Raw genomic sequence first — 72,089 nt, 5'->3', positions numbered from 1 at the left:
ACGAATAGTGATCGTCACCATTTCATATGAACAATAATGATTTATTGTGATGGATCTTCAATGGTCGTCACTATTGGTGCATATATATGGTGACGTTCATTGACCATCACCAAAATCTGCATTGCTAGAAGTATAGGTGTTGTGGTGACATTCAATTTCCATCATGAATAATGACTATAATGACGGACAACGACCGTCACCATTTCATATCAACAACAACGATTTATGGTTATGGACCTTTGAGGGTCGTCACTATTGATGCATATATATGATGGCGTTCGTTGACTGTCACCATTTCATATTTTTGGTGAGGGTCGAAAAATGTCACCAAAGCTCATTGGTGATGGTCAAACGAGCCTCTGTCACCAAAAATTAATCGTCACCATTCCATATGGATGTCAGGGCACGATGGAATCGAACCACCAACCTCTTTCTTGTAAAGCAGGTGCTCTTCCATTGAGCTAGCACCCTTTAAAGAATTATATTTTTTAAAATTAGACCTTGAAACTTCATAAATTGTAAATTCTACAACTTTCAATAAATTAAAGTGTCAGCAATATTTCACTAAACAAGCAAAGCAACATCGAGGATGTAGGTCCCTACCTAATGGTTATTGAAGTTATGAAAATTGGGTGGAGGGAAAAATAGTTATGTATAAGAGAATCAATATGTTTAGTTGAATACTCAATTAGAAGTGAAACTCTAAAGACATTTATAACCTATAAATGACCTATAACTATCAAATGAACCAAATATTGCAAAGGAAATGTCATAAGTGGATATCATATGGAATAAGAGGAGGCAGGGACTTGGAACCCTTGTACATCTTGGCATGCCTTAGCACTTGGCACATCTTAGCTTGTTTGACATGTCTTCGTACTATCTGGCACATCTTAGCATGCCCTAGAATTCCCTAACACACCTTGGTAGTCATGACCTCACAACTAGCATTGCATTTTTCCATGACTTGGGAACCTTGCATTCACTAGAACACCTTGGCACTCCCTAGTTGTCATGCCCTCTGTTATCCTCCATACTGTCCATACTGATGAAGAGATCGATGGAGGTAACCACAGACCAATCTTTTAGTTTGGTAGCTAGCCCTACGAAACTAGAGAGGGCTCTCTCTATGAAATCACAACCAAGAGATGACTGGAATGTAAAGTATTTTAGGCTAGATAGCTAGGGTCAGGTGGGTTTTTGGAAAATGACTTGGAACTCTATCCACCGATGTCTTGCCTGGTAGGGACTTTGTCAAGGAGGCAAGGACATGGCACTCTGTCTAGGATAAAGCACCTAACATGCATGACAGAAGCTCCCTAGAATAGAGTACCTCCTACCTAGAAGAGTATCCCCTACTCAAAATATAGAACCCTTCTCTATTGTGCACTTTTCTTAAAGATAACTCTGTGCATAAAATATTACTAAGAAAAACACCTAAATTAAGAAAATTGAGCATCTAAGTCAAACTATAGAAGTACAATAAATATGGCTTTGTATAAGTTTGGGAAACAATAGACAAGCATGCTTTCATACAAAAACAATAAGATGCCTAAAATTGATGTGATTCTTTCATCATTTCTATATCCTCACAGCAAAATTGGAATCTATAGCATTTACCCCAAGGCTGTATGCATTTGTTGAAGGTGTAGATTGAAAGGATCTGCTGAGATGAAGTACTATTGAAGGAGAAACACCTTAAAAACAATAGATAAAGTCTATTTTTAATTCAACCCATTTTCACATAGACCAAGGCTGCTACTGGGTACACTTCTCCGTTGAATGGAAAATACAATGTATTGTAGTTTTGTTGAAGGAAAAACACCTTTAGTTCAACACAGATAAAACTCTAACAGTTATTGTCACTGTGGCCTCGGTTGTTGATGATCTCATCAATATAGTTAACAACTTCGATAATTGAAAAACCAAAAGGTGAGATTCATAGATCATTTGAAATGACAGGTTTGGGCATACTTTATTATTGTTTAGGAGTGTTAGTATAGAAAATTCAAGGTAACTTGTTGCGTCTTTATGTCACAGGCCAAGGATGCAAAGAAATACATAAAATATTAAAGCAAGGTATAAGTCGCTTGCAGGTTATTTTGAAACGGGAATGGAATTCTCCTTGTGTGGGTTCTAATCTAGTGGGTATAACTTTAAATAAGAAACTAATAGTTATGGGGTTGAAATTGTCTCACAATTCATGAAAGGTCCCAAATTTGTTCACTAGAAAGAAGTAGAGTGATTCGTCAGGTTTATGGAAGGTAACACCCTATTCGCGAAAAGAAAACTTGAAATTATTCAGGCATATTATTGCTCGTCTTCGTGTACATGTGTTCTTTGAAAAGATAACCACATTCAAAGACTCAATAACAACTCTAGTAAAGTTTCTAGATGTGAAGCACTTCTGAGAAAACCCATCGCTTAATGACAATTGAGCGAGGAATATGTCGAAGGATTCAATCTTGCACTTAGTCATAAAAAGGAAGTTGGGGTACCTAGCATCTTGCCAACAAACTGACTCCAACCATAATGTGAAAGGCAGGTTAACTGCGAAACCTCTTTCCCACTTTGCAGTATTGTTCCCTCTTGAATTCCAACAGGTATCTAGCTACTTACATCCACAAAAATCATGCTAGGTAAACTCTGCATGATACAATTGTGACATGCAAGCTTGACACACACTCTAGTTTCCCTCTAAAAGAGGGTAAGTCAAAATATTATGACAATCTTAACTATAATTTGATCATACAATATTGAGGTATTGCATGGAATAAACAATATACTATCAATTCACTAATGAAGAACTCAAAATAAACAAATTTCTTATTTCTACAATAGCGCCTCTTGGGATTCTTGGATAAAGCACCTAACATGCATCTGCTAAAGGTGCAGACCGAAAGTATCTACTAAGATGAAGTATTGTTGAAGGAGAAACACCTTCCAAACAACAGATAGAGTCTAATGTGCATTCAACCCATCTGCACATAGGCCAAGGTTGCTACTGGGTACACTTCTCCCCTAAATGGAAACTATAGTGTATTTCTATTGTACTGAAGGAGAAACACCTTCAGAGAAACACGGATAAAACTATAAAATATATTGTCACTGTGGTATCGGTTGTAGATGTTCTCATCAATATAGGTAATAACTTCGATAATTGAAAAACCAAAAGGTGAGCTACATAGATCATTTAAAATGATAGATTTGGGCATACTTTATTATTTTTTAGGAGTGTTAGTATAGAAAATGCATGGTAGTCTGTTGATCTTTATGTCACAGACCAAAGATGCGAATAAATACAGAAAATATTAAATAACATGGTACAAGTTGATTGCAGGTTCTTTCAAAACAAGAATGGAGTTCTCCTTATGAATATTCTAATCTATTGGGTATAGATTTAAATAAGAAATTTATAGTTATGGGGTTGGAAGTGTCTCACAATTCATGGCAAGTCCCAAATTTGTTCACTAGAAAGAAGTAGAGCGAGTCGTCAGATTTATGAATGGTAAAACCCTATTCACAGGTAGATAGCTTCAAATTAGTCCTGCATATTATTTCTCCTCTTCTTGTACGTGTGTGCTTTGAAAAGCTAACCACCTCCGAAGACTCAAGAACAACTCTAGTAAATTTTATAGGTGTGCAACACTTTTGAGAAAACCCATCACTTAATGACAATTGAGCGAGGAATATGTCAAAGGATTCAATCTTGCACTCAGTCATAAAAAGGAAGTTGGGGTATCCAGCATCTTGCCAACAAACCGACTCCAACCATAATGTTAAATCCAGGTTAACTGTGAAACCTCTTTCCCACTTTGTAGTATTGTTGCCTCTTGAATTCTAGCAGGTATCTTGCTACTTAGATCCACAGAACTTGTCCTAGGTAAACTTTGCATGATACAATTGTGATGTGCAAGCTTGACACGCACTCTAGTTTCCCCCTAAAAGAGGGTAAGTCAAAAAATTATGATAGGCTTAACTGTAATTTGATCATACACTATTGAGGTATTATATGGAATAAACAATATACTATCAATGGACTAATGTTGAACCCAAATAAACTAATTTCTTGTTGCTACATGATGAGCCCCAAAAATGGATAATTATATGGGCTCATTCAACCTCCTAATTTGACTTAATCCACCATTCTCATTAGTTTATTGCATGTTTTTCATTATATTTATGCTATTAGAGTGAATTGGGTTAGTCATTATGCCAACAAGTCTAATGGGTGCTTTGTGAATATCTTTAGTCAATTTTGAGATAAAATCAAAAGTTTTAATGAGCACTTGGCAACCAAATTCGTGGGAGAACAAGGGAGAGGATTTGTAGGAAGGTGTCCCCTTCATTTATGGGACTTTACCTCGAATTCTCCACCATCAGCTAAGAGTTCAAGGGCCACCAAATCGATCATCACAAGGGCAGCCGAGCAAGTGCTAATAAAAGTGCTGCTAACTACAAGTTTTCGCAGCCGAGTTCCTAAGATTTAGGAGGGTTGTTGGGGTCCTCAATTTGTATAAATAAGAGGGCTTAGGGCCTCATTTCAGTTAGTCACTTTGTAGGCAGAAGTTAGCTAGTTTGTAGTTCGATTTTAGTCATTTTTTAGGCAGTAGGTTAGCTCTGCATTTCAGCACATTTTCAAGTTTTCCTTGTGGACAGTTTTTGGAATGTAACATTTCTTTTGATCAATAAAGATGAATCCAGCTTTGCACCAGCTCTAAATCTATCTTAGGAGGCTGTATATCTTGGGGTTGGGCCCATCTCAAGTGCCCAATACCTCCTTTGTTTACTTTCATGTGTCTTTGCTGCATTCTCAAAATAAAATCTGCTAGTTAGATTTAAATCGTGTTTTGTTGTTTAGGTTAATTTTGATGATTAAAAAGGATTTTTATGTTCATATTGAGTTGATAGGTTATTAATAGGGAAGAGCTTCAGAAAAAGGCCATCAAGCACCTCTAATTTCACCTCTCCCTCAGTGGGATCAGGAGCTGGGATCAAGGTGACGTTGCTGCCAACAAAAACACAGTCTTTGCTTCGCCATGCAATCATTAGTGTTCAATTTTTATTTGCAGAAGTTGGTTACATGTTCAGAGTCTTGATTGCTTAGTTTGCATAGCATTTCATATTATTTCGTTGCAAATAAACTGCTGTTCATTTTCCTTGCTGTTATTTAGGTCAAATTAGGTCAAGATAGTTAGATCTTGGGTTTGCATAGTCTTTGTTTGGTCAGTTTTAGAAAATTGTGTGCAGATCACCTGTATTACCTCTCTATCTACCTTTCCTCCATCAGATAATCTGCTCCAACCCTTAATCCATGATTCCTACCTTTCATTTCCCATACTTTTCTCACCTTGCCCTAATTTCTACATTCTTGTGCATCATCGCTTCCTCCATCCTTGAACCAAATCCAATCGCTCCTTAGCCTCATGCGCCAGGTCCTAAACCCCTTAACATCATTATCCAACCTCCATTTCCACTTTCCCACCATTTTTCCTCCATCAACCCTCCAAAATCCACTTTTCGGAACATCCTGTAGAAAATTAGAGAACATCCTGTAGAAATTCCAGAACATCTTGTAGAACCCCTGCAGACTTCCTGTAGAAGCTCATGAATGAGGTTTCTTGATAGCCAAAATCTATGAAACTCTCTGGAAGGGTGTTAGGGACCCCTTAGGCCCTCTCTGAACCTTCCCAACCTCCTCCAAGCATTTCCTCTCGCCAATCCACCTCTGCACAGTCAAAAACAGTTAAATCGCATGCATGATAATTCTAACAACTTATTCAAAAATACAAAAAGATGTTTTTTTCAGATTTTACCATAGAAGTAGCTTAGAAACATGCATTTTACCTTCTTAGAAGACAATGGCATCTCTCCCAGTAGCTTGCATCCTCTTTCTTGCATCAGTAGGGCTAGCTGGTAAAATTAGGGTTTGCTAGGGTTTGCATTTTCTTTCAGCTTTTCAGTTTCTTTCCGCAAGCAGATTAGCTTCCTTCGAGTTAGCTTCCATCCATCGGTTAAAAATCTTCTTCTCAGAGCTCATAGAAGTTGGCTTGAGCCCCTAGCGGACTTGTGCCAGCTGACCAAGTGACAGCTGCGGCAAGAGCTAGTACTTATGCATACAGCACCGTCGCTTCCAAGTTTGTTACGAATTACCAGGTTGATAAAATTAAAGAAGGGAGTTCCAGGAGTTGCAGCATTATTGCTGCAATACTGGGGCTCACCACTACAATAGCACCACTCTTGGGATTCTCCAAGGAGCCACTAATTTATACATATTTGGAATCTTTACTTGGTTTGCAGAAAGATTAAGCAATGGTAGTGATCACTCTTTTCCCTCCCATGGAAGGTCTATACAGAGTCAGCAATAAATTGATTTAAAAGTGAGGTATATTCCTGAAAAATAGGAGTCCGACTCTTCAACTCTAATTTAGTGGCAAGGAAATATTCAACTGTAAATTCTTAATCTTCTACAGTGTAAATTTCTAGATAAATGGTTAGCGTAAATCTATCCATTGTCTACATATCCCAAAAAACCATGTATGTCTGGATTGTGGTTGTGTGTAAGAGAGGGGAGATCACATAAATAATCCATTATCAAAAGAAAAAGTTAAAGCACAACATTCTATGGAGATTTTTTTTTTTAAATTTTATTACATACCTTAGAAAGTTTGAAAGGACATAACTGAAGCTTCCCTCTCCTTCCACACTTCATTAAATATGCCCCTTTTCTAATGCAGATGTGGCCTACAAAATCACAATCAACAAATAGAATATGAAAAGTAAGTTTAATGAATTAAAGTAGCTTTGTTATACCTCAAGCAAATTGAATATGAGAAATTGGATTCAATCTCTTCAAAAGATGATATAGCAAGATCTAATTACATTTTTAACTGAAACAAAGGTAAATTTGATTCATTCTCTGCAATAGATGATATAATGAGATCTAATGACATTTTCAACTCAAAAAAAGGTAAGTTGAGTAAGCTCAAGCTCCAAAATGATGGCATCCAACTTCTGAGTGGCAATTACGGTATATATCTAGCTAGAGGCTATAACATAAAGATATTTGTTATATGTGAAGATAAAAAAGTGAAAGGAATATGAAATTTTGACCATCAACTATAAGTTCCTTTCAAGGACTAGATCAAACCATAACATTGTTATCAAGATACTCAACTCACCCATTCTAGTACACTTCTAGTAGTTTCATGATAAAAATTAAACTCAATAAACTTCAAACAACATAAATTAACCAACAATATGTCTGAGGTTGGTTACCTAAGGATTATATCATACTAAATTACCTTTTGCATCTAACATTGAAAATGACTATGAAAGAAATGAAGAAAAATCAGTGATTATGATGGATGCATGTGATGAAATAAAATAAAAAAAGACCTTTCTTCTTTCTACTGATGAGCTTTCTAGGGGATTCTTGGATGACATTGATCCTGATCTGCTTTCTGAAATTAAAGAGACACTTTCTAGCTACTCTGATTTGACGGACAACAACCCTAATGCTTATGAGATTGAATATGGAAAGCAATAAGCAGCGATGAACCTAGTCTTGAAGAAGGTGTCTCAAAGTCTAATATGGATAGTATTTTAAATTTCTACAGCTAGTAGAGGGTTTTCCCAGTTGGGTTCCCTAGAAAATTTTGTTTTTTTTTTGCTATAGTGTGATTGTCTTTTATTTCTGTTGTATTCCACTACAAATTGGTAGAGATATTTTTTGTCTTCATTCAACAATTAGTTTCAGATTTATTCATTCAAGAAGTAGCAGAATTTCAAGGAAATTCTACACAAGGGACAATTAATCTATATTTTCACTTATATGTTTTGCAAGTAAAATTCACAACTAAAATTTCATCCAAAGTGTTTAGGTTACTAGCAAGTGGTATCACAACATATCTCAACATTGCAAGGCATAAGGTTGGGACTTGAGATACAAAAATCTTCCCAAGTTATGCAAGCAAGAAAACTACTGATTTTGAGTTCTAAATCTATCCAACCAGAACAAAATTATTCCATTTTCAACACCCTCTAGTTAAAGTTATTCCTGGCCTCATTCAACTCAATTAAGAATATGTCAATATCATTGAGATTTCTTCCTCATTTCATGCTTCTTAGTTATATATTTATGCAACCTAATACATCATTTACGTTAAGTGATTATTCATTAAAAATTATTTAGTCCGTCCAGTGCATCTACCTAATTTTCTGATCAGTTTCTGAGAAGACTCTATCAGACATTTGTAATAGAAAATAGAAGAATGTTTTAGTACCTAGTGTTATAAAACTCTAATCTAGAAAAAGTATTTTGGGTTGTTTCCCTAAAAATATTTACAAATTTTTCAATTCCAAATCCATTTCAGGGAGAATTTTAGTTAGGGAGAAATTTATTATTATTTTTGGAAAATTTGAATGCAACTAAAAGAAATTCTTCCCGTTTGCTCAAAATATTCCAACAACAAATATGAGTGAATTCACAAAACTTAAGATTTGGAAATAAATAAATTTCACTTCACTTTTCCAGGACCATATATGAGTGAATTCATAAAACCTGAGATTTGGATTCTGGTAAGACTTAAATTTCACCTCATTTATTAAGATTGGAAGTTCCCTAGGATACAAACATGTAGCATTAAGGATCTACTTTGCTTGTTTAAGGACAATGTTCAGTTTATAAATAGTGATACAAGAATCCTTGTATACATGCCTGACACAGTTCTTTGGTCACAACTAATGAAACTGAACTCCATCAGTACATAACAGACAAGGTAGAATGTAAGAGAGCATCTACTTTTCAACATATACTTCGAAAAAAATAAACATCTATACAGTCATATAAAGTTGTCACCACACCAAAGAAGGAATAAAAAACCAAAATAAAAATAGGAACAGGCTTGGATTGTTATGGTTACTCTAACAAAATGTTAAATAGGATCAATATGTTAATATCAAAAATAGTGTAGTTGATTATGATTTATTGAGCCCAAGGGATTAGCCCAACCAAATTTCATTAATGTTAGGGTATTTGGCTAGTTCTATGCTTGCAAGTGCCTACTTGAAATCCCTTGGGTGAGGTGCACTTGTCATTTCCAATGGGTTTACCAGAGATGCCATCCATGAATGTGGGGAAGCATCCATTGGGATTCCCTAGAGAGTTTTTCTTGGAAAGAACAAAAATAGGATTTCCTAACGAGAAATTTTGAGATGCATACAGTGTACACCCAGTAAAATCAGCTCTATAGAGACAAACCATAAAAGAAGGAAAAATACATATGCTTTTACCTATGTTCCCTTGTTTTCACTCCCACCCTATGAAAAGTAAAAATATGTTACTCTTAAACTTAGAAGAAAGGATGAAAAAAATAATGAATTTTGAACAAGTCCTCCTTATGTGGAAGAAGACTAAATGTGGGGTGGAAATGCAGCGAGGTTAGAAATGAAACATACATGGGCACCATTAATGGGTTGAAGAGGTAAAACCTTAACTTACAACTCTCTTCAATCTCGTTTTCCCTCCTGCCCTATGAAAAGTGAAAATATGCTACTCGTAAACTTAAAAGCAAGGATGAAACAAAAAGTGAATTTTGAACCAGAGATCTGAGGTGTGTGTACTCCCCCCTATGCGGAAGAAGACTGAAACTCGGGTGTAAATGCAACGAGGTTAGAAATGAAACATAACAGAGCACCATTAATGGATTCAAGATCCAATGGTGGGGGATATGAGGTGTGTGTACTCCTCCTTGTGTGGAAGAGGACTAAAAGTGGGGTGGAAATGTAGCGAGGTTAGAAACGAAACGTACCTGAGGGCCATTAATGGATTGAAGATCCAATGGTGGGGTTCCATATCAGTCTGCTACTGGTAAAACCTTAATTCACAACACTCTTCAATCTCGTTTTCCCTCCCACCCTGTGAAAAGTGAAAATATGCTACTCCTAAACTTAAAAGAAAGGATGAAAAAATTAGTGAATTTTGAACCAGTTCTCCTTGTGTGGAAGAAGACTAAAATTAGGGTGAAACATACCTGGGCGACATTAATGGATTGAAGATCCAATGGTGGGTTTCGATATTAGTCTGTTACTCGTAAAACCTTAATTCACAACTCTCTTCAATCTAGTTTTCCCTCCCACCTTGTGAAAAGTGAAAATATGCTACTCATAAACTTAAAAGCAAGGATGAAAAAAATACTGAATTTTGAACCAGAGATCTGAGGTGTGTGTACTCCTCCCTTTGTGGAAGAAGACTAAAAGTGGGGTATAAGTTCAGCCAGGTTAGAAATGGAACATACCTGGAAGAAGACTAAAAGTGCGATGTAAATGCAGTCAAGTTAGAAATGGAACATACCTGGAAGAAGACTAAAAGTGTGGTGTAAATGCAGTCAGGTTAGAAATGGAACATACCTAGGCGCCATTAATGGATTGAAGATCTAATGGTGGGGTTCGATATCAATCTGCTGGTAAAACCTTAATTCACAACTCTCTTCAATCTCGTTTTCCCTCCCTTCCGGTGAAAAGTGAAAATTTAATTCATAACTCTCTTCAATATCATTTTCCCTCCCGCCCTCTGAAAAGTGAAGATATCTACTAGTTTTCCCTCCGCCCTATGAAAAGTGAAAATATACTACTTGTTTTAGAAAATAAATGAAGATTGGAATTAGGAGGGCTTTGTTACATGAAAATTAAGGCTGAATTTTTTCAAAAATGTTAAAATTTCGCTCCCTAAAAAACAATAAATACAATATTTATAGAGTATAGAGTAGGTGAGTAGGTGTAATGTCAGTATGTAAACAATTCTAAATATGGGATTAGTTAAAGAATAATAGTAATAATAATAATTAAAGTCAAAAGTATGGGGATGAGTGCAAAAATCTAAATGTTGGCTCAATTGATAATAAAAATAATGAAATTCAATTTGTTATATTTTGATTTTGTTATTAACTTGTGAATAGGTTTTGTTACAATGCCATGAGCTAATACCATGGCTTATCAATACCTCAAGCCCAAAACCATAACTTATTTCACAACCAAAATACTTTATAACAATATGACAAGATTCTTAACCATGGATATTCAACCCCCACTTTACAATGGATATTGTTAACTTGTAAAAAATTAGTTTTGTTATAATACCATGGGCCAATACTATGGCTTATCAATACCACATGCTCTAAAAACATAATCTATTTCACAATCAAAATATTTTATAACAATATGAAAATATTTTTAACTATGGATATTCATTCTCACTTTACCATGGATATTATTAACTTGGAAATAGACTTTGTTACAATACCATGGGCCAATACCATGGATTATCAATATCACATGCCCAAAAAACATAACTTATTACAAGATCAAAATATTTTATAAGAATATGACAAGATTCTTAATCATGGATATTCACCCCTGATTTGTCATTGATATTATGAACTTGTGAATAGGCTTTGTTACAATAGCATGGGCTAATATCATGGCTTATCAATACCACATGCCAAAAAACCATATCTTATTTCACAATCTAAATATTTTATAACAATATGACAAGATTCTTAACCATCGATATTCATCCCCACTTTACCATGGATATTATTAACTTGTAAATAGGCTTTGTTACAATACCATGGGCCAATATCATGCCTTATCAATACCACATGCCCAAAAACCATAACTTATTTCACAATAAAAATATTTTAATTTAATTTAATTTTATAACATTTTTTATTTGAAGCTAATATGAAAAGGGTTGTAATTAGTTTTGAGATATATATAAACCCTCTATCCTCACGACTACTAAAATTATTCCCATATAAATTAAATTAAGGTTTTAATAAAATTAAAAATGAGAATACTTTTGTATTTAAAGATGTGAAATTTATATAATACAAATATTAGTAAGAACCAACATAGATCTATCTTAACTAAGGATCCAAGTGATGATAGCAAGCAAAGTGAAGGGAAGAGAGGGGGAGGGAGATAGTGACAAAGATGAAGGGTGGAGAGAGAAAGAGAGAGAGAGAGAGTGAGAGAGTGATGGGGGGAGATAGAGAGAAGGAGGTAGGAGAGAGAGAGGGGAGAGAGAGAAGAAGAGAGTGGGGGAGAGAGATATGGAGTTGGAGGGGAGAGAGAGGGAGGAAAGAACTAAGGCATAGGGAGATAGAGGTCGAGAGAGAGGTAGGAAAGAACTAATGCATAGGGAGATAGAAGAGGAGAGAGAGAGGGAGTGACAAGGGATAGAAGGATAGAGAGAGAGGGAGAGAAGAGAGGAGGGGAGAGAGAGAATAGGTGGGGATAAAGATATGGAGAGAAGGGAAAAAGAGACAGAGGGAGGCACAAAGATGGAGGGGGGAGAGAGAGAGAGTGATGGGATGGGACAGAGGGAGGTGAGAGAGAAAGGGAGAGAGAGGACTAAGAGAGAGGAGAGAGAGATGAAGTTAGAGGGGGGAGAGAAGGAAGGAAGAAGAAAGACATAGAGGGAGAAAGGTAGAGAGAGAGGGAGTGACAAGGGAGTGATGGACAAAGGAGAGATAGACGGAAGAGAGAGAGGTGGAGAGGAAGAGGGAGGGAGGGAGAGATAGATATGGAGAGAGAGTGTGTATGTTTGGGGGGTGAGATAGAGAGAGGGAATAAGAAAGAGACACATAGATACAAATAAAGATATTATATAGTATTATATAACCAGCCTAGATACATCTTAACCTGGATCTATCAAGCGCCAAAAAAGAGGCTTGCACATCGAGAGATTGGATCCCTCTCGGCGCTTGATAGATCCGGGTTAAGATGGATCTAGGCTGGCTTAATAAGTTTGTAGTTGTATTTGATAAACTAACACTTTTTTTATGATTGTGTTTGAAAACAATTTTTCCATATTTGGTGTATTTATCATAATAATAATAATCTAATTTTAAGCTTACCTTTTTTATGCAATGATTTTTTTGTTAGCTTATAGAGATAGACATGTTATAGTTTTGGAATTTGAAAAGGAAACACATGCTCTTAACTTCGTTGTATTGAAAACATTTAAGTGTAACAAAGAAACATGCCCTCTTAACTTGGTTGTATTAAAAACAAAAGTGTTCTTGTATACGAGGTGGGTGAAAACAAGAGAGAGTATATCGTAAGTGGATTAAATAGTCAAAAACAAATGTCAGTTAAGGAGAAAGCTACAAAAATCTAACAAATAGGCTAGGATTAGGATATTACTATTTTGGAACATCTAAAGTTGAAGGTATATTTTATGGAGGTGTAGTCTAAGCCCTTGGGTGTAGGGCACATATTATGGGTATCTTGGACTTCTGGTGTGTTTTAGAGGTGTCAACTAGTGGTGGAGTGTCCAACCAATGAGTAGGCAAAGTTTTTCATTTACAAGGTTGGAATCAATCAAGTATTCTCCCTCTCTACCCAACTCTAAGATGAGGAGTGTGCATAATGGACTTATTATTGTAACAAATTGCAAATATTTGATCATCTTTAAGTTCAAGGGCTTGAAGTGGCTACCTCAACCTACAAATCTTTAAAGGAACTATGTGTTTTTTAATTGAACCCTTGTGGTCAAAGAGCTGCAAAAGAGGAAGGACTTATGGCTATTTTTAAGGGGTTGTAATGACGTCGTCTTGTGGTAAATATGTAGATATGATGCTAAAGGTCCTGATCTTAGTGCATTCACGTATATAATGTAAATATTTTCCTATCACCTTGCATTGTGTAAATATGAAAAATATTTTGTGGTTACCCTGGTGTACATGTTGAAGTTCCACTTGCATGATTATGGGAAACACTTCTCAGTTATCCTTGTGTACATGGGGAAGATCATAATTACTCTATGCAATAAAAAAACCTAGCAATATTTTCACACTGAACACTATACAATAAAATTAACCCTAATATCTTAGTGAATAACAAGTAATTAGCTAGACTCTAGAAGGGTTTTTGGATTGAATGTTAGTGAAACTCATTGCAGTTAGGTGTGCCAATGTGTGGTGAGCGTTAGTGAGTGCTAGGAAAACACAAGGGAGCACTAGGTAAAAATGCATGGAAATGAATGAATAAGAGTGTGTGACAGGGAGTGTCAATGAGTTCCAGGTGTGGTAAGAGGGGAGTGACATGGTATGCTAAGCAGCGCTGAGTCATTCTAGCATTCCAGAGCGACATGCAGCCAATATGTGCTAGGTACCAAGGTGTGCCAAATAGTGCTAGGAAGTGTTAGGGAGCATTAGGGAAACACAAGGGAGCACTAGGCGAAAATAATGCATGAAAATGAACGATTAAGAGTTTGTGACAGGAAGTGTCAGTGATTTCAGGGTGTGCTAAGGAGGGAGTGACAAGGTATGCTAGGTAGTGCTAAGGCATTCTAGAGGCCATGGACACATGAAAATATGTGCTAGGTGCTAAGGTGTGCCAATGCATGCCCAGGAGAGTTATGGAGTGTCAGGGAAAAACAAGGGAGAACTAGTTTCAAATGCATGGAAATGAATGAATAAGAGTTCGTGACAGGGATTGTCAGTGAATTCTAGGTGTGCTAAGGAGGGAGTGACAAGATATCCTTGGTAGTTCCAAGGAATCCTAGAGTGCCAAGGCGACATGCCAAGATGTTCCAAGTCCTAGGGTGTGCTAATGTGTGTCAGGGAGGGCCATGAGAACACAAGGGAGAACTAGTTCAAATTGCATAGAAATGAATAGATAAGAGTGTGTGATAGGGAGTGTCATCAAGTTCCAATTTTGTTAAGGAGGGAGTGACAAGGGTATATGCTAGGCAGTGACAAAGGATTCTAGAGTGTCAGGGCATGCTAGGGAGTGGTAGGGTCTATTAGGGAGTGGAAAATCATGCCAAGGAATGTGGGGGATGATAATGTGTGCCATGTAGTACCAATGGATTGTTATATGTGCCAGATATTATGGCATGTGAAGATGTAAACTATGTTGCTTAGTTTTCTTATGGGCACTGTTGGATGTGAGCCTTGACTTTGTAACTTGTGAAGTGGGATGAGTTAATATTGGACATGAGAAGCCTAAGATGATTTATATTCCATTAGGGGAATAAGGCATAGTTTTAGTAAATGTAACTTGGTAAAGTTGTTATAGTCGAGGCAGGAGTTGGTTGGGTTCCTAAATCTAAAAGAAAAGAAGGGTAGTTATGAGGGAATGATAATTAAGGAGTTCCATGGCATGCCAAGGAATGAAAAGGCATGATGACATATGCCAGATAGCGTCAATGCATGTCAAGGAGTGTTTGGGAGTGTCAGTGAATCATAAGGTAGAACTAGGTCAAAGTGCATGGAAATGAATGAATAAGAGATTATGTCAGGGAGTGTCAGTGAATTCTAGGTGTCCCATGGATGAAGTACGTTAGGAGAATTTCATATTATGACTTGTAGGAGGAAAGCCTACGATTGTGATAAGAGGATGGAAAAAGCAGTTTGAGACAAAGGGAGACTTTGGTCTAGGCACAACACTATTTTTTCAATGACTTGGTTGCAGGGTTCCCAAGTGACAAAAAAAGTAAGGTTATCTATGAGAGCATGAAAGCTAGGGAGTGCGAAGGTGTGTAGGGAATTTCAAGAAGTACCAACACATGTTATAAAGTTCCAAGGAATGTTAGGCATGTCAAGACATGGCAAGTGCTAAGGCATGCCAATGTGTGCTAGGTTCTAGGATGTGGCTCCAACAAATGCTAGGGATTGCCAAGGAAACACAAGGGAGGACTCGTTTCAATTAGATGTAAATGAATGAATGTGTGTGTGTGATAGGGAGTGTTAACAAGTTATAGGTGTGCTAAGGAGGGAGTGACAATGTATGATAAGTAGTGCCAATAGATGTTAGAGTGCTAGGAAATCCTACTAAAATGTGACAAGTGCTAAGGTGTGCCAATGTGTGCCAAGGAGTGTTAGGGAAACACAAGGGAGCACTGGGTCATAATGCATGGAAATGAAGGAATAAGAGTGTGTGGCATGGAGTGTTAGTGAGTTCCAAGTGTGTTAAGGAGGAGTTACAAGGCATTCTTGGCAATGTTAAGGAATGTTAGAGTTCTATGGCGACATGTAGCCAAGATGTGCCAATGTGTGTAAGGAAGTGTTAGCTGGGAGTGCCAGGGGAACAAAAGGGAGAACTATGTCAAAATGAATGGAAATGAACAAATAAGAGTTTGTCACTAGAATTTTTAGTGAGTTCTAGGTGTGCTAAGGACAAATTGACAAGGTATGCTAGGCAGTGTTAAGGCATGCTAGAGGCTAGGGCGACATGCCAAGATGCCATAGGTGCTAAGGTGTAACAACACGTGTCAAGGAGTGATAAGGAGTGCTAGGGAAACACAAGGGAGAACTAGATAAAAATGCATGGAAATGAATGAATAAGAGTTTGTGACCAAGAGTGTCAACGATGTCTAGGTGTGCTAAGGAGAGAGTGACAAGGTATACTATGTAGTGCCAAGGAACGCTAGAATGTTAAGGCAGTAGGCCAAGATGCGTCAAGTGCTAGGGTGAGCTAGGGAGTTTTAGGGGGTGTCAATGAAACATAAGGAAGCACTAGTTCAAAATGCATGGAAATTAATGAATAAGAGTGTCTGAGAGGGAGTTTCAATGAGTTCTAGGTGTGTTAATGAGGGAGTGACAAGGTTATATGCTAGGCAATGCCAAGGTATGCTAAACTACCAAGGCATGTCAGGAAGTTCCATGGTGTGCTAGGGAGTGTCAAAGCATTCCAAGGAATGTAGGAGATGTTAATGCATGCCACATAGTGCCAAGGCATTCTAAGACATGTCAGGTGTTATGGCATGTCAAGATGTAAATTGTGTTTCTTAATTGTTTTAGACCAAGGTTGTATGTGATGAGCCTTGTCTTGGTAACTTGTTAAGTGGGATGACTGAGATTGTACATGAGTACCCTAAGATGAGTTACAAGTAGTTCTTAGGTGAACAAGGCATATGTTGAATTTCCATGACACATGAGAATCCAGGTTTGGCCTTAGAATTTTTTATGCAAACACACTCAAGTGCCACAACACATCTACTATGTAGAACAAAATATGCGATGAAAGAAAAAGTAATGGATTGAATGCACATAGTTTAGGGTCTACACATCTTCATATGTTAATGCTTATTATTTGGATATACAATAGCCATTTATATGTCTGGTGTAAGACTGCTCTGGAGATTTCTATCCAACAACAACATCTCTATGGTAAAAAGTGTACTGCCAGCGGTTGCTCCATCAAATATAGCAAACAAAAGGGACCTTACTATGCACATAGATGAATAATTAAGAATATTGTTATCTATGAGTGCTGATGTGGAGGTATGGGACAAAATTACACAGGCAACGAACCTTTTTATTCAACCAATCAAGATCTAAAAAGGAAAATGTGTGATTATATATACATGTGTGATAATATTTGGAGAAATGCAAACCTAAACCACAAATTTGTTGACATTTTGCTGGAGTTGACCTATAATTGTTCTTAAATTTAATAAACATGTAAAATAGGACTAACTTTTCAATACAAAATATAAATTGATAGGAACATGGCCAAATTGTGAAAGTGTAAAAATTGGTATGGTTTAACCGATACCTTTTAAAAGTCTTAAATGTGGTAATGAAGGTTAATCCTCGTTCTAGAACCCCTTTGGGCATCCATCTTAGGAATTGGTGTACGATGCAACACTTCAAAATAATTTTTGTAGCAGTGATGTCAACACTTGTATAATGACATGGGGTTGGAGTTGGCCTGTCAAAGCTCATTGGTCTACTTTGGAAATTCTCTGGGGTGACGCCTTAGATGATTTGGAGTATGAGGGCATGATTTCATATTTAGTTTACATTGAAGAAGCTTTGGAGGCTAGATATTGCAGGAAAACCCCTTGTTCTAAACAGGGAAGCACATGCCACTAAAGAATGTAACAACAAGTACACAGATTTGAAACTCAAATCACATCGCTATTTATTACTCTTTGAAACAAGAAATAACTAAAAATTTCAAACAGTACTATTCACTTTTCCTTTAGTCTAGAAGGTACAATGAATCTGGAAACATGTACAACAATGTCTCAATTTTCTTAACTCCTAATCCTAGTGCACCTTCCTTACATGGATAGACAAGACAATTAAAGTCTGCCACTAGTGAATATGATATGAGATATGAAAACATGCTTCCTTAGCTAAGGCTGAGAATTAATAACTAGGGAAGTGCTCCTTTTAACTGTGCATGCAAAAACTAAATAAAGTAGAGAGTTTCGCTACTCCAGGTGCCAGAAACGAATCCACTGCCTAAGGTAAGTGCTTTGCCCAGAAAAAGATATTAAGGAATCAAAAAATTTGTTGCTTCCTTCAAGAGAGGTGTATGCAAAACAGAACTAAGCTATCATGCATTATCCTCCAAATTCATTCACCTTTAACAGAAATCTTGTGCCCAGAAAAAGACAAGAGACCAATATCCAACAGAATTTGTTGACCAGCCAGAGACCCTTGTGCTCAAATACTGAGATAATAAGGGAATGTCAAATAGGGTGGAATATTTCACCACCGAAATTGACAAGAGATAGAAGGGGTAAAAAGCTATCAGACCTAATGCTCAAGAACAAATGAATTAATCCACACTTTGTGATCCAAAATGAATTCGATCCTTCTTTATTTATATATTTTCCAGAGGCGTTTCATATTCTAAAGTGATTGAGTAAACCTTACTCCAAACCCCAAATTTGGGGTTTTTAAGCCCAATTTCCACAAAAATTTCCCAACAATGGGTATTTTGGGGTTTTTCCCCTTTATGGAGGACTGTAGTCTATGGGGATGGATATGATATTACGTCCCATTCGTGCTCAATTTGTAGAGGACATTACATGGCACCTAATAAAAGAAACAGTGCTTTAGTTTAGGAGGTAATAACTAAATGCTTATTGCTTTCCACATAGGACATGCATCTTGCAAAAATGATCATGGGGTATAGATACTACAAAAGGCCTAAATATTACTAGCATTGTCATAGTCCAAGAATAAAAACCCTTTCAGGTGAAACAAGGTCAGTACCACATACTACAAGCACAGATGACAAATTAAAAAAATATATACTTATTCAATGCAAGAATGACGAATCATATTAGCGCACTTTAAATTTAATAGCTCTTGAGTTGTAGTGTCAATCAAAATTTCTCAGGTTGGATCATACTTAAGTACTCAATGCTGTTTTGGGTCCAATTTGGGGAAAACGAGGAGCTCTTGGTGACAATGGGATGATCGGGATTTTCAGAAGGGAGCTCTGCTATACTTTTCAACATACAAGCCATTCATTCTAGTGGAGGAGATATAGAAGAGCCTTTAATAAGGACCTTTCCAAGATCAATTTGGAGGGAAATCCATTTTCAAAGCTTAAACATAGTTCTAGATTCAAACAAGAGTAGTCATTTTTCAAAACAATTATTAATTCCCAAGAAATTGTAGCCAAGCTGACATGTTGACCATTTATTCTTCTACTGGATAAGGAAGCATTTATGAAAATTACTTGGCCTTTTGATCCAGTATTTGATGTAAATCTCTTGATTAGAAATGTAATAAGAGATGCAGTTTATATTAAGGAAAAGGGAAAAGTAGAGGGCCAGTTAATAATTATCTCTAAAAAACTCTCAATAGAATCCTAACATATTTTAAATGGAAAAGGATAACTCCATGGTTATTTTTTTCTTTAGAAACTTTGCTAATTTCCATGATTGAAGCATGTATTCATGCCTTGAAAGAAGCTCACAAATGCAGCTTTTGATATTGGTTGAAGCAAAGAAAATGTGCGATGTTACACTCACATAGAGGTATGGAAAAAAAGTATGTGGAGCTTGTCATCCCAGACTCCAAACAAAGAACAAACAAAAGGTGAAAAACCCAAGTCAAAAGGTATGTGTAGCTTTTGTCATGCAGAGGTAGGTGTTAACTCCACACTCTACAACGAAGGCTTTGCAGCGCAAGTGACACAAAGGTTTGCATGTAGAACTTTGGATTAAAAGGAGTGGAGCTTGATGCTACATGTCCATATACCAACACCAGAGGCGAGATCCCTACTTTATTCAGTTCTCCTTAATGAAATTGAGAATTGAGCATGAACATATCTCTATCGAGTTCCCAAGTTTAACCACAATGAGTTTATGCTTCAACAAAAGCCATCTAACATATATATTTTGAAACTATGTTGAGAATGTGCTTGAATTTAGATTAGGTTTAGGGTTTAGTTTCAATGTTAAGATAAATTAATCATTTTACTGTAATGGAAAAACTAACTACTGTATAAAAAGAGAATGTTTTCATCCTGACTATCAAATACCTGAGTGTTGAATACCTGACAGTCAAGATGACAACATTCTCCTGTTATAGAGTAGTTAGTTGTTCCATCATAGTAGAAGGATTAATTCATCATAACATTAAAACTAAACCCTAAACCTTACCTAAACTCAAGTGCATACTCAACATAGTTTCAAAATATATATGTTTGAAATATATATGTGTTACACGTCATTTTTTCACATTGGGAAAATGACCATCGGTTTGGATCTTTCGCTATCCATAAATGTGTTCCAAGGCTTCCCCCTGCAAAGTTAGAATCAAAACTATCCTAAATAAAGTGAAATTACTAGATCCCATGGTTCAAAACCTTGGTTTTGGCTTCATGCATAGTTCATTAGTGAATCGTTGCACAAGCGTAGAGAATTCCATTAGAAATTTCACATAAGTGTGCTCTATCTTACATTGTGGCCTGCGCACATGACTTAACGAATGTAAAAATAAAAATTGAAGTCTAGAATAATTGTTAGTTGTATCTATTCAAACTAACAAGCTTCGAATAGGTGTCGATTGAGCCCTGATCCCTCCCACCATGGAGAAACTCCCTTTCTTTGTGAAACTCCTATCCCACTATTAGTGGATCTCATCCCTTGGAAAATGGATCCCAAACTTTTCATTCTTGGCCTATAAAGCTATCACAGGTCAGAGGATTGGGAGAAGATTGTTGGAAGTAGGCTTATGCTATTGGAATAAAGTTGGAAGTCCATTCATTCAATGAGAGGGTTGGAGATTGTGGGATGGGACTTGCAACATCAAGGCTTCAAGGTTGTAAGTCTATTCTCTATTTTTATTAATATAAAGGTAATTGTTCTTTCTCAATTATGGTTCTATTGCTATAACTTACAGGATTCCTTGATCACCTATGTACACTTTGATTGCATATTGATCCATTTTGGTGTATGATTAGGTCAATAATTCCATTTATCTCTTATGTTATATGTTGGATGATTTGATCTTGTGTATGTTTCTGTCTATGAATATCTCCTTTAGGACATCTCGAAGAAGCTGCGGGAAGCGATGAGAAGATCCCTAAAGAATCGAGGAGAAGCGGCTGGTTGAAAGCTCTGAACAAGAATTCATCAGGAATTTCGATTTAAACAGAAAGTGGCTTCTATCATACTATTTATTTCAGTCAATCATAGTCTAGATAAAGGTAGAAATTCATCATTGTTTGTTACTATATTTCTATGAGGTCTAGGGAGATCGATCTTATCCGCAAGAGGGATAAGTCCACATAAAAAGTTGGTGACTCCATTGGGGAATCATCTTACTTTCCATTGTTTTCCTTGTTTGACCTTTTGAACCTTATGTATAAACCTTCCTTGAGTGTCTGGAAATCTTAAAAATTTGGATATTGGGTTTGATTTGACTTGTTTTCTATTTTTCCAAAATTTCCCGTTGTGGCACTTAGGCTTAGGCACAGTGTTTCTGTGCACTTTTCTTTTAGCAACAAAGCATATTCTCATTGGTTTTCTCTGGGACCTGCGTACATACCTAGAATTTTTTAAAATTTCAGTTTTATCCTTATCAAGTCCAAACTTTGTGGTTTTTCCTATTAAGTTACACTCTTTTGTACCTTTTTTGAGTGTCAGTCAGTCTGGCTGAGTGTTGTGAAAATATCTTGCTTGTGATTATATTGTTTTTGCAAATTGGTGTAAAGTCTCATATGGTGAATGGTCCATTTATCAAAAGAGAGATTAATTGGTATTTCTTTGTTGATTTTTTGTCTTTCTTCTTCCAGTCAGATCAAGTCTTGAGTTTAGTTTTCTCTTTTGATAAAGATTGTTTTGTATCTGAAAAGCAATGTTTTACAAGATTGGGTATTGTTGGAAAATACTTCTTATGTTAGTTTCAAAATATAAAGTAATTTTTCCTCCCATTGTTGAAGTGGTTATGAATTGTACTCTTTGTTGCAAGTGAATTCATAACATTCAATTAGAGAAAAAAATAATTTTAGTGATCATTGGTTTCTCTTTGCATTTTGCGAATTTCCGAGTGATCCTATTTTTAAAGAGAAATTACTTGATTTTTTGTGTTATTGGAAAAGTGAAAATATTGAAGTTATTTTCAATATTTGAGTAATTTAAAATTGGATATCTGCATTGTAGGAAAAGGGTTATAGTGGGATTTAGAGTTTTTTTTTACATTTCCATTAAAAATTGAAATACTCTTTCCTTACTTCAGATAGAAATTCATTGAAACAAAAATATATCATTTTCATTTTCGATTGCATTAGGATTTGTGTCAAGTCACAATTCCATCAAGTTTCATGTCCATTACCTTTGAGTAAACAACAACTCTTAAAATCAATGCTAATAAAATCAATCTAGAAGTTTTTATTCTTAGGGATATTTTCCACCTATAGTAGATCCAGTTGAAGTGATTTGGAATAGGAAAGTGAGTTAACTTTCCAAAGTTACAAACAAACAATAACATCGTGTGAAAAGGAGAAAAATCCATTTATTGTAATTTTTCTCTTGGAAGCTTTCCTTAGAAGGGAGTCAAGCAACCCAGTGAAGTGAGCAACCTCACTTCGTTGCCTATGGTAGAGCGATTTATACGTACTAAAAATGGTGTCGAAAGGTACTTGGGAGTCGCTTGGAAGTAAACCTTAGTTTAACCATGTTGAGGAACTTTCAAAGGGATTGAGTTTTGTTACTCTGTTCTTGTGTGTACATCCAATCTGCGACTGTCCGCCCAGGTTAAATTGTTTTACGTGGTAACCTTAGCGATTATAATCTTAGGGATTTTACCTGAGGTGATGGCGGAGGGAACGTCTCTACTGTACCTGCAACATACATTGACTAGACTCACTTGGAAATTTCTGGAGGGTATTCTTCATTCAAGATGGCATAAATGAATTTCACTTACACCATATCATGTACATTAAAAAGGTTGGCAGTGTAATTGGTTCCACCCACTCTATCTATAGCTACTTTTCACTTTGATCTCTGCAACGTTGGATTTCATCACCAACTAGTGAGTTCACTATGTGCAAGGTAAACCGCTTGAATATACACCTAGTCAATTGAAAAGATAAAAATTAAAAGGTTTGAATCCCTAGATCTTTTTAGCATGTGTTAATTGTTTGTTTTTACTTTTTAGATGCTTTAGGATTGGATTGTGAATATTCTTTGATTCTGTGATAAAAAATTCATCATGGCTAATTCACCAAGGCAGTCGCATACATTGCAGGGTAAACACCCCAAATATACATCTAGTCAATTAGAAAAGATAAAAATTGAAAGGTCAAAATCAATAGGATCTAGAACCTAAAAAAAACTAAAACATCTACAGTTTTACATTCTAAGACAATATAAACTGAAGTGAATCCAACACAAGAAGTAGAATCAGATTTAGTTCATTCTGGCCCAAAAATTACTAAAGTAGTTAAAACTAAATCTGATATTGGTGAAGTTTCAAACACTAAAATAACCAAACCAGACATAGAAGAACCTCGGTCTGATATTTATCAACTTAAATCACATGCAGTCATTTAAGCTCCTACTCCTTCTCCACCTTCACCTCAAAAGAAGCTAATAATTACAACTGGATTACCTCGTAGATTAATTAGCATTGAAGACATTACCGGGAATGAGGAGGAATATTCACCTCATACTCTAGTTACCACTGGTGAACCTTTTGATCCAAGAGTTTCTTTCGATCCTTTCCGACTTGATCATTGGTATTCTACCCCTTTGAACTTTTTAGGTCCTAGCTTTCCACCTCATCACATTCCTTTCTATTCACTGAAAATAACCATGTCAGAAATTCCTCTTTGGAGCCAACCTACTAATTCATCGATGTTTACCATCTCCTCCAAATCATTATTGTATGGTGGTTCGTTAGTTCCTCCTAGATACTAGTCACTTACCAGGACTTTTTCAGGAGCTACTCCTTCTCCTCAACCTTCTACTTGGGCATCTAATTTATCTACACCCATGCCTAAAGTGTCTACAATATAAGAAAAATATATTCAAATGGTGTCTGGTAATTTAGGTAAGCCTCAAGTAACCTCAACTGGTATTTATTACCCGCCTAGGGGGTAATTACATTATCCTCCACCTGGAGGACAACCTGCTGTCGGATCTTACCTTATAGTTGGAGGTCAACCTTTTAATGGAAATTATGGTTAGATACCTCAACCCGATCTTGGTCAACCTATTATAGCTCAACCTTTGATTAGTACTCCTTATCATGGGATGAACACTATTTCAATCCTTGTTTTTTCTGAATAGTTTGGTCTAGTTTCTCAACAAGTGTCAGTTTAACAACCTTTCCAACCTATTGGATAACCTATTCCTTAAATGTCTATTATGAATATTGCTGTACCTATCTAGCAGCCTATTCATGGTGTTCCTCAAACACTTGTTCAACAACCAATCTAACAACTTGTTCAACAACCTATACAACAACATGTTCAGGTGCACCTCAAACACTTGTTTAGAAACTTGTTTCGTAGAAGGTCCCAAGTTCACCTCAGACACTTATCCCACGAGTATCGCAAACGACTATTCCAGGTACCCCTCAAATTCCCTTTCCTCATACTACACAAAAAATTCCTCGGGTTTATGCTTATCAAACTAGTCCTACCATCCATTCTACACCACAATTTTGCTATTGGTAAATTTTGTATAGGAACGGTGCAAGTACCTTTTCAAGGTAAAGCTTATCAGGTTCCACCTTTTCAAGGACATGTTTCTCAAATTCCACCTTTCCAAGGTCGAGCATTCCAAAACCAGCTTTTTCAAGGTCAATTTATCCAAAGTCAACTTCTTCAAAGTCAAGTTGTTCAAGGTAAACCTTTACAAGCTCAAATTGTACATGGGAAATATTACTTATGTCAAATGGGTCAAGATCAACCTTTCCAGAGTCAACCGTACCCTGTTCATACTTATTAAGTCCTTGCTCAACCTCAACCTAGTATGGTTCACCTTGGTTACCCTGGTGGAATCCTGATTCCAACTGCATAGACTATTCCAGGATATCCCTGGTATCCTCCTCCATGGGTTGGACTAAACCCGCAAGGTTATCAAACTCTGTAGAAAGACCCTAACTAGGAGTTACCATTCATTATGACCCTAGATTTACCTGATTTATACTGGCTAACGAACGATCTTATTTTAATTATTTTTTTTTGTAAGGTTAGGCATTCTTCATTCCATAAAACATCAAAATACAATTAAACTAGAGTTCGGGTGGCTGGCCTGCCCAAGGGAAACCAGACCGCCACCTTTTGGCCTGAAAGCCGGACCAAAATTTAAAAATGTTTAACTCTTTCTTCCTATCATAACCACTGTTCTGCTTATTCAAAGCGAGGCTAACTACTGTAACAGAGAAAGGTACCCAGATATAGTTCAAATTCATCACAAAACAGTATAGAAAATAAACACACCACTAATCTTCATCCGACAGATTCACCGGGGCCGGCTTAGAGTCGTTGGCACCCGGCTTCAGGATCTTCTGCTCAATGGCCCATTTGAGCTCCAGCATCAATTGCTCCATGTTTTTTAGCAGCAGATGGTTTCTGGAAACTTGAACTTGGACCGCCGCAAGTTCTTTCAAGAGAATGTTCTTTATGGAGGCTGATTCTTCCGTCAGTTGGCGTTTGAGGAGTTCTTCCGCTTGCTTGTGTTCTTCATCTTCCTCTTCGCGCACCGCTTGGTTAACCTCCATGGCCCTGCCAACCACATGCTTCATGATCCAGTAGAATTGTAACGTTCTATTGAATAACGAGTCTCTGCCTCTGGAAGTGCCTGGGTCAGAGATTATAGCCCAGTCCTCACGGGGAATCTCCTGGTTCGCACTTATTTCCCTCAGCTCGCGTTCCCATTCATGGATGAGAGCGCGGACCTCAGGAGAAATACCAGTCATGTACCCATCAATCAGGTGAAGGAGTTTATTGATGTCGGGCTTTCTGCCTCTTTTATTAGGGTGACTACTGGTGCCGGCTTCCTTCTTCTGTTTAGGAGTGGTCCTTCTTGGAGCCATTTTCCCTCTGGTCCTACATGTCACAGCAGAAAGCCGAGAGTCAGTGTAAGAGATATAGAGTCTGGGCAGGGTCTGGTCCATTTTGGCGACAAGTTTAGCATGGGAAGTCTCACGCGACATTAGAACAGGGCCATTATTTTCACGTTGGTTAAAGACCCGCCACCTTCTTACAAGAACTCGGAGAACCCCCCAACCAACAGAGCAATGAGACCAGACAGCCTTGGTCAGCGGAGGGGAGGAATAGAAATGGAGCCAACCACGGTAGAAAACCAGAGAGAAGAGAATAACAGGGGTGATGGGACCCTCCAGAAGCATGGTGAAGCCCGACGAAGCCTCCCAAACTGCCTGACTCTTGGAGCAGGACATAGCACTACCATAAATCAAATCTTCCCCATCCAGGGACTGGGAAAGGAGGAACTAGAAGGAGCCCGAGGGACCCTTAACTTCGCAGTGACAGGGGGTCTGCTTACAGGGCCAAAGCATATCCAGCCAGACCAAGAGACCAGAAAAACAAGCATGCATGCCTGAGGGACGAGGACAGAAGGAAACATACCACCTTTTCTTGCTGAGGCCGATGAGGAGGGCTGGTCACAGATATGAGCAGGCATCTTTCTGTTCTTTGTCATTCTTCTTGCCGAGCGGAATGAGCCTGCCATCTATTTTCTTAGGTTTATTAACTCGATGTCGTGTCGAGCATGCCTCCACTTGGCTTATAGAAATTCCGTCCTCTACTTGTCCATTTATTTTTTCGTCACGCCAACCGGTTTTTTTATCTCGGAAAGTGGCGTGGATTTTCCTTTCCACTTCATGCATCATCATTCCTTTCTCTATTCAGCTGCTCTTGCCGTAGCCTAACTTGACTCCTGTTGCCACCTGTCGTCCTTCCCCTACTCATGATCTCGAGTTCTGGAGCTGGTTCTAGATTTTTCTTTAATGATGCCTCAGCTCGCATGTTCCCTCCTCTTGTTCGGCCATTCTGGCCATGCCTCGTCACCTGCCTGTCATGTGCCTGCCTTACCCCTCTACCTTTTCCCACATAGGAGCTGTCCGAGCCTCGCTGATGGAGATTATCTCCGCCTCCGCTGTGTGCCGCCTGATCTTGGCCGTTTGTTTTTCCCATTCTTTTCCCTCTTGCATCATCGATTAGAAGTTGTTGGAGTTGGTTTTTCTCCTCCTGATGCAAATGACGCAGACCCTCGCTATCAATTTCCTTGCCATGGTTCCGGCAGCCCCAATTCGCAAGCCAATCTGCTGGCTTGTTACCTGCGCGCCTGGTGTGGGTCGGGATGAGATAGTCAATTTTTGGAATGAGATTTCAAATTTCTCTTACCAGCCAAGCAGTTCGCCAGCTTTTGATAATTCTTTCCATTGGGATTTGCTACTGGAGATTCCTGACCATGTCAATTACTAGCTTTGAGTCCCCCTTGATTTGGAGTCATTTAAAGTTTGCCCGGAGAGCTATTTCCAGTCCTCGTTTCAGGGTGTGCAGCTCTGCTTCGTTGTTCGAAGCTTCCCCAAAGTCCATCACGAAAGTTCTGAGAGTGTTTCCCTCTGCATCTCTAAAGACTCCGCCAATGCCGGCCTCACCTGGGTTGTGCTTTGCAGCTCCGTCGAAGTTCAATTTTGTGAATCCATGTGGAGGGCATCTATACTGGTTGCTTTCAGTCACCTGTTTGGCCTTATCGGCACGAGAATCCCCACGGTTTACCATACTCTGTCTGACCTCTAATTTTTCCAGGATGGTTTCTTCCGTATTCGAGACTTTCCAGTCTTCGTCCTTCCAGCATTCCGAAAGGATTGTTTCCCGGAGGTTTCTGATGACTTGCTCCCAGATTGCTGCGGTAGTTCTGGTTTCTGCTTTGAAAATGGCCCCATTCCGGGCTTTCTAGATATTCCAGAGGAGGAATCCAGCGGAGAGGAGCCAGGCACGGTTAACGACTAGGTTTAGGTAAGGCTTTTTTGGCCAATTGATGATTGTGCTTACGATATTTTGCTGGTTACGGTGTTGTCGCTCAAACAAATTGCGGTGGTTGTTCCACAGGGAGGAGCTGACGGAGCAGCGGTTCATCAAGTGCTCCATGGTTTCCTCTTGGGTGAGGCAAAGGGCGCAGCGGGACGGGCCTTGGCTACCTTTCCGCAGAATTTGGTCCCAGGTGAGCACTCTACCGTGTAGAACTGTCCAAATGAAGAAAGAAATTTTAGGCCAATGCTTAATTTCCCAGAGATTTTTCCATTGATTGTTTTCCGAATGAAGGTTTATGTTGTTATGAAGGTGGTAGGCTTCTGCTGTAGTGAAATTTCCTTGTATGCGTTTGCCCCACCTGAGAATGTCAGACCCCGTTTTCTTTGCTATTTTTCGAGAAGCCATCTTTGTATAGTAATCCTGCCATCTATCGGTTTCGGGTGCTCTTGCCCAGTCTTCTTTAAATTTCCAATTTTGCCAGTATCCTGCCTCGTCAGGCTTCCAGAAGTTGCCAACAGTTGAAGCCCCTGCCTGGGTCGAAAAGGTAAGGATGGCATGGAGGTTGTCTTTTTGAATAAGACGATCTCTTTGCTGCCAGGATTCCTCCCAGAATCTGGCTTTGTCTCCTTCCCGGATTTCCCAGAAACTGTGCTCCCTTATCAGATCCTTGTTGCCTCTAGCCAGGTTCCATATTTTAGAACCTCTGGTCTCTGTCGTGCTTCTCAGTTTGTCTTCAATTTCCCCTGTCTCGTCGTATTTTCTTTCCCAGAGTATCTTCCACAGGTCAGGGCCCCCCTGAAGCCACCACCACCAGAGCTTCGCGCCCATTACTTGATTGAGGACGAAGGGGTCGCGAAGTCCAAGACCACCATCTTTAGGGTGTCGGCAGAGCCACTCCCATGAGATAAGGGCCCACTTTCTAGTTTTGCTAGTCCCTTGCCAGAGGAAATTTTTGAACAGGGAGACCAGCTTTTGGCTCGCAGCCTTAGGAATTGCTTGGCATGAGAGCTGGTAGTTTGGGATGGCCTGCAAAATAGATTTCAATAAGGTTACCCGACTTGGGGCATTTAGTGAGCGGTGGGTCCAGTTCTCCATTCTATTGCGGATTTTCTTGATTAGCAGATTCCAGTTGGTCGACCGGAATTGGTGCTCATTTAACATGATTCCCAGGTATTTGGAGGGGAAGGATCCTCTGTTGAAGCCTAGAGTATGAGCCAGGAACCTTTGGACTACCAAGGAGGTGTTGAAGAAGAACACTTCCGATTTATCTTTATTTATTTCCATCCCGGAGGCTCTGCTAAATTGAGATAGGGATTTGATAATTCTTTGGGCCTCCTTTAGGGTGGCTTGACCGTAAAGCATTACGTCATCCACAAACTGCTGGTGGGAGACCGGAAGATCTTCTCCGCAGATGCGTAGGCCTTTTATTTGTTCTTTGGAAACCTGAGCCTTAACCAGTCTGCCTAGGCCGTCTGTAGCCAGGATGAAGAGGAAAGGAGATAGGGGGTCGCCCTGCCTTAGCCCACGGGAAGGAGTGAAAGCTTCAGAGGGGGAGCCATTTAGGAGAATTGACAGGACGGGGGAGCTAACCATAGACAGGATCCATTTTATCCATCGTTGATCAAACCCATAGGCTTTTAGGATACCTTCCAGATAGGTCCAGCTAAGCCTGTCAAATGCCTTGGCCAGATCCAGTTTGATAAGCATGCCTGGGGCTCGGGAGCTTTTCAGGGAATGGATCACTTCCTGGGCGACTATAATGCCATCGGTGATCTGCCTTCCTTGGACAAAGCCAGTTTGCTCTGGGGCAATGAGATCCAGCAGGATAGGCTTAAGCCTGTTGACAATGATAGTTGCAAGGATTTTGTAAACCACATTACATAGGGAGATGGGCCTAAAACCCTGCGGTTCATCTGAGCAGCCAGACTTTGGAATTAACGCCAGGAAGGTGGCATTCAAACCTTGGTGCATGCATTTGGAGCATCTGGATTCCTCCACTAGATCAAGTAGATCATTTCCTATGAAGCTCCAAGTGGCCTGATAAAATTCAATGGTGAATCCATCAGGTCCAGGGCCTTAATTTTAGCCATTTTGTTTATTGCTTCCTCCAGTTCATCATTGGAGATTATCCGAAGAATGGCCAGGTTTTGATCTCTAGAGACTTTCTTGGGAATATGGTGGCTGATTTTGTCTATGTCCTCGACTCTGTTGATATTAGGTTCAGAGAGAATACCTTTGAAATGCTCCACCAAAAGATGTTCAATTTCATCTTGCTGAGTCACTCTGTTTCCTTCCTTGTCCTTCAAGGAGAATATTCTGTTGTGTTGGCGGTGATTTATCATGGCTTTGTGGAAGAATTTGGAGTTTTTGTCGCCTTCTTTGAGCCATTGGATTCGAGATTTTTGTTTCCACAAGATTTCCTCTTGTTTTCTCCTTTCCTCTAATTGGGTGATTACTCTACCTTCCTCCTCTGCCATAGCCTGACTTCGGCTGTCCGAGATGATTTGCTGTTGGATTCTTTCCATTCTGGCTTGGAGTTTGCCCTACTCCTGCTAGATATTGCCAAATTCTTCCTTGTTCCACTTTTTAATTTTGCTTTTAATTTCTTTGAGCCTTTGCTGAAATGAGCGCATTTTGCTGAGGCCCTCCTTTCCACTTTTGTTGTCCTGCCACCAACCTCTTACTTTGTCTAGGAAGTCAGGGGCTCGGAGCAAAAAGGACTCTAACCGGAAGGGTCTCCTTTTGCTCTGATTATTTAAGGCTATTTCTAGCTTTATTAGCCAGTGATATGACCCTGCTGAGGGTAGGATAGAGGCTTCATAGAAGATGTCTAGCTCAATTATGTGTTCTAAGATGAGGAATCTGTCCAGTCTTGAAGCAATCTATTTGGAACCGACTCTTCTATTGTTCCATGTGTATTTTCCGTTGATGGTTGGGATATCCACTACTCTTAATTTTGTCTGCACTTCTCAGAATCTTTCCATTTCTGTGTCTTCCCTGCTTATTCCACCTTTTTCTCTTCTCGAGAAGCAATTAAGTTGAAGTCTCCAGCCAGGATCCATCTCTGTTCTTGGTGTAAACTTCAGAGCTTAGTCAACTGAGTGAGGAACAGGTCTCTGTCTGCTCGGGTGTGGGGCCCATAGACAGCTGAGATTGCAACCCATTCACTTTGTCCTATTAGTCTAAATCGCCCGGTGAGGATTCTTGGCATTCCTATCCACTAGTCAGCGAGGACTTCAGCTGGGTTCCAGAGGATAGCTATTCCTCCTGCACTGCCTTTGGGGTCTATAGTGACATGTTCGTATCTTGGTTTTATTTTATTTAGGATTTCCTCCATTTTTTGTCATGGGATTTTGGTTTCTTGGAGAAGCATGATCTGAGGTTTGTCTTGTTTGAGTCGTGCTTCTAGATATCTCTTTTTTCCTTTACTATTTAAGCCTCTGATATTCCATGAGGTCAAAATCATTGATTAACTTGAGAGAGGGTTTGGAACACCGCTGAAAGCGGAACTACTTTTCCAGTGTTGACTAGGGTTTCTCCCATGAGTTGTATGGTTTCCTTGATGTTTCTTCTTCCTCTTTTTTTTCCCCCCTTTATTTTGACCAGTCTGATCTAATCTGGTTTCTTTTTGAGTCTCTTGGTTTTCTGCTGTTGGGGCTTTGCCTTTTTCTAATTTGGTTTTGTATTGTTGGAAGGTTTCAGTATACAGCTTCTTTTGATCTTCGGGGATAAACCTCTCATCCAGGTTCTTCCATTCATGCAGCAGATTTTCCAACACTTCCTCTTCCTGGCTTAGGTCCTCCCTACTGGACTCCTGGTCTGTCTCCATCTGATCCGTTTGTTCCTCTGTTTCCTTCTCCTGTTCTTGTGTCTCACTCGGGGCCTTTCTTTTAGCTAGGATCCTTTCACTAGTTTCACTGCAGTCTGAGCCTTTATCCTCCTGATGTTCCATGTGCTGATCTTCCTCATCCTCTTCTACCTGCAGTATAGCGAAACTGTTTGGTTTCGCTGTGTCAGGTTGTTTGCCTTTCCTATCTTTCTGGGGGGGTTCCTTGTTGGCTTTCTTTTTGTTTCTCACCTCTTGGAATTCCTCCTGATCTGACTCTCTCTTGTTTCTTTGGGGCCCTCTGATTTCTTCTTCCTCCCGGGTTATTGGGCATTCCTTTGCTAGATGGCCATGGGTATGGCATCTACGACACCTAAACGGAATATGTTCATAGTCTATGCTTTGCTGCCAGATCTCTTCGTGGTATTCAAGCTCTATAGTGTCGGGGATGGGGTTTGCTAGGTTCATGTAGACACAAATCCTGGCATATGAGGTGTATCTACCTTTCTTTGTAGTATCTGCTATCTTCACGAAGCTTCCTATTGAGTTTCCTATTCCTTCCAGGATATCCGGGTCCCAGAAGTCTGTGGGGAGCCCAAATAGACGGACCCAGACAGGAGCAGCCAGAAAGGTTTCTTTGTCTGGGTTATAACAGTCTTCCCAGAAACGCAAGAACAGACCGGCATTATTATAAAAATATGGGCCATTATTAAAAACCTGCTCTCTATCTTTCAAGTTAAAGAAGATTACCGTAAAGAATCCTTTCGCTCCCAGCTTGAGCTCGATGTGGCCTTGAGGCATCCATTTCTGCTGCATCCACTTGGTGAGGTCCCTTTTCGACGGCTAGACTCCGACAAACTTGCAGATAAGGGCATGGTACCTCATGTAACTTCGGTACTTTTCCAGCTTATTCGTTGGGATCACATATCTGGGTTTCTCTGTTGTACATGGCAGGCACTTTCCTCTGCGCCCTGATTTCCAGGTTGCTCCAAGAACCGGCCCCGTGCTCTCCCGTTCCTCTGACTCCTGGTTGCTTTGTCTGTCTCCTCCCGCCACTTCTCGGTAGGAGGGGATCTCTCCCCTCCTGACATTTTCTGTCATTCCTTTTCTGCTTTGGCCGCTAACAGTTCTACTGCACTAGACTGCGTCGATTGTCCACACTTTCGTCCCAACTTCCTTAGGTTTTCACCGCTTTGCCGCCATTAGGGTTTGAGTTGCAAAGCTCTCCCATTTAAGTAAAATATTTTCCATAATAAACTTAATTACTACTGAATCAGTAGCATTTCTTACTAGAATTGCTTCCACCCATTTATATATAAATATTTAATAAAATATAAATTATATTTTTTTAATTTATTATCATTTAGAGTAATTAAGATATAATAAAAAAAATTGTAAACCATACACCTTTTATATGTATAATATATTGAGAGTATACATTTATATCCATAATACATTTAGAATATAAATGTATATGGGGAGGGGTTAAAGATGGGAGTCACCTTTGGGGTATTAAACTTTCCTAATTGGCTATCAAGCTCGAGAGAGCTTTACATAATCTTGGTGATAGCATCCCACGGGTGGAAAGATTATTCTTCCATCCAACATTGCAGTTGACCCTAACCTAAGCAAAAACAAAAAACAAAAAAACAAAACAAATGTAGGAGTGTAGAGTTTTTCCTATTTTGTAATTTATAATATATGTGAATATTATTATGGTTGTGAATTTTGTTATGTATAAGTAATAATTTTTATAAAATGTGTTAGGTATAAGTAATAATTTTTGTGAATATTATTATGATAAATTGTGTCACTGATTAAAGTATATTGATTGGAAACTTACGATCAATGTATTTTTAAATAATAATAATAATAATAATAATAATAATTAATTATTTTTTAATGTTGAATATTATTAATTTTTCTATTGATAAAATTATAAATAATTTAATTATACTAATTTAAAATTCCAAAACATTGCACACCTTACTTAGTGTGAAAATATAGATATCTAATTAAAAAGAAAAATTATATTTTATATTTCATCAAAGTTAATCATACTTAAAATTTATATTAGTTGATTGTAAGGATAGAAAATTAATAAGCATTGTATTTCTCCCTTTATATAAAAACTTTTTAAATTATTAGCATTATTCTTTGGGAAGTTATAATTTTTTATTTGAAAAAGAATTAATTATGTTACAATTTGCATGTGTTTGAGTAACATTATAATTGAAAAAGAAACTACAAACAACTTAATTAAAACAATGAAATACTAAAGTGCATATAGCTAAGATGCAAATGTACAAAACACATCAAGAGAAACCTCAAGCCCCACCAATATGAAGCATCACCTAATTTTTTTTTAGAGGATTGAACATAGAAGAGTGTGTTTACACTAATACAAAGTAATACATTCAAGACAATGCCCAAACACCGTAGCCCATTTAGACGAGAGTGACTTAGGAGTGAACAAAGTATTTAAGTTAGAATAATAAAATTGGAGAACACAATAGGAACCCACCAAAAACAAAAACCTATAACAAATCAAAGTGTTAAAACCCTAGGATGTCAAACCATATAAGATGAGGAACAACAAATGGGGTAGAAAAACTCAACCTGCCTCACCAATGCAATAGAGCAGCTCAAAAACTTAACCCACCTCACTAATGCAATAGAGATGCTCCAACAATTGTGGAAGAGAAGCTATGTTATTGAGCTAAACCCCACTCAAGGAAGAGAGGAACCAAATAAAAACCAATGTAGCGCAACCATACAAGACTTACTACAATCCCTCCAAAAATATTGTTACACATTTGCAAAGTGATCCACCACCAAAAATATCCCCAAAAACAAAGAAACCCCGCTACCAACAAAGACACACCATAACTCAACACAAAAAACATGTTAAACTAAAAACAAATAAAACTCTGATTTTGTGAAGCCGCCAACATAGAAACACCATGACTAAACAAGTAACATGTTGAACTATGTTATGGAAATGGAAATATAAAACACTCTAAATATACCAATACCATTGAAATATAAAATGTGATAATGAGTAAAAAAAACAATAAAAATATAATATATAATAAATGCAATACAAAACAAATAGTTATGCACGTACAAGGAAAAAGAGAAAATATAATATAAAAGGGAATAATGAGTAAAAAAACAATAAAAATATAATATATAATAAATGCAAAACAAAACAAATATTTATGCACGTAGAAGAGAAAATATATAAAGAATAAAAAAATAATAACAAATAAAAACGTAACATTAAGGTAATTTTGAGGTCTAAAATGAGTAATTTAAGGAAATTATAAAATAATAGTGGAAATAATAAAATAAGATTAGATTACATCATAAAATTTTAGAGGGGAAAAAATTACTTTTTCAAATTGTATTTTCAATTTATCTCCCTATGGGTTTACTCAAATTTCGAGTGGCAACACTCATTGGATGCATAATTTTATTCTTCATCTAAGGAGACCCATGTTGCATACTTTTGATGGACCCTGCTACATGAAAAATGAGAAATACATGAAAAAACGTGATTGCAATCACATTTTTTCATGTAGTTCTCATTTTTCGTGTAGCAGGTCCATTGAAAGTATGCAACATGGGTACTCTTTGGATGAATAATTATATTTTGCATGACTAATCTTGCTTGAAATTTGAGTAGAACATTATGGAGATAAGTTGAAAATACGAGTTGAAAAAATAGTTTTATTATTTTATTATTTTTTAATCTTTCTACCTTTTTACTCCAAAAATGGTGAATCATTCCCCATAGTTGACATCATATTGATTCTTATAAAGTTTGTTTTAGTTGTACATTTTTTTTAGGAGGCCCATTTTAAACCTCAAAATTCCTCTAATGCCATGGTCAACACTCTCTCTCCTTTTTTTCCTTCATCCATTCTATAAAAAAAAATTGATATATAGAAGATATATCGTATCACATTAAACAAATTTTAATAATTTCTCCCACTTTAAATCTTATATCACATTGACACGGATATATATATATATATATATATATATATATATATATATATATATATATATATATAGAATTTCTACCACTTTAAATCTCATCTCACGTTGTTATATATATATAAACTCTTAACATTTTCTGGGATTTTAAAGCAAATCACATCGGGACCAGGTTTTAAATTTGACGGGTATCCATGCCCACTAGAGAATTGTTTTTTGACGGTTTTATTTTTAAATTGCCCATCGTATTACTTGTAATATTTTTTTTGACTGGCTTCATTTAATTTCCACAAACTATATTTACCAACCTCAATCTATTTTAACTCCGTATCAAATCTCCCAAGTATAAAAGGAAGAACACTATAAATTCAGTTTCAAAATTAAAAACGTCTATATTATCAAAAGAATATATCAACATAGTGGTTGAAACTCCCAAATATAAAAATAATAACACAATAAATTCAGTTTCAACAGAAAAGATGCCTACATAATCAAAATACTAAGCAAAGCCAATAAAGCCATCTAACCCAAGCAAGCTTTCCAGCAACATTCCTTCCTACCAGCAACAGAGAAAGTATCCCTACTAGCAACAATTCTATGTTATTCTCTTCTTCGCTGACCTGGTCTGCCCAATATGTTATCTTCATGGAGTGGGTCCCGATATGTTCAATTCGTTGGGGTGGTTATTCCCACTCTGTTCCTCTCTTCGCTGACAAGGTCTGACCGTGTGGTTGATTTGACCGATGTGGTTGATTCATTGAAGATAAAATACAAGTTGTGAGTAATTTGGCTGTTCCTTTCTTTATGACCAGTAGGAAAGAGATGATTACAACAATTGGTTAATAGTGCTCACCAAAGCCCCAAACCTTGTCATTATGTTCTTATCTATGAAGTTCACCACCACTTTAGCAGTTGCTTGCTTAGTAGGGCCCAACCATTGTCATTATGTTCTTATCTATGAAGTTCACCGCCACTTTAGCAGGTTCTTGCTTAGTAGGGCCCAACCATGAACGAGATTTCAACAGAAAAATTACAGTAAAGCCTCAAGATGGATAATGAAGTTGAATTGTCTAAGTTATGCTTATACACCATTTTGCACATATAATAAGTACAACGCAAATTATACGATTCAAAATAGTTTATCAATATAATTGTTGAAACTTGATTCTGAAATAGTGAAAGGAAGGGTATACACGTTCTTGTTGAAGAACCACAAATATGTCTAAATTCAGTTTCAAAATTAGAGACACCTATATTTTCAAAAGAATATATCAATATAATTGTTGAAACTTAATTCCAAAATAGTGAAAGGTAGGGCATACCGGTTCTTGTTCAAGAAATGCAGACAGGTCTTATGTGGTTTTCATTCGGAAGACTTTACAAACCTTGCGACTGATCATTGCGGCCATATAGCACACTCTTACTTTATCAGTGTCCTTAGTCATGAGATGAATGTCAGCTAGCCTCCAGGGAATGGAGTTGTACTTCTCCCACAATAGAAGCTACAGTTTCCCACTCACAACCGCTGAAAAACCAACAAATGTCCATAAAAACCTCTTGGGCACTTTCTGTAAGACCTTCATAACTCATGGGATATCGTCACATGCATCCACACAGTTTAACGAAAACATAGCAGTTGACTATGTAAATTCCCTACTGCGCCTTTAATAATACTTGCTTATCACACTGATCCGCTGCTTATTTACCCTGGGCTCACAACTTCCTCATGTCTCTGCAATTGTGGCCAAGTGTAATGGGTAGAGGGCCGAGAGGCAAAACAATGAAAATTTGCCCAACTTTTCCACTTGCAGGGCCTTGCACATGCATGTTTTCTGCCAATCATTTTCTAATGAATGTGCTACCTGAAAGGAATAGGCTTTCCAGCTAAAAAGAGAACATTGACAACTTTGGCTGACTAGTGAGACTCCAACACAGATGGGCATACTCTTGCCAAATCCTCCACGACCACCGCATAGGATTTGATATTATCAGTGATCACAGAAGAAATGGGACGAAATCTGTAATAGATCGATATGAGAAGGGAAAAAATGTTAAAAAAACTGTATAATCCATAATTTTCATAAATACTTGAAATCTATCCAACGGCAGAGAGAAAGAACTTGACCAACCCAGGATACCAATTAATTGAAATGAGTTAAGTCGAGATACTCTTGAACTTCAATTTTAATTTTTTAAAAGTTAAAACTTTACATAAACCATATATATATATATATGAAATTAAAACCGGTCATTTTTTAACATGCCCGTCATTATCAATGTTTTTAAAATTATGAGGCAGTCGTTCATATTATGAAATAACAAGTATTTCACGTTTAGAAAAACCAGAAAACATGTAAACTACGTCAAATTTAACCCCTTCTCGGGACCCGTTAGTGCCCCTTGCAGTTAAGTTAAAAACCATAGAAGATAACGAGGCAAAATTGTTGTGTCAAATTAATTAACCTTAATCCCATTAATTAATGGCTTAACGGGGTTGTCCGCAGGCCCCAGCCTGTGTAGCAGTGGCTCGATGTGGTGGGTCCCACCACCTGCACATGAACTCACTTATGGGTGTCAGACACGCAAACCATTTCTACATTGTTGCTGTTACCGGTGGGTTTGGAGGCTTTTTTTCTTCACCAAATTACGACCAAAACAGTTCAGTTAAATACAAAGACAGCTCCTAACGACACACTGAATAAATTCCGACAAGCTTCAATTAAAGCAACGCATTCAACACTTAGCCGTACCTTCCATACCTTCCAGGCTTAGGACTTATTATAGATACAAAAGTAGAACCCCACAAGTAATGTGTGTACACGACAATAAAAAATAAACCCCACAAGTAATGTGTGTCCAAGAGAACCATTCCTGAGAGAGAAGCTTGTTATTTCACAAAAAGAGTGTGACCAAGAATTAACTATAAATATGTGTTTGTCGGTGACAGAGGTTCTCAGCTTGACACTTTCATGAGAGGACTTGTGTCAGTAGCAATAAATATCGCAGGCACACCTTTATTACATGATGTGGGTGATTACAATGATTATGATGATTGCAAAAGCAGTAAGGTAATTTTACATGATTTGGATGATTACAATATACAATATGGTTCTGTGATTTAGATTCACATTAATACGACGATCTGAGCAATGATAATCTTTACAATGAGTAGAATCCCACAAGTAATGTTTGTACAAGAGAATAAAAAATAGGACCCCAAGGCTTAGGACTCATTATAGATACAAAAGTAGAACCTCACAAGTAATGTGTGTACAAGAGAATAAAAAATAGAACCTCACAAGTAATGTGTGTCCAAGAGAACCATTCCTCATAGAGAAGCTTGTTATTTCACAAAAAGAGTGTGACCAAGAATTAACTATAAATATGTGTTTGTTGGTGACAGAGGTTCTCAGCTTGACACGTCCATGAGAGGACTTGTGTCAGTGGTAATAAATATCGCAGGCACACCTTTATTACATGATGTGGATGATTACAATGATTATGATGATTGCAAAAGCAATAAGGTAATTTTACATGATTTGGATGATTACAAATTTACAATATACAATATGGTTCTGTGATTTGGATTCACATTAATACCACGATCTAGGCCAGGGTTTTTTAAATTTTTTATTTTTTTTAATTGGATTTTTTGTTTTTCTTTGATAAGGCGAGACAAAGAATCTTTTCTGCTGTGCAGATGGTAGTAGAAGAGAGATCGAGGGAAGGATCAGATTATAAACCATCGGGCCGGGACATTTCCTTGATATACTTATGGTTAGCGATAGTGTTAAACTTAAAACCCATGAAAAATTAAGCGTCGTCTTAGATATGCTGCGGCATGAGAGTTTACGGCTGGCAATATCATTCACTTCCTCAGTGACTCCCAGCTCGTCTTACAACAATTGAACGTGAGAACTACTTTTTTTGAAGTTCGTTTAATTTCAATACTCACTTTGTAAACTAGTGCTCCGTTTTGGGTTTTTGAAGGCTGAACATGAAATGATAGCCAGCAGAAGGCAGAATAGTGAACACTTACAAGCAGATACATGATGACATTTACACAACATGTAAGTATAAAATACCAATTAAACGTTCCTTTTTGTTTTCTTTATATTATATCATATCCTATTGGATTCAGGGTTGGAAGACTAAGGTGATCTTTTACATTCTATATTCATTAGATATCTTTTACATGGTTGGAAGGATAAGGTTATGTTTAAATTATGAATTTCAGGTGATCTTACTCGTTCTCCTATCATTTGAGGTCGATTGTCCACGTAGTTGCCCGGGATTCCCATGCGTCGACAGTTCAGCAGCTTTTTTTAAGAACATTTGACGCTTATCAAAAAAATGACGGGGATTTTACAGTATCTGCAGTGCGGGAATTTTATAGTATCTTCAGTGGAGGGAATTGACAGGAGCCGGAGTCTGAGGAGCGAGGTGTAGCTTGGGGTTTTTCGTGCCTCTAAGTTTGGCATACTGGTCGGCCACTTGGTTGCCCATGCTTCCCGAGTGCACCTTCATCTTGTGCAAACCAACTTTGGCTAACCATCGCTGGTTCTCCTTGATCCAGTCAGTGAAGATGTCTATACAGTAACTCTGCCACGGCACAAACTGAAGATATCGATGACGTAATTTGATATGTCTAATGCCTTCCAGAATGGCTTCCAGTTCTATTATGGAGACTATACTTATTTGTTAGAGTACGTTTAGTTCTATTATGGAGATTATTTTTGTGTTAGAGTTAGCATCATCACGTTTGTTGTACAAGTATCCTGGTGTTGCACTTACACATTAACACCACATAAAAAGGAGTGTTTTGCAGCCTCTTGAATATTTCCGAAACGCTAATTAAAATAATCATGACACTTCGTTGAATCGTCAATGTAATCAATTTCTATTTATTTCTTGCCCATTTCTGTTTTACAAACTAGATTTCTGGTGGCAATTAGAATGAATTATCTGTATCGGTTCGCTACCAAAACTATATAAGCAATAAATTTCAGTGTAATCCCAGAGATGGCATTATGCATGCAACTTCAGTATTGAAGGATCAATTCCCATAATGGTTTAGTATATATATAAAGTTTAATTGTAAACATATGTAGCGTGGTAGTTACAACTTATTAATCTATTTAAATAGTTGAACATAAATCTATATATAAATTTTAAATAAAGGTAGAATGACTTTTACAACTTTACTCAACAATTAACAATAGCAATAGAAACTAGAATTTAATTTAATATGGAAATTTCGTTTATAATATTTTTGTTGTTTTTCTCTTAAGTTTACAGAAACTTTGACTCGATTACACTTTAATCCACTGCCCTTGTCCACTACACCCTTCTGTGCATTGCTCTATTTAAATTACAGTGAGTGAATGCAACTTGAGTGGTATTTTGCATGCCACTAAATAGTAATGTTTTTGGTTTCTTTTAGTAATATATGTTTGGATGAGTTTTTTTAATTAAAAGATGATTGAAACAGTAATAACTTTAAAAGTTGTGTATATATTTAAAAATATATTTTAAATTGGAATAAGAATAGTTATTAAAAATATATATTTAATTATATAAAATAATTAAATAGAGTTAATTCAATATAGTTTAGGTTTATATTTTATATTAAAAAATTATAATTATTATGTTATTTTATCGGTTAAAGAGTAATTTAAATATGTAACAATATCACGTGGAAAATAATAAAAATTCGCATTTTTTTTTAAACCAGGGTTACAATTATCAAACTTTGAGATTTTGGTTGTCTCATAAATTCTTCACTGTGTTGAATCTATCTTTACCATTTAAACACTCACAATGAAATTTTTTGAAAGAAAAACTCTAGCAAGAAATTCTCAGTCAAAGTAAAATTGTAAGCTTAGACAACACCTTTTGTTAGGGTACAACTCACATGATTTATTACGGATTGGATTTATACCAACATAGATCCATCTTAAGTATAGATTTAACATGAGCCAAGAGGGATCAAATTTGTTCATGTGCAAATTCTTTAGAGTGCAAAATACAATGCCTAATTTGTTAGTGTTTAAATTGTATTTATGAATGCTATATAGAATATATATGGGACCAAATAAATTTTTTAAACATAAAAACTCCTTTTAAAATGATATATAATATATACATAATTGACATTAAAATATTTTACATAAATGTGCATCAACATCTTTATGAGGCAAATTAAAATGGTTTGTTTTATACCAATACATTTTTAATATATTTTTAACTATATGTCAATATTAATTCGTATTAAAATGTTTTATTGATAACTCACATTGAATATTTTTTTATATACAACATTAAAATATTTTATTTTGACAATTTTTTCTCTCTATATATAGATATATATGAAATTGATATCAATATAAATTAGTTAACATAGATCTTACTCACACATTTTTTTCACTTCTAATTACTTTCAGCATATTCACTATTTTTAATATACCTCACATTATTTTTCTAATTACTTTAAAACATATTCATTTGTTTTTGCAAGCATAATTTTTTATTTTTATTTTAAAGAAGCATGTGTCATCTCAACTAAATGACGAAAAAACTTACACATATCCCCTCATACTGTATTGTATAAAGATTCATCTTAAATTAAGGATCTAGCCAATTTTTTTTATGAACCTACATTATTTAAAAAATTTGTATAGTTATTTTTTATTTTTATTTTTTTTAGAATTTTTATTTTTATTTTTATTTTGATCAACATTAGCAAAATTTCAACATTGATGACGGACATCCTTACACATCATACTGGACTATAGATTATGATTTACTAAGCACGAAATTTAGATTTGATATTAAAAATTGAAATATAATTGCATAAGCTAAATTCTAAATGCATGCATATCATACCTATTTTTGGCTCATATAATTTATTTGTATTTAATTAATCAACAAAATTATAATTATATATATATATATATATATATATATATATGTCAAATAAATTAATAAACTATGAAAATTGAAAACTAAAATTTTAAAGATATTTAAAAATAAATTGATATAAAAAAGTTGAAAAAAAAAAATAAAACTATTTTTATGTATTTTTTCCTCCATCTTTGTCTTCATATTTCAAAAACATTAAAACGACGTGTTTTGTTTCCGCTCAACCCTCTCTCAAAAACATTGGATAACAGGATTTATAAGCCTATAAAAACATGAAATGATTTTCCATCAACAAATTCAATGTTGCAACTACCAAAAAAATCTTAAGTATAATAGGGAAATTTAAATATAAATAAAAAAATAGTTCAAAATTTTTAGAATATCTTCTTAGACATCTATTTAGTTTTGAAGAAGAATGCTTAAAATCCAAGCACAAACAAAGATCTTCATATTACCATTCATCCATATAATTTTTTCTCTCACTTCAATATTATTAATTATACAAAACACATTCTACTCTTTGAAATTTTTAATTTTTTGGCATTAAATAAAATGCTAACCTTTTCAAGGAAAAAGAAATTTCACTTACAATATATTGTATACATCTTATGTAAAATGTATGAAATATAGATATTTTGATTTCTCCACATTAATTATGCCAAAATCTTCAATATTAAAAAATCTCATTGGTTTCATTGTGAAGACCCATTCTAATTCCATATATGAAATTAGTATAGGAAAAGCACATTATAATAAAAAGAGGTAAACTAACCCAATACTTGATCTCTATCTAATAAATTAACAATATTAAAATTCAAATTACTTTTATGTACATTTCATTACCATAAAGAACTTAATCATATATTGCAAGGGAAATAATATTAGTTATGAATACGAAACTTTAAAACAAATGTAATAAGATAACAAAAAAATATCTTTCCTCTGGAAAAGAAAAAATTACTTCTTACTTCTAAATTAAATTAAAAGAAAGACGACGACTATTATCACTATCTCATTAAAGAATGTTATCTACTAAAAGGTGTGGGATAAATTAAAATTGTGTTCAAGCAAGTGCAATTATCATTGATTAATAAAAAAATATTTATTATAATATTGTTAATAATATTTATTATAATATTGTTAAAGAAAAATTAAAAACAATTCATATACCAATGTCATCCATTAATAAAAACATTTTTATTAAAATATTATTAAAAAATTAAATGTTTGATCACATCTTCACCACCAAATCCATACCTATTTAAACATGTTCATGTTTATTTTTAGACCTATTTCTTTTATATTTTTATTAAAATATTTATTTTAAAAAAACATGTCCAATAATTCCTCAATAAAAATCTTCACCAACAAGCGCATAAACCAATTTTGAAAACAATAATATTTGAATATAATGGCTAGCCTACAAAATAAACTTACATTTCAAAACTTCATAAGAAGGACATGAATATAGTTTTCATGCGGATGGAAATATTAAGTAGGTAAAGAATTATAGTAAGTAGGTAAAAAATTATTGTATGAAGGTAAAATTGATGAATGAGTTGTAGTTTTCTTCTATTTCGAGTTATACTCTACGAATTATGGTTGGATATCTTCATTTTTTTTATTGATTTTGATTTTAAAGTAATAAAGAAAACATTAATCTTAGAATGCATGGTATGAGTTTAGATAAATTCTTTTAATGAAATAATTAAGTTGACTTACTAAATTTTATCTTTGCATCGTAAGGATGATGCAGGTCTATCCTGCAAAACCCAGAATCTCTCCGTTTTCAGGCATATACAAAACCATTCTTGAATAATCGCCCGAGTAATTCTTTCAAAGTCCAAGCAATCTTACAAAACATCATATGCGGAAGCTCCTTTGTATTATCATTCAACTAAACACATATGGCTGGAACTTAAAATCAAAATTCAATAAAAAAACTATGCCCATGCTTCAAAAACTCAACCCGGCAAAGTCATACCACACACATCGATTTCATGTATACTAATATCAACGAATTCCGCTACCTTGACAATCCAAATGTCAACTAACCTACTCACGGTTCAAACCTTCTAAAGCATTACATCTCCTTCCGGAATTCTTTAAACTTACCGTTCTGCTGGATCATATCCACACACAGACCTTTGGCTTCTCGTCATCACCGTTGGACGCGCTCTGGCTCTGCACCGAAACAGAGTTCCGCACACTCACCACAGAATCGCTCAGTAGCTAAGGCTTTCACTGTTCAACGCCTTCGATTTGACAACCAAACTGGGTTTTAAAACCTCACTATCCTCTGTTTCAGACCTGTACTCTACGCATTGGTTTATTCCAGCGCTTGGGCAACTGCATCTACAATCGTTTGAATGGAGGCAATTGATGGTCAATCTCCATAACGATCAGTCCAACAATCGGTCGATGGCTATACACACTCGTTTATTCCAGCAAAGAACCAAACCCCATATCCTTCAACACAACAAACAAGCGATGGCTTTCACATACACATCGATTTCTTTTTCCAAAACGACTCTGTTTAGCTTATAACAAAATCGGTCACAGGTTTTTTTTTAACCAGTGCTATTCTCCGACACACCACCGACTTCGAATGTATAACCACTGACTATACTCACACCCATCGGCGATTCTACGTAGGAAAAACAAAACACTTACAGTTTACATATGAAACATATACGGTCAAGAACCGATTCATTCAGAGGTTACTCCGGCATACATTTCAGAACTAACTCCATGTGCAGAATCACAAGACAAAGGTTATTAAAACCAAACAATTCATACAAAATCGAATTCGATAATGTGCATATGGCTCAAAAGTCAAATCCTACAGAGACAAAAAAACAACAGTTACAATTAGCTTCTTGTTCATGGCCAGATACTCAAAATCCATGGCCCTTTCAACTGCTCATAGGGTTACAGGAAAAAAAAACCCCTGTCTCCTCCCCTGTCCGTTCTATTCTTTTTTTTCCCTAAATTCTACCTCAGTCCACCTAACTACTTCTTTCCACACAAGAAAGAATTAGTTATTCAGTTATAACTCAACATTAAGCTAAACTAGACCGCTTTTAATTACCTACCCTTAATGAAATTAACACAAATTTACAACCAAGTATTCCTCAAGTCTTGCATTTAGCCACAACATGTGACCACCCCGTCACATTGCTGGCCCAAGTCTAGATGCTCCTGCATCAGACTCTCACGCTTGAAAACATTCATGATCTCCTGATCATGTGCTTTCAAGAAGGAATGAAGAAAAATTCCTCCTGGATCCCAGACTTTGTCCTGGAGTTGTCCATATGCTCTGCTCCTCCATTTAGGCGGCATGTCAGTTGCTTCCTGCTTCATCTTCCTTCTCTGGTCACCATCAAAGTTGCAAACCTCTTGAAGCTTGTCAGCTTTAGAATCTGCAGCTTCTACCTCTGCAAGCAAATTTCCTGCTTCCTCGATATCTTCAACCTCAAGTGTTGCAGACCATTCCTCCCTGGCAGAGGCAGCAACTAATCTAAGTCTCTCACATCTTGCCATTGCTGCATCTCTTTCCTTTGAAATAATGAGATTTTCAGCCTCCTGCAACGCAGTAACTTTGCCTTTTATTTCTTCCTCCAGCTTCTGCAAATCTGACAAAGCCCTCTCCATTTTATGGCTGACATCATCATTCTCCAAGCTCAATGCCTTTGCCTCAACAGCAACCCGACCAGCTTCCATGAAATTTCTTGTTGTAGCTGCCACTTTCTTTTCGGCTTCTAGTTCTGGACCCCTTTTATCAATGAACAACAGTTTTTGTTTCATGGAAGTGATCTCTTGATTGAGGTTAGCTTTGGCAGATGAAAGCTCCTGAAGAGATGACCTTGCAGCTGCAACCTGCTGTCTCAACCCTTGGACTTCTTGTGAAATTTGTTCCTCCTTCTCGGCCAGTTTCACCTTATTTTCTCTGGTTTGCAAAAAGGATGAAACTATCAATTTCCTCAACTTCACCAACTCCTGAAGTATGCTTGCCTCATCCCCAGCATTTTCAGCCAACCGAACGAGGTTTACCCTCTTTTGGTCCACAGAGGTAATCAACTGATAGACTTCCATTTTATTTATGGAAAGAATTTCAGAGTTAGTCTGCAGTTGGTCTAGTACACACTGTAGTTCTTCAGACTTTTCTTTTGTTCCTATAAGATTTTCTTCAAACTTGGATACTCTATCAGAAATCCTTTTTCCAACATTTTGAATTCGCATATCACTTTCTGATATCGCTTCTTCCTCAGCTGTAACCAAGGCAAGCAGATGTTGCAGCTCTTTCATCAATGTTTCTCGAGTATTAAAAAGGATTTTTTTCCTCTTCCATGTCCTCCCTAACAGAATCATTAATTGATTCTTTGAGTTTTGCATCTGCATCTTCAATTATCTTCAATTCAATATCAGTTTCCAATTTCTTCAGCTCCAAAGCTTCGTTCTCTAGTTGCCACTTTTCCATTTCGTTGGCAGCAATGTCTTCTGCCTCTTTAATGAGAATATCTGCAGTTTCTATAACCTCCTCAAAGATGTAAAGAAGGTCATAAAACTGACCATGGATGTCATCACAAACAGTGAATTGCTTTCCATTCGGAGAAATCGCCTCTAGTAAATCCTTTGCTTGTAATACCATTTGAAATGCACACCTTCTGCGTATGTTTTCCAGATCCTTGAAGTATTCCGTCACCTTCTTTATAAATTCCAATGTTTTATTCCCTCCTTGATCCTGTTGCTGACTTCTTGTCATTGTCAGCGCTTCTTCCTTTTCTTCTCCAGTTATGTGAACAACAAAATCTTTCATCATTTCATAAGTAAAAATTTGATTGCAGATTCAGGAGCTACTTTCAGAACATTAATTCCATTCCCTCTAAAAAATCCTTTAAGACCACCTTCTCTAAAAATATTACTAATAGCTGGAATAACATGAGCTCCTGATGTCTGCACCTGCAATATCACCTTCAAACGGTCAAGAGGAGCTGTGGCGGTTCGAGACAAAGCACCAGCAACCCCTCCAGCAATAAGATAATTGGATGCATGTGTGTGCCTGTCAATACCTTCAGGAATAACTGCTTGCTCCCCAATATCTATGGGGCAAACCCTTTCCCAATACCTGTATATGTTTTCTATGGTTGCCTCATGTGGATATAAAAGGAGAAAATCCCACCACTCTTCAAATGTTATGATTCCATTATTATCCTTATCTATGTGCTCCACGAAATGCGCAAGTTCTTCATCACTCATTTCAATGCCTGCTCTAACGAGTGCTTCCCATAGCTCTTCAGGTAAAATGCAGCCATTGTGTTCCACATCTATCGCCTGAAAAATGTGGTAAAGCTCAAGTTCCTTGTCATCCATATACCGCCGAAACTCCTGGTACTCGACACGGCCATCTTGATTAGAATTGCTAACTTGAAGTAGATCCTTGGCATACTTATATTCGGCCGGTATCCGCAATGCCTGTAGACCCAGCTCAATTTGTGAATTGTAAGGGTGCCCACTGTTCATTGCATCAAAGAAATTAAACAAACTCCGGATCCTCAATTCTCTCTCCTCTTTTGTCTCCCTCAGGCTGCTCTTGGAAAGTTGCACCTGCTCTGAACTTCCTTCGAGCGGCAACATCGTAGCCAAGGGCATATGCATCAAACAGTCATCAAGCTGTTGTGGAGCATCAATTATTTTATTTGCGTCTTTCCCACCAGTTTTATCTTCTGTCACCTGTTTCTCTGAATCTAGTCTTCGTGTCAACATTTCAGTACGCTGACGCAAGTTCTCTTCTGAACTTTTGAGACCCCCATACGATCTCACCACTTCCTCATCATCATCCAGAGATATTCCTTCCCCTGGCTTGCAGATAACTTCATCTGTTTCATCTGCTTCCCCTACTTCTTCAAGCATTTTCCTCTGAACAAATTTGCCTGCGGCATCTGCCATTATCTTTGTCTTCATCCTTCCTTCTTGAGCTCCTCTCTCTACTGCAACAGCTTCAAGTACAAACGCATCACTGCTTCCTTCTTCCGAGTATTTATCTCCTAAAAGATTCTTCCCCAGACTTGTGACAGCTTCACAAGATTGTGCATCCTCCTCAGTAAATCCTGTAGTCACATCACAATTGTCAGCTACAAAAATACAAGGTTTTACATTATCCAGTCATTCCGGATTTACCCAATAGTTCAAGAAATCATCAATGATCTCCTCTTCTGTTTCTCCAATGGAAACCTCCACCTTCAACTCAGTTGCTCTGAGTTTTTCATGTCTCAATTGTATACTCATCATCTGCTCGAGCTTCCTCAGCTCTTCTCTTAACTGCATGTTTATCTGTTGATCTTTTTTTTGTTGTAGCCTCTGCCACTTCACTCTTTTCCTCATGGTCCAACCATGTCTCTGGTCTTTCATATTCTCCTGTAACAACTCCATCAATAACCCAAGTTGCACTGCTATCTCAGCTTTCTCTTTCTCATACTCTTCATTAGTCAACTGCTTCAATATGCCATTTGCCTTGGCATCTTCCTTCTCCCTCTTTCTGCTGTGGCCTCTTTCTGAACCTCTGCTCTCTCCTTTATGACTTTCAGTAGTCATCTTTCTTGTCATGAGTTTCTCACCCCTGAGTTGCACCAAGCCTCTACAACAACAAACTCTCCTGCTGCCACTTACCTCACCAATCCTTCCCACCGGATCTGGTCTTTTGGTAATCACCTGGTCCTCTACTGGAACCTTTTGAGCATTTCTCCACTGCTCCTTCAGGCTTCACTCATATGCAACTTTCGAGAACACACTTTTCCCTTTCATTCAACCTCCGTTGAATCTTTAGGTTCTGCCACATTCACCTAGAATCCCTTGCTGGACTCCTTCATCACTGCGCTTCAGCTGTGATCTGCTTCCTCCCGCTGAGACTTTCTTCAATCTGCTTGCAACCTGAACTCTGCAAACAACTTTCAAACCAGAGTTAAATATCATCTGACAACTCACCTTCAAGATCCTGTTGATCTTGCTTCACTTCCTCAACTGCACTTGCATATCTGCGCTGCAATCTTCATCAGTTCCAAAATCTGATCTTAACACATGCAATTAATTTAACTGAAAACTTAAATCTCCACATAGAGCTATTCCTGCTCTGATACCACTTGATGCAGGTCTACCCTGCAAAACCCAGAATCTCTCCGTTTTCAGGCATATACAAAACCCTTCTCGAATAATCGCCCGAGTAATTCTTTCAAAGTCCGAGCAATCTTACAAAACATCATATGCGGAAGCTCCTTTGTATTATCATTCAACTAAATCACATATGGCTGGAACTTAAAATCAAAATTCAATAAAAAAACTGTGCCCATGCTTCAAAAACTCAACCCGGCAAAGTCATACCACACACATCGATTTCATGTATACTAATATCAACGAATGTCGCTACCTTGAAAATCCAAATGTCAACTAACCTACTTACGGTTCAAACCTTCCAAAGCGTTACATCTCCTTCCGGAATTCTTTAAACTTACCGTTCTGCTTGATCATATCCACACACAGACCTTTGGCTTCTCGTCATCACCGTTGGACCTGCTCTGGCTCTGCACCGAAACAGAGTTCCGCACACTCACCACAGAATCGCTGAGTAGCTAAGGCTTTCACTGTTCAACGCCTTCGATTTGACAACCAAACTGGGTTTTAAAACCTCACTATCCTCTGTTTCAAACCTGTACTCTACGCATTGGTTTATTCCAGCGCTTGGGCAACTGCATCTACAATCATTTGAATGGAGGAAACTGATGGTCAACCTCCATAACGATCAGTCCAACAATCGGTCGATGGCTATACATACTCATTTATCCCAGCAAAGAACCAAACCCCATATCCATCAACACAGCAAACAAGCGATGGCTTTCACATACACATCGATTTTTTTTGCCAAAACGACTCTGTTCAGCTTATAACAAAATCGGTCACAGGTTTTTTTAACCAGTGCTATTCTCCGACACACCACCAATTTCGAATGTATAACCACTGACTATACTCACACCCATCAGCGATTCTACGCAGGAAAAAAAAAACACTTACAGTTTACAGATGAAACATATACGGTCAAGAACCGATTCATTCAGAGGTTACTCCTGCATACATTCCAGAACTAACTCCATGTGCAGAATCACAACACAAAGGTTATTAAAACCAAACAATTCATACAAAATCGAATTCGATAATGTGCATATGGCTCAAAAGTCAAATCCTACAGAGACAAAAAAACAACAGTTACAATTAGCTTCTTGTTCATGGCCAGATACTCAAAATCCATGGCCCTTTCAACTGTTCATAGGGTTACAGGAAAAAAAAAAATCCCTTTCTCCTCCCCTGTCCGTTCTATTCTTTTTTTTCCCCTAAATTCTACTTCAATCCACCTAACTACTTCTTTCCACTCAAGAAAGAATTAGTTATTCAGTTATAACTCAACATTAAGCTAAACTAGACCGCTTTAAATTACCTACCCTTAATGAAATTAACACAAATTTACAACCAAGTATTCCTCAAGTCTTGCATTTAGCCAGAACATGTGACCACCCCGTCACATTGCTGGCCCAAGTCTAGATGCGCATGCATCAAAGGAGCATTAAAATTTTTGTGGATCTTTTTCTCTTACATTGAATGAAGCTTTTAGAAAAATAGATATTTTGTTTATGTGTTATTTTACACCATTGTATTTTCATATATAAGGTTATGGATGTTTTCTTTTTACATTGAATGAAGGCTCAAGAAAAATAGTTTTTGCTTATGTGTCATTTTAGGTAGTTGTATTTTCGTATCACATTTTGGTGATTCTAATTAATTGAAATTTTATATATATGATATGTTTTATTGAATGAAAATAATTATATATATATATATATGAGTTTATAGTTATCTCAATATATCTATTTCTAATTTAAATTTTTTAAAATTTTTTGCAATGTTTCAAAATTTTCTTAATAAATTTACTAGAAAAAAATTATATAACTGTATTAAACCAAATGTAAAAGATAAAATATCATCCAAATTGTTGAATAACATATTATTGCAAATGTAAAAAATAAAATATCATCCAAATTGTTAAATAGCATATTATTGGAAGGCTAATAAGACATATCTTAACTTTTAAATGCAATCACATATTTTTTATTTTATTGGTCTTAATTTTATTATGAAGAAGAAACTATATATTTGATATTAGCAACCATAGTCATTAAGTTAAATAAAAAAAAGAAAATAGTATATGTTATGAATTAATTAGTAACACATTCATTGTAATTTACTAAAGTTATTAACTCACTTTTCTTGAAGTTTAGTGATATATATTTTCCTTACTGCTTAGTATTAATTTCTTTATCAAAATTAAATTAATGTAACTATTATATTTGGTTTTCGGATATCTTTGTTAATACTATTTATATTGAATAATGAGAAATTAGTGATAACACAAATATAAATTCTTTATTATTTAAAATGGTCATAGTTAATAGAAATGGATGGTAGTTTTATTAATTATTTATTTTTATTTTTGTGTAATTAGTAAATTTATGTTTATCTATTTTCTTATATGTTAGTTTAGTTTCACTATAGAGTGCATAAAGGGTTGAAAATTGCATATTGCTTCCTTTAGTGTAATGGATACATTTCCACGAGATAGGCCTATATAATAAAATAGAATAGAAGCTAAAAAATATGAGAGTTGTCATACTATAAGTCCAAATATCGTCATATTCTAGATAGAATCAAGAAAAATTTTAGAGTTTAAATTTCATCCACAAAATAATGTTAAGCCACTTATAGTGAGTATATGATGTATGTAATAAGTTGAGAACCTCCCTCGACCATATGTTTGGTGTAGCCTTAGGTATAGGAAATCAATATTTCCTCTTCTAGAGCTTTCAATTTTCTTGGATTGTTATTGTTATATCCTATAAATCCTAAATATATGTAGATAGGGGATATCAAATGATCCCTCAAGATACCTACATAGCCAACCTCACCTAAGTTTACCTTTAGAGGCGCCATCAAAATTGAGCTTTAGAAAATTCAAATAAGGAGTGTGTTAGGAGGAGGAAATAGGAATTGTAGTAGTGCGAAGAGGGGCAAATCATGAATCCTAGAGTTAGGAACTAGCTTTGGAGCAACATAGCCTCCTTGCTTGAATCCTATTAGTCATGATGTGACCAAGAGTGCACAACAATTGATTCCTTTACATCCTTCTAAATTATGAACCAAAGACTTTCCTGTAACCGCCTCCTCCCACATTTAGTCACTTTCACTATTTTTTCTAGGGTAAACATGACCTGAGGGTCACTATGATAAGACTCAACCTCCTATATGACATTAAGGAATGGAATCGACAACTTAAGACCTTACTGACTTCCCTTAGGTGCTACAGGACCTCTAGGAGTAACTCAACCCCTCCGCGTGCCCAACCCCTGAAATAACTCTCTTTTTCATTGAGCTAGAGCCTCTACCACTCCCTTTCCAAAGCATGGAAGTGACTGTAAACCTCCAGTTGCTCCCATAGGCCTACCTACCAGCGGCTGTGGACTTTTCCAGTCAGTTCTATGCCAATGACCCTAAAATCTGAGCCACTTTTCCAGGGCTATGACTCAGGCCTCTTACCATAACTCAATGAAACTTCTAGAAATGACATAGAAACAAAGATTATAAACCAAAACTTGAACCGAGACTTGACTTGACCCCTTCCATCTGGGACTGAAATTCCATCAAACACATGGTAAACATGCAACCTACAAGTCAGGAATGCAAATCTGAACATAAGGATCTGAAACTTACCTATGGTTAAATAAGAAGGACCAATTCCTTCTCAGAATAGTTGTCATAATAATAATTAGATCTTGCAATCATTAACCAAAAATTCATTAATGGAAATGTGATAAGAGCCATACTTAGAATTGTCAAATAAACATGCTTATAACCAACATATAAGCAGATAAATAACAAGAATAGAAAAACCATTAAAGCCACATGATAACAATTACATTTACTCTTCAAAAGAAATATGAAATTATCTCTTATTAACCATATAAAAATCCAACCAAATTAGGGACTTCCATGTACCACCTGACCATAGATTAGCTTAACCAAATATTTCTTTTTGCCAATCACCCCTATGCCATATTCCAAGTGTGAATGTTGGATCTCATGGGATAAACCAATACATAAAAAACCAAGGGAATCATAGGTTAAAAGACCTCCACCCTCACTATACCGCGATCTCACCTAAATTGTTCCTGAGATCACAAAACCAAACCGAGATTGGGTGCCTCAGAATTCCTTCACTATCCCGTGAAGAATTTTCTTAACCCCACCCACCTGTTGAGGGATTCCAGGAGAAAACCATCTCCACCCCAACCCTTGGGATTTTCCCAAGACCACCTCACCGAGATCCAAAATATTTTAGCAATCCAAAGCTCAACTGGTAAATAATCCCATCACACCATGGCTATCTCAACATGGAAAGGCAAGGCTAAAACAACTATCAAAACATGACAAAATTCATGCCACCAAAAACAAAAAACCAAGATACACATATGCATATGCCATCCATGCCAAAACCATCTAGGAAATTATACATGCAATCTGTTACCTGCAAGTATTCCTATTGAATCTGCTTAATCCAACCTTTCCTTTCTTGATCCTTTCTTCCTTTTCCTTCATTGTCCTTCCTTTGCTTTCTTTTTCCTTATTTTTCTTTCCCTGTCCTTCCTTTGATTGTTTTCTTTTTCTTCTCCCCTTGGTGCTCTTCTCCTCTCTGAGACTAACTCCAAAAATGAACTGACAAAAAGCTACCAACTAATGTTTTGATGTCTTTTTATTATTGATGCCTCTAATTTCTTCATTTTTCCATTATTTTACTTCATTTTCCTCCTCACATGAAGCCTATGACCTTTCACCTCCCTTTTCTCCTAATTTCCTTTATTTTCATAAATAAAATGTCAGTTAATGCCACTTTGCCTTTTCCAAACCTTTACCAATTTCCCCTTAACCATAAACGCAACAAGTGATGCCCACTAGGATATTTTGCCCAACATTCATCTGCAATAAGTGTTCCATGACCTTGATCTTGTTTTTCCTTTATTAACATTTATTACATGAAATTTTGACCTAGTGTTGTTACAGGCCCCTCCCCCTTAGGGGAACACCATCCTCGATGTTCTATGACACCTACAACTCGCAAGACCACTAAAAATCATAACATACTACCCATGGGGCTTTATAACTTAGCTTGTTGCAGTATTTACAATGAACAACTTCGTCAAAATAAAAACCATCATGACAAACATTAAAGCCATACCACTTATTGGAGCTTTATAACACAACTCATTGCGGTATTTATAATAACAACCATAAATGAATATGTACATATACCAAGACTTCTTTACCTCAACTAGAAAATAATGAAGGTGTTGTAGTGGCTACAACCACCCTCCAAAATTTTTCCTTAGCTTCGTTTTGGAGCCTCCCTACCAACCATCCTTAGCTGCATGTCTTGCACTATCAAATACCCAGGCTCCATTTGATTTTCAGTGGTTTTCTAGCCTGTGCATGTAAGTTTGCTTCACTCTCCTCATAGGCAGCCATCCCGGACTTAAGCTAGTTGCTGGCTGAGTAACTCCCTCAAAAAATTGCACAACTCTGGAGGGGAACTAGCCCTCCCTCTATAAATTGCGCAAATGTGTTGGGTAGTGCGCAGAACAATCACACAGGCTTCCTTGAGAAAACTGCACAATTTGACCCAGCACTACATCTCAGCCCATAAATTACACAATTCTAGGAAGCAGTCACCTGCTGACCCCAGAAATTGCGCAATCCCTCTGGGACATCCAGCCCATCTTAACTAAAAAATTGTACAAATTTCCCCGCCATGCTTACAGGCTGTTGCATGTGCCTTCAGGTTGACCGGTTCCCTCCGGGACCTAGAAAACTTGATTTGCATGCATGGGCCACTTTTCCCAAAATAGAAAAAAGAAACATGCAAAAAGCATCCCTAGATTTGAGGAATCTATTTTTAGCAGCTGGAGGTTACATGCAAAGACCATTTTAGAAACCTCCTGCCAAGTGTCACTTTTTCCTAGATTTGTGGCATGCGCGTCATAACCTCGCTCTTATCAAAACTTATGAACCAAATGTTGCAGAGCTCATTCCTCACATCGATCTTCCAGCTTTGACATCCCACATCACATCTAGGACTCTTCAGCACTTTCAGCTCAGTTGTTTTAGGGTAAGTCTTCTTCTCATATCTTGCGCTCCATTTCTATCGTTTTTTGTGTTTAGTTTTGTGTAAGTGTTTTCTTCTTGATTTCAATGAGAGCTTGCTTTCATTTTAATGTATATTAGCTTCTAGAAGAACCATTTCAATTTTTGTTTCCATCTCATTGTTGTCGCATGCATGACACTATTTTTGCAGTGATAGTCACCGTTGCGGTGACCCGCTTCACACACATGCATCCTTTCCATTTTTTTGAATCCTACACTTACTGTTTGAATGCATGACCATTCACTGTTGTTTACACTCACTTTCACCATGCATTCAGAATTCTCATGTTTTTAGTCACCCATCGACAGGTCTGAGCCGTCATGGCTCGGACCTTTCCTTGCCCGACTACCATTGCACATTTCTGGGAGTGAAGGCGCTGCCTTCCCTCCATAAATTTCAAAAGTTTTCCCCAACATTGACCTCGACCCTTGCATTGCACAATTCTGGGAGGCAGTGCCTTACAGGCCCCAGAATCTGCGCAATGCAGTTTGTTGGTTTGCATGTCACTGGTGACTGAAATTGTGCATTGCGCAGTTTTAGTCCTCAGCAGGCCATGCTGGACTGTACATTGCGAAGTTCCAGTAGTCAGTCAACCTCCCGACAGCCTAGACTATGCCTTGCGCAGTTCCAGTAGGAAGTCTCTGAGCCTCTTGGTGAAAATTGCGCAATCTTCACATACAGTCACACAAGTATGTTGCATGTTAGTCCAATAGTTTGTTTTGGTTTTCAACTGTCAAATTTCTCACTATGAGTGTTTCTATGTCTCCAAGTATCACAGGTGTTCATCTGTCTCTCAGTAACACAGGTACAATGGCTTCCAGGAGAGTAGAGTCAAAGACACCATTGAGAGTGCAACTGGGGATGTAGTCGAGCAAGTGTCTATGAACTTGCCTATCTATGAAGACGTCATGTTGTTCATGGAAAAGGATATCAAGATGAAATGACAGCGGAATCACAATGAGAAGCACCATCAACAACAATAGAAGCTAGCACACTTGGATGCGACAAATGTAAGAGGAAGTTTGTTGATAACACGGAGGTGAAGCAAAGTTGCAAGTTCAAGCAGATCCACTTGTGATGAAAGACGCTTTGAAGTTTGAGACTATGAGTTGACAACACAATAAGAAAATCGCATGAAGGAAGAAAGAGAAAAAAAGAAGGAGTTGCAGGTGCTGAAGCGGAAACTCAAGGAAGAACAAGAGCTGCACAGATGAGAGAAGGAGTTGCAGTAGAAACAGGTACAGTAGGAGGCACAACATGCACAGACTAATGAAATTGTGCCCATAGAGCTTATAGACCCAACCCACCACCTGGCACAGAGCAGAAAATATGAGTAGCATTGTCCATCGCATGCAAGTGTGTTCAAGAGCATGGATCTAATTATGTGCATGCATGAAATCCCACCCAGTGGCACACTCACCGAGGCGAAGGCAAGAACAGAGTTCGACTGGAGCTGAACATGTATTTTGAAAAGTTGATGTGCATGGTCACCAACACACACTTGGAGAGCAGCACAGAAACTATGCATCAGTATGTTGCTAGTCCAGCTGCACTCAAGATGATGATGGACATGTTATTAGAAAATTTGGATAGAGGAGCCATATCAGTATACCTGGATGCAAGGTAGGCATGAGTTAGCTTTCAACAGGATGTCACCATTGAGTGTACAGACACAATCACATATGACCAAGCTTGGCATCAGTTCCCCACCGTCAATCATCGCAAGGATGTCGAAGAGTTGGTCTTACCACAACTGTCCGAGTGTTAGTGATAGTTTGCATGGATTTATCAAGCGTATTTTGTCTCACATGGGTACATGTGTAGATTGTATGTAACATCTTTTAAAGTGAAAGTCCAAGTGTAGATAGTTGACTGTAATATCCATGTAGTAGGTGAAGAGTCATGAGGGTAGGTGAAGAGTTGCAAAAGTGAATGTCAAGGGTCACCCCACCCTTTTCTATTTACAGAACCTCATAAGCCATTGTATGGGATTTTGGTTAGGCAAGCTTCCAATAGGTGTATCTTAGAGAAAGCTTGGAGAGTATTCTAATGAGCCTTGGCCTCTCCACAATGTAGAACTATTACATCTCTTTGGAGGAGTAGGCGACAGTGACTGTAATGTTCTGTTATTAGGACTAGTGGTTGGTCATGGTTGTATTGTATGATTGGAACTTTCAATTCTTAATATAACAGAGCCAACACATTTCATGCATATGTTGTTATCGAATTTCATTTAACTTGTTTACTCTAATGATACATGTATCTGTTTTCTTATGTATGTATGTATAGACTCCTTTTGTATATGTATGTATGAATCTTACTGAGATGTGTTGTTGGTTTAACCATCACTTTGGATTGTTGGTTCACCTTCCTTACAATTTGTGATGCATCTTTGTTCGTGTGTTCCCTTCCAAGATGTGTGTTTACACAAGTTTCCAAGGAGCACACTCATTTCACCTTCTATGTGTTAGAACCATTCATGCACCTTCCTTGGCTTGTTGCGCATGTCACACCCTTGCTACTAATAAGTACATCTTACTTACCTTTGCACGCACCGTGGTCAAGGAGATACCATATGAGCCATTGCTGAGACTCCTACACTAAACGGTCTGAGGTCTAGTTAGGACTTCTTACCGGGGAGATCACCTAACATTTTTGCGGGTCCAACACTGTCAACATTTTTGCGATAGATGGAGGGACAAATGACAAGATATGTCCTCTCATCCTTTTTTGAGTCTTCATACATCTACCATTGATACTATCAGACTCGTCCCTCCACGATGCTTTTCGCATGCTGAACCTCTCGACATCACAAAGCAGTTTTGTGATCTCTTGTCTAATTTCATGTATGATGGTGAAGGCGAAGTAGCATGGCCTGAGTACTTAGAATAATTCTATGCATTCCTTGCAGACGAGTTCTATGTAAAAGTGGCTAGCATGTTGCTTGTATAGACACTTTGCGAATCCCCACAACGATGGTCTTGGAGTATGCCACCCGGCAGTGTGCACTCACTTGAGCAGTTATATGATCTCATTGAATCTACTTTCCATCATTTTGATCTAGAACCTCTTGAACAAAATTTGTTAAAACAATGGAAGACCCCGTAAGAATCGCCTATGGATTTTTGGGACTGCTTCTATGTATTGCAGTTTCAAGCTCCGAAAAGTCAAATGAAATTCTAGTACCTCATGGACAAATTTGAATATTGTCTTACCAAATCTGTCAATCCTAATAAAAAGTTCAAGTTCAAGCCTTGCTCAGCATACTTCGGTGATGGAGCTCCGCAATCACAGATGGAAATGGTCGCTGTCACAAGTGATTGTTTGTCATCCCCTCATCAAATGGCTCCACCACCATAGAGTGATGTGGGATAACATGCGCACACATCTGTTCAACTGTCACATCCTCCCAACATCACTTCTCTCAATTTTCGCGTAGACTTGGTTACAAAGCCCATGGATTGTCACATGCATGTCATACCTCAACCTCCATCTTCGTGCTCTGCTGATCCTCTGGATTGCACTATCTTATGTTCTTTCATTTTGGACTCTACACCTATTGTGAATGAGGATCAATCCATTGACAGAGTTGGTGTTGCACAACCAACCTGCGTCGTCATTCATGAAGAGTATGGTTGGGAGCCTAAACATCAACCTGCGGTGAAGGATGATTCCCTTTTGTCCACGCCTCATCTATTTTTCCTGACATCTTTGGTGATTATTCCATCCCTGATTTCACATGTGTATCTATGTCTACAGATGCACCCATTGTTGATCTTTGTAGAACACAGGGATGTCATTCCATCATCCGATAACGGAGAGGACCAATCATTCCTTGAAAATCCACTTGACTTTTCATATTATTTTTCTGGAAACATAGAAGGTGAACATTCTTGCTTCTCAACTACCCCTCTATGTGATTCATCAAATCATGAGGATGCCAACAAACATCCCAATTTTTCTAATCATGGCTATCGTGATCTATGTACTTCCTCATTTGATCATGATGTTGATTCACTTGTTGTTAATCCATCTAAGCTTTTGGTCTTTGAATATCTACCTATCAACGAAGTCGAAGCCCTGTAGGCTTTCAAGGCACTTCAGCCCGAGCTAATGGTTATGTTAGGCCCTTGCTATCCTGAGTTGGTTTCACTTCCAATCAGGAAATTGTTGAAACACGCAAGGCTCCTCATCACTCATATGTATGCACTGAAGATCAATCTAACACTCAGATTTCACTTCCTCCACTCAAACTACACGATCCCATCGTTCATGCATTGGAGGAATCTTACACAGCAAGCACACTTGCACAATGTAAGTGGTCTATCTTTCACATGTTTGCTTGCATTTCATAGTCAAGAGAATGTGTATTCTTAACATCTGCACACAGTATAGCACAACACCATGGAAATTTCACATAGTGCATGTCATGTGCTTTCACTCACTTCTTTTCTATGGACACACTTAAACCCGAAGTGTGTTTGGCTTCACTGTTATATCTTTCATGTTTGATGGTTTGCACAGCTGTACTGTTCGCGAACCATGCCTTCACCAACATGGGTCGACCAATGCACCAGTGGCTGCATTGGAAGTATCACTTTACATAAGCAGACCCATGCATCGTTAGCTTAGGAGTATTAGTGTTTTATTTTGGCTTGTTTGCTTGAATGCGTGTTTTCTTCTTACTTTGCATGTCTGTTTGTTTTCCTTCTTTTTTTCTTACTCGCTTTGCTTACACATTTTCTTCTTCTTTTGCTTTGTTTTGTCATTTTTTCTCTTGTTTACGTTCATAGATTAGTTTCACATGAAGTCGTATGCGACTCTTGAAACAAGCTGGGTAAAGTATAAGAGGACTTCTGCAGTTATCAATACTTGGTTATCTGTTGTCCTGCCTCTGTATGAATATCTTGTGTCTTCATTCCATGATACATCAATGGAAAATACATGTTGTTCGAAGTGAACCTTGGTGAAAACACAACACTTGCATGCTAACTAGTATCACCTACTCGAGTCGGTTGTTTTGCGTTAATCCTTGTCACCTTAATCAAGTAGAGTAAGGTGAGGGGGAAAACCTTAACAAGAACGTCAGAGGTATATACAAACTACTTCTCTAAAGGAAGAACCTCTTCTTCTCTCAATAAGTTAGGATCCCTCTTCCACCTTTGAAGTGAATAAGTGTTATGCACAATTACGAAAATTAAAAAAAAAAACAAAATGAAAATGTGAAAAAATCTCAAAAAAATGAAAAATGGATAAGGCAAAAGAAGAGAAAGGATTCCTGTGCAGAGAGTTGATGCAAGTATCTCCACCAGGGTACTGACCAGGCTCACTTGCAGCGGAGCGATACTTGTGTTCCTACGTGACTCCTTCGGGGTACTATCTAGGCCTGCTGGAAGCGGAACAACACCAAAGATGAAAACTTAAACTCTAACTATCATATGGCTTGTGCACTAATATACCCCTCATCCCAATCAAAACAATTGTGTTGGATTGGCTTGGAATGTGTGTTGACCAATCAAGAACATGGAAGATGCTACATCTTACAATCAAGCAAGTGTGGAACTCGAGATGAACGAAGGACTAAATAATACTTCTGAAGGTGTTAGAATTGCTTTTCATGAACAAGGTATGTTCAGAGAGCTAGAGTTCTACTAGTGGGTTGCCAAGTGTTGTAGCGGATACAAACAACCTCCAAAAATTTTCCTTAGATTCGTTTTGGAGTGTCCCTACCAACCATCCTTAGCAGTATGTCTTGCACTATCAAGTGCATAGGCTTCATTTGATTTTCAATGGCTTTCCAGCCTGTGCATGTAAGTTTTCTTAACTCCCTTCACAGTCTGCCATGCCAAACTTAAGCTAGTTTCTGGTGGAGTAGCTCCCTCAGAAAACTACACAATTCTGGAGGGGAACTATGCCTCCTTCAAGAAATTGCGCAAATCTTCTGGGCAACCTCCTAAGCTCCAAAATTGCGCAGAACAGTCAGACATGCTTCCTTGAGAAAATTGTGCAATATGCCCAGCACTATAGCTTAGCCCATAAATTGTGCAATTATGGGTAGCAGTCACCTGATGACCCTAGAAATTGCTCAATCCCTCTAGAATAGCCAGCCTAGCTCAACTCATAAATTGTGGAAATTCCTCCCCTAGTCTTACAGGCTATTGCATGTGCCTTTAGGTTGACTGGTTCACTTCCGGACCTAGAAAACTTGATTTGCATGCATGGGCTTCTTTTCTCGAAATAGAAAAAAGTGACATGCAAAAAGCATCCCTAGATTTGAGGTATCTATTATTAGTAGTTGGACGTTACATGCAAATACCATTTTAGAAACCTCCTGCCAGGTGTCAGTTTTCCTAGATTTGTGGCATGCGCATCATAACCTCAATCTTATAAAAAATTATGAACCAGATGCTGCAAAGCTCATTCCTCACATCAATCTTGCATCTCTAACATCCCACATTGCATCCAGGAGTCTTCGGCACTTTCATCTTATCTGTTTCAGGGTAAGTCTGCTTCTCATATATTGCGTTGCGTTTCTATAAATTTTTGTGTTTCTCTTTGTATAAGTGTTATCTGCTTCATTTCAATGAGTGTTTGCTATCGTTTTAACGTATATTAGCTTCTAGAAGCACCGTTTTAGTTTTATTTTTCATCTCATTGTTGTCACATGCATTACACTTTTTTTGCACTAATGGTTGCCATTGCGCTGACCCACTTCACACACATGCATGCTTTCCCATTTTCGGAATCATGCACTTACTGTTTGCATGCATTACCAAACACTCTTTTTTACACTCAATTTCACCATGCATTCAGACTTCTCATGTTTTCAGTCGCCTGTCGGTGGGTTTGGACTGCCTTGGCTCAGACCTTGCCTTGCCCGGCTAGCATTGTGCATTTCTGAAAGTGAAGGCTCTACCTTCCCTCCAAAAATTGCACAAATCTAGCCCAACACTGACCTCTATGCTTCCATTGTGCAATCCTGGGAAGCAGTGCCTTGCTGGCGTCAAAATCTGCACAGTGCAATTTACTGGTTTTCATGTCACTATTGACTGAAATTGTGCATTGCCCAATTTCAGTCCTCAGCAGGCCAGGCTGGACTGTGCATTGCGCAGTTCCAGTAGTCAGTCAACCTCTTGACAACCAAGACTGTGCCTTGCATAGTTTTGGCAATCAGTCTCCCACCCTCCCACTGAAAATTGTGCAATATTCACATACAATCACATAAGTATGTTGCATGTCAATCCTCTAGTTTGTTTTGGTTTTCAACTGACAGATTCCTTGCTATGAGTGTTTCTATGTCTCCAGGTATCACAGGTGTTTGTCTTCCTCTCAACATCACAGGTACAATGGCTTCCAAGAGAGCATAATCAAAGACAACGTTGAGAGCGCAACTAGGATGAATTCGATCAAGTGTCTATGAACTTGCCTATCTATGAAGACATCAAGTTGTTCATGGAAAAGGGTATCAAGATGAAATTACAGTGGCATCACAAAAGGTAGCACCATCAGCAACAATAGAAGGTAGCACACCTGCGTGCGAAAAATGAAAGAGGAAGGTTGTTGAAATCACAGAGGTAGAGAAACGTTGCAAGTTCAAGGAGATCCACTTGTGATGAAAGTAGCTTTGAATTTTGAGGCTATGAGGTGACAGCGTGACAAGAAGATCACGCCAAGGTAGAGTGAGAAAAACAGAAGGAGTTGTAGGTGCTGAAGTGGAAACTCAAGGAAGAACAGGAGCTCCACAGACGAGAGAAGGAGTTGCAATAGGAACAAGTACAACAAGAGGTGCAACATGCACAGATTGATGAAACTGTGCCCATACAGGTTATAGACCCAGCCCAACAACTAGCACGGAGCAGACAAGGTGTGTAGTGTTATCGATCACATGCAAGGGTGTTTAGGAGAATGGAATACATTATGTGCATGCATGCGATCCCACGCATTGCCACACTCATCGAGGCGAAGACAAGAAGAAAGTCTGAATGGATATGAACATGTATTTTTACAAGTTGATGTGCATGGTCACCAACACACACTTGGCAATCAGAAAAGACACTATGCGTCAGTATGTTGCTGATCTAGGTGCACTGAAGACGATGGTGCGCATGTTATCAGATGAATTCGACAGAGGAGCCATATTAGTGTACACGGATGCAATAGAGGCAAGAGTTCGCTTTCAGCAGGATGTCACCATTGAGTGCATGGACACCAACACGGATGACGAAGCTTGGAATCAATTCTCCACCATCGATTGTCACAAGGATGTCGAAGTGTTGGTCTTACCACAACTATCCGAATGTTAGTGATAACTTGCATGGCTTGCTCAAGCCTATTTTTTCTCACATGGGTACATGCACGGATTGTATGTAACATCTTGTAAAGTGAAAGTCCAAGTGTCGATACTTGAATGTAACAGTCATGTAGTAGGTGAAGAGTTATGAGGGTAGGTGAAGAGTCACAAAGGGGAATGTCAAGGGTCACCCCAACCTTTGCTATTTATGAAACCTCATAACTCATTGTATGGGCTTTTGGCTGGCCAAGCTTCCAATAGGAGTATCTTAGAGAAAGCTTGGACAGTATTGTAATGAGCCTTGGCTTCTCCACAGTGCAGAGCTAGTACATCTCTTTGGAGGAGCAAGCGGCAATGATTGTAACGTTTTGTTATTGGGACTAGTGGTTGGACATGGTTCTACTGTATGACTATCAATTTCACTTCTTAATATAATAGAGCCAACACGTTTCATGGATATGTTGTTATTGTATTTTAGTTAAATTGTTTACTCTAATGATACATGTATATATTTGCAGACACATGTATGTATAGAATATTTCTATATATGTATGTATGAATCTTACTAAGATGTGTTGTTGGTTTAACCATCACTTTGGATTGTTGGTTCACCTTCCTTCCAGTTTGTGATGCATTTGTGCTCGTGTGTTCCCTTCCAAGCTGCATGTTTACAGAGGTTTACAAGGGGCGCACTCATTCCACCTTCTGTGTGTTCGAACCATTCATGCAGCTTCCTTGGCTTTCTGCGCATGTCACACCCTTGCTACTAAAAAGGATATCTTACTTACCTCTATGAGCACTGCAGTCAAGGCGATACTATACGACCCACTGCTGGGACTCCTACACCAAACGGTCTGAGGTCTAGTTGGGTCTTCTTATCGGGGATATCCCCTGACATGTTGGTGGGTCCAAGACCATTATTAGAAGGATACATAACCCACATCTGATCAACCATCTCCCATGTAGATTCATTGAGCCCAAAGTGCTTCCACTGCACATTAACTTTCTCGATTGCTCTATTCTAGAGCATGGGTTGTTTCTGCTATAACATGCACTGAGGTTCCAATTGGAATTATCCTTCTAGTTCCACCTACAATACAGACCAGTCAATATCATGATCAACATCCTTTAAATATCTTTTAAGCAATGAAACATGGAAAACATCACGGAATTTCACTATCGAAGGAAGCGCAAGTATATAGGCCATTGATCCAATCCTCTAAAGGATCTCAAAAGGCCTGAAATACTATGGTGCAAACTTGGCACATGATCCAATCCTCACAGAGATCTTCCTGGCCTTAATGTGAAAATACACATTCTCCCCAACCTGAAAATCCTTAAATGCCCTTTGTTGGTCTACATAATTCTTCTGCCTTCTTGTGCTTCCTTTAGATTATTCATTATAACCTATTTCATGTTCCATGTCTGCCATCATGTCCAGTCCTATCAATACCCTATTCACTGGATCACTCCAACTGATGGGAGTATTACAACTTTGCCCATCCTCAGTGACTCCTGGTAACCATTTTTGTAAGAAAACTCGACCAATGGAAGGTGTTCCTCCCATAGCCTCTGCTAATGCATCACATAAATCCTCATCATATTCTCTAAAATCCTACTAAACCTCTCTATTTGTACATCTAAATTAATCCCAAAACCTGAAAACAACTCCTTACAGAACTTGGAAGTGAACTTAGCATCCATATCCGACACAATCTTCTTCAGAACACCATTAAATATCAAGATCTCCCTGATAAAGACCTATGCCACCTCACTAGCTGAATAAGTAATCTTCACTAAGATGATTTGATCTACCTTTCTCAACTTGTTGACCACAACCATGATAGAATCATGCTGCCTCAGTGTCCTCAGAAACTAGTATTGAAGTCCATGGAAATGACCTCCAATTTCCATTCTGGAATCAAAATAGACTAAAGAAATCCACCTAGATGCTTACACTCTAATTTCACCTGTTGATAGTCCAAACATCTAGCCAAGAACTCTGCCACCTCCTTCTTCAGATTCTGCCAATAGTATAAATTATTCAATGTTTTTAATGTCTTCTGGTATCTTGGGTGACCTAAATATGGCTTGACATGAAACTACCTCAACATAGTATTCTTGAGCCCACTATCATTAAACACATAAATATTGTCCCCCAATCTCACTAAATCATCTGCCATGAGATGATACTCCAGATCTGAATCACCTATACCTTGTTGTTGTAACCTATGCCTAATCTCCCTATACTTGTGATCCTGTTATCCTTCCTATAAGATATGATCCTGTAAATATGTCCCATATGAGCTCACTGATGCAACATGGTTCATCTACACTCTCCTGTTGAGAGCATCTACAACCCTATTCTCCTTACCCTTGATGTTTCTGATCTCAAAGCCAAACTCACTGAGGGTGGCCAACCATTTAGCTTACCTAGAATTTAGATTCAGTTGGTCAAATAGGTACCTCAATCCACTATGGTCGCTCATCTATACGAACCTCTTTCCAAGAAGACAATGTCTCCACATCTTCAATGCATGGATAATAGATGCCAACTCAAGGTCATGAGTCACATAGTTCTGCTCGTGCTCATTCAGTTTCCTAGACTCATATCATACCTCTTGTCCCTCCTACATCAAGACTCCACCAAGTCCTCTCTTGTAGACATATGTACACACCACAAACTCTTTATCAAGATTCGCAATCTTAAGAACTGCATCATTTGTCAACAATTGCTTTAGTTGCTGAAAACTTGTTGCATGTTCCTCTATCCATTCAAATTTCTTCCCTTTTATATGCAAATATGTAATGGAATATGCAATGTGTGAGAAGTTCTAGATGAACCTCTTGTAGTAACTTGATAACCCCATGAATGATCTGAATTCATCCACATTTCTAGGAGATTCCCACTGCATGATGGCCCATATCTTTTTTGGATCCACTGCTATGCCTTCATTGGAGACAACATGTCCCAAGTAATGCACTCTATCTGAAATGAAATAAAATTACTAAGCTTGGCATACAACTGATGCTCTCTTAAGAATATCAACACTTCTCCTAAATGCTCGGCATGCTCTTCATCTTTTTTAAAAATATCAAGATGTCATCAATGAATACAATAAAAAACTTGTTTAAATAAGGACATGACACACTATTCATGAAGCACATAAAAGTAGCTAGATCATTAGTCAAACCGAATGGAACTACAAAATACTCATAATGCCCATACCTACTCTTGAAAGAAGTCTTCTATATGTCCTCTTCTTTGATGCATATCTGATGGTATCCTCATCTCAAATCAATTGTCGAGAACATTATTTTTCTCTTCAATTGATCAAAAAAGTCATTAATCCTCATAAATAGGTACATTTTCTTAATCGTCACCTTGTTTTGCTGCCTATAATCAATGAAAAACTTGATAGTAACATCCCTTTTCTTCACGAACAATACTGGTGCACCCCAAGTTTACACACCTTGTCAAGCATTTCCTTCAATTGCAACTTCAATTATACTAACTCTGGATTTCTCATCCTATAAGGTTCTTTTGATGTTGGTGCCACTCCTGGTACCAACTCAATAGAAAACTCCACTTCCCTATGGGGAGGCAACTATGGAATGTCTGCAAGAAACACATCCTGAAACTACTATAATATAGGGTACCTCTTGAAGATTTTTTCATCCTCAACATCCTTACCCTTGTCACTAGATATATGGACTGCAAACATCACACACCCTTTATTGAAACTGTGATTATCCTCCATAGCGATCACCATCCTCACTGATGTAAGATTATTATTTCCTCACAAAATTATCTTTTCCCCATTATCATCTACGCACTCGATAGCCTTGTCATAACAATCTACTTTGGTCCTATGAAGGTACAACCAATCCATACTCAAAATCATACTATATGATCCTAGTTGTAGTACATTCAAATGTGTTGTCATAGGCATACCATTCAACTCGAATGCACAATCTCTTACCCAATAATGAACTCTCTTCTTATTACTTGTAGTCAACTACACCAACCAAGACTCTACATGCACTTCTTTTCTGAAGCCACACTTATCCACCAAGTCAGGATTAAGATAACTATAATTAGATTTAGGATCAATCAAAATAGAAGAAAATCGACCATAGAGCTAACCTTACATCTCAATAATGGACACGTGGTACAATGGAAAATCCTTCTTACGATGATCTTTGCCACATATCCAACACTGCAACGGTCCCCTACCATCACCTCCATTATGTTGCTCTCTAAGATGTGAAACACGTTCGTTCTCAACTGCATTGAACTTCTTGTAAGGACAAACATTTTCTTTCTCACCTGCATCCTAAGGTCTTCCCCACTTCAATGGCCACTTCCCTTTAACTTTCTCATTTCCTTTCAAGTCACAGTTAGGCTCAACTTTGCATTTTGACTGCTCATAACAATGTTTTAGCTTCCCGATGGCTTTCTCCAGTTATCTAGGCTCATAAAACTCAATCTCGTCTTTATATGTTGTTGGAATCCCATTAATGAATCTCTAGATATTATCTTTCTCATCCTTGAGATAAGGCACATACCTCAACAGTTCTAGGAACCTACTAGTATGCTCATCATCTATCATAGAACCCATCTGCAGCTCGTAAAAATTCTTAGCTTTGTCATCATAATTCATCTCATATAGATACTTATTCTTGAACAATATCTTGAACTCATACCAAATCAACCCTTCTTCCTTAATACTCTTGACATTCTTCACATCTTCCCACTAGATATCTTCTTTCCCTTTAGGACTGAAGGTAGTTATTTTAGATTTCATGTTCTTTAAGTAGTTATGCAATCTGAAGAATTTATTCATCCTAAGAAACCATGCCTCTTCATCTTCTAACTTTTTCATCTCTCGATCGAATGTAGGTGGCTTGAATTTCTTGAACTCCTTGGGCAAGTACTTACCTGCCCCTCCTATAGGGATGGTGACGATGATGAATTTGATGATCTCTCTTGAATGAGGAGATAGAATGTCTATCCTACATACCAGTCCTCCTATCAGGTGTACCTAGCGATCTTCCACCTTTGACTATATCCCTTTTATCCAACATGTATCCGAACAGAGACCTGCCACCATAGGCTCCATTAGTTTTCTCTTCTTTCTCTAGGTTGATCCTCAACTGTCCCTATTTATGAAACTCTGAAAATATATGAAGAATTGTTCCATTGACCTCTACCTACTTCTCCTAAGCCATTGCAAGTATTTCATGAGCCTCAACCAACCTTCCATTGTTCGCTTTACAACTTTTGACCTATACCCTCAAACTCTTCAATGTATTTGCTATACAATGAGAATACTCTCCTCCTTATTCCCAACTAATCTTTAGGGAGAGTCACAGGAACTATATTATACCATTTTTCTCATCATGTTTGATTCTCTTCTTCTTGCAGGTAGGCGATGTCAGATAAACCAAACAAATACCAAAATCAAACCATGCCTCAACGATGTTCAGAGGAGGCTTATCTCATCTGCAAGGTCAATTCAAATCAGCATGATACATATATAATCATAATAATATAAATATAGCAACATCATGTATGACCATACCAATTGTATACCATGACCCCATGTATGACAACCGTAACCATGAGAACATTATACTTTACCCAAATAGAGCATAACTGACTCTTATGCCACCCTGTAACTGCCTCCTCCCAAATTTACCCACATTCACCAGTTTTCCTGGGGTAAACATGAGTTGAGGGTCACTATGATAAGACTCAACCTCCTATATGACCTTAAGGAAATGGATTTGACAACTTAAGACCATTATGACTTCCCTCGGGTGCTAAAGGACCTCCAGAAGCAACCCAACACCTCCATGTGTCCAACCCCTAAGATAATTCTCTTTTCCACTGACCTAGAGCCTCAATCACTCCCTTCCCAAGGCATGCAAGTGATTGTAATCCTCAAGTATCCCCCATAAGCATACCTGCTAGTGAATGTTGAATTTTCTAGTCAGTTCTATGCCAACGACCTCAAATTATGAGCCATGTTTTCGGGGCCATGACTTAGGAATTTTCCTAGAACTCAGTGAAACTTCAAAAAATGATAAATGACATAGAAACAAAGCTTATAAACCAAAACTTGAATCGAGACTTAACATTGCCCCTCCCAATGGGGACTGAAATTTTCTCAAACACATGATAAACATGAAACCTATAAGTCGTTGATGCAAATATGAACATAGGGATATGAAACTTATTTGAGGTTAAACAAGAAGGACCAATTCTTTCTCACAATATATGTCATAACATTAATTAGGTCATCCATTCATTAACTAGACATTCAAAAAAGAGTCAAGGGATCTCTACTTGAATGGTTCATAAGGCACAATACTTGCTAAGGTTTTGCAAATGGGGTAGCAAGCTAAGTGGGCTCGATTGTGGGGAAAACTCCACAGTTAAGCGTGCTTGAGCCAGAGGAGTTCTGGGATGGGTGACCTCCTGGGAAGTCCTGGTTACCGGGTGCAAGCCCCGGAAGTGATAATTGATGCTATGTGATTCATTTCACTAGTTTCAGTCCCACTTCTTCACCCCTGTGAGCATCACCTGATGCAATGAGTGCTAAATGAACTATTCAAAAATCATGAGAAATTAGTCAGTTACGACTACCTCTCATGGAAATGATCATACGTGAATGACTTACTCAACGCATTTGAATCCCAAAATGATATCTAATATAATGCACTGCGTAAACCCCCATACTTAAATGTAAACAATTTTCAATATTTTGTTATTAATGAATTGAAGTTCAATTTTCATTCTAGCTCTTTGTTTCTATTTAAAACTATATTTCATTTTTTTCCCTCATAAATTTGGATCATATATATCCTAGTAGACCTAATAGAATGTAATCTGGACCCATTATGGGTTATTAGAGTGTTATTGTGTTAAAATTGTGGAGCATAATAACCATGGATTGGATTAATGTTTGAGTGGTAGGTAGGTTTACATCTCCATGAATGTATTATTTTTAATGGTTAGGACTTGATTTCATTATGTTAATGTCAAGGTGTAATCCTGTTGTCATATATAATTTCAGTGTAACCAAACTCTTGGAAGAATCATGCTTTCAACCCTAAACTATTGAATAAAACTTAGAAAATCGCTTTGAGTTACTAAGGTTGAAATCACCTTATATTTGAGTATATATTTACAAGTCTGAGAGTCTTGAAAACCAAAAGAAATTTTAGCTAGTGTATCATAGAGAAATTGGATCTGGATGGGTGAGATATGTTTTAGGAGGTCCAGACATATTCGGAAGTTTACGTCTTTCAGAGGGTTGTACTAATGAAGTTTTCATGGAAACCAGATGCCATCGCAAGCACAATTCCCATGGAGATCCGAGGTGGGGCCTTCTAGTGGAAAAGTGACATGAATCAAGATGTCATTGTAGATAACAGGTGTATCTAGAGTTCTGGGGCATTTGGAAAAAAGCACAAGA

General features: G+C 37.6%; 1 protein-coding gene across 1 annotated transcript; it reads right to left on the bottom strand.

The window, feature by feature from the left end:
* Positions 1–40,501: 40,501 nt before the first annotated feature.
* Positions 40,502–50,576, bottom strand: LOC149264195 (uncharacterized). The gene is given in 6 exon segments (XM_089397122.1): positions 40,502–40,702; positions 46,316–47,362; positions 47,364–47,854; positions 47,857–49,131; positions 49,864–49,958; positions 50,530–50,576. Coding segments are annotated over 6 exon segments (3,156 nt in total).
* Positions 50,577–72,089: the final 21,513 nt, after the last annotated feature.

This window comes from Pinus tabuliformis, chromosome 6 (genome assembly GCF_031772625.1).
Source record: "Pinus tabuliformis cultivar Carrire ecotype Pingquan chromosome 6, CPIR1, whole genome shotgun sequence".
In the NCBI taxonomy this organism is placed as follows: Eukaryota; Viridiplantae; Streptophyta; class Pinopsida; order Pinales; family Pinaceae; genus Pinus; species Pinus tabuliformis.
This window is presented reverse-complemented; position numbering and strand designations above follow the sequence as displayed.